The sequence below is a fragment of the Nyctereutes procyonoides genome, unplaced genomic scaffold (assembly GCF_905146905.1).
Source record: "Nyctereutes procyonoides isolate TBG_1078 unplaced genomic scaffold, NYPRO_anot_genome, whole genome shotgun sequence".
NCBI lineage: Eukaryota > Metazoa > Chordata > Mammalia > Carnivora > Canidae > Nyctereutes > Nyctereutes procyonoides.
Window position 1 is genome coordinate 63,950,272 of NW_026575043.1, and position 70,899 is coordinate 64,021,170.

At 43.1% G+C, this 70,899-nt stretch overlaps 3 protein-coding genes and 1 non-coding gene across 11 annotated transcripts in view; all 4 read left to right on the top strand.

Annotated features, from left to right (window-relative positions):
* Nucleotides 1-583: 583 nt before the first annotated feature.
* Nucleotides 584-716, top strand: LOC129508455 (small nucleolar RNA SNORA71). Its single transcript, XR_008664190.1, has one exon. It is a non-coding gene; the product is annotated as a small nucleolar RNA SNORA71 (small nucleolar RNA).
* Nucleotides 717-8,100: 7,384 nt separating this feature from the next.
* Nucleotides 8,101-25,517, top strand: ZNF26 (zinc finger protein 26). Of its 6 annotated transcripts, none has more exons than XM_055321933.1 (6): nt 8,147-8,295; nt 8,462-8,514; nt 15,409-15,450; nt 19,100-19,226; nt 19,703-19,798; nt 23,538-25,517. In XM_055321933.1, the coding sequence occupies exons 4-6, from the start codon at nt 19,127-19,129 to the stop codon at nt 24,887-24,889; spliced, it is 1,548 nt and encodes a 515-aa protein (XP_055177908.1). In that variant the 5' UTR covers nt 8,147-8,295; nt 8,462-8,514; nt 15,409-15,450; nt 19,100-19,126; the 3' UTR covers nt 24,890-25,517. The 6 variants fall into 6 exon arrangements, with proteins under 6 accessions (XP_055177906.1, XP_055177908.1, XP_055177905.1 ...); XM_055321932.1 differs by lacking the exon at nt 8,147-8,295 and adding an exon at nt 16,580-16,613; XM_055321931.1 differs by lacking the exons at nt 8,147-8,295; nt 15,409-15,450 and adding an exon at nt 8,101-8,137.
* A 14,514-nt stretch (nt 25,518-40,031) lies between these two features.
* ZNF84 (zinc finger protein 84) lies at nt 40,032-65,964 on the top strand. Of its 3 annotated transcripts, XM_055321911.1 has the most exons (7): nt 40,032-40,170; nt 41,940-42,013; nt 46,321-46,511; nt 47,758-47,960; nt 54,084-54,210; nt 54,821-54,916; nt 59,935-65,964. In XM_055321911.1, the coding sequence occupies exons 5-7, from the start codon at nt 54,177-54,179 to the stop codon at nt 61,914-61,916; spliced, it is 2,112 nt and encodes a 703-aa protein (XP_055177886.1). In that variant the 5' UTR covers nt 40,032-40,170; nt 41,940-42,013; nt 46,321-46,511; nt 47,758-47,960; nt 54,084-54,176; the 3' UTR covers nt 61,917-65,964. The 3 variants fall into 3 exon arrangements, with proteins under 3 accessions (XP_055177886.1, XP_055177884.1, XP_055177885.1); XM_055321909.1 differs by lacking the exon at nt 47,758-47,960; XM_055321910.1 differs by lacking the exons at nt 41,940-42,013; nt 47,758-47,960 and having other exon boundaries at nt 40,083-40,170.
* The window catches only part of ZNF140 (zinc finger protein 140), a 40,996-nt gene continuing 24,916 nt past the window's right edge, over nt 54,820-70,899 (top strand). The window contains exon 1 of the mRNA XM_055321942.1: nt 54,820-54,916. The gene's annotated coding sequence lies outside the window, so the exon portion shown is untranslated. The remainder of the gene's footprint in view (nt 54,917-70,899) is intronic.

Below are 70,899 nucleotides of genomic sequence, written 5' to 3' on the forward strand. Positions count from 1 at the left end.
TTTTAAGGTTTGATTTATTTATTCATGAGACACACACAGGCAGAGACACAGGCAGAGGGAGCAGCAGGCTCCATGCAGGGAGCCCGACGCGGGACTCGATCCCGGGTCTCCAGGATCAGGCCTGGGCAGAAGGCGGCGCTGAGCCACCCAGGCGCCCGATGAACCAGTTTTATGTTTTCTTTAAGATTTTATTTATTTGAGAGAGAGAGTGAAAGAGAGAGCGGAGGGATCCCTGGGTGGCGCAGCGGTTTGGAGCCTGCCTTTGGCCCAGGGCGCGATCCTGGAGACCCGGGATCGAATCCCACGTCGGGCTCCCGGTGCATGGAGCCTGCTTCTCCCTCTGCCTGTGTCTCTGCCTCTCTCTCTCTCTCTCTGTGACTATCATAAATAAAATAAAAATTAAAAAAAAAAAAAAAGAAAGAAAGAGAGTGCGGAGCGGAGGAGGGGTAGGGGCAGGGGGAGAAGCAAACACCCCACACCCCCAGCAGGGATCCCGGCACAGGGCTCCAATCCAGGACCCGGCATCATGACCTGAGGCCACTCAGGTGCCCCGATGAATCAGTTTTTAAAAATAAAATGTAGCACCTGCATTCGAAAGTGCTCACGGTCTGTCAGTGCCCTGGTCATTGATAGTGCAGGGAGAGGAGCTGCTGAAGGGCTTCCTCGTGTCTGGAGGGTCCACTCCCGTCTCTTCCAAATTCTGGGGCTTTCCCACGCTTCCTCTTCCTCACCGCCTTTCAGGTGCCTCCTGGCACCTGCTGTCTTGCATTCTCTCAGGTTCAGTTTGGTTTCCGTTTCTGTGAGGCTTTAAAGGGGGAGCATGAGCGTGGGTCCTCCCTCAGTGCATGTCTGAGTTAGTTGTGGTCTTCTGACACTGGCCTCTAATTTAAATAAATCAAATAAAATATAAAACCTTATTTGAAGTTTTTTTATCAAAAAATGGGGAGGAACCAGCATCCCTGGGGAAATCACTATAAAGAACTGGCCCATTGTAGACTTCCATTCAAGTAGGGTTTTTACTTACAGACTATATTTATCATATATGTCACCTCTATTTCCTATGTCTTAACTCCCCATGAATGCTGCTGTTATCAACACGTAACATTAAATCTTCGAGTTGCTGATCTTGGTCTCAAGTAAAAAGGCATCTTTGTTAGCTAACTGGAGAACTGCGCTAGCTGGAAGCCTCCCTGAAGATTCTTCAGAAATGTTCAGGGGCCCATAAATGCTGTCAAGCGGACAGCTTCTTCCCAAGACCAATGGAACACGGTCACCTCTGCAGCAGATGGTCAGGCTTCCTGTCTGTTTCATCCTCTCACCAGTAACAGTTTAGATTCCTCAGAGACACGAGTTATATTGTAAATACAGTACTCCATAGACTCTTTATCCTCGGTAGTGTTCTTTGCCACTCAATCTTCGGGACCAGTCCACACCTGGGAACAATTTGCTGATGATTTGACTAAAACTGACCATGAGGTTTGTAGTCACTTTCCACCTAATTTATGTTGCTACTAATTTCTTTTTATTTTAATTTTTTAAAATGTATTCATTCATGACAGACACAGAGAGAGAAAGAGGCAGAGACACAGGCAGAGGGAGAAGCAGGCCCCACGCAGGGAGCCCGACGTGGGACTCCATCCGAGGATCACACCCTGGGCTGCAGGCGGCGCTAAACCCCTGAGCCACCTGGGCTCCCCAATTGCTACTAATTTCTTGAGTTAAATTAGTTGATTTCCTAAGTGAGTTGGATCAGCTGCTAAGTATATTTTAAAAGACAAGCCTTTTTATTTTTTAAGTAAGCAATTTATAGTATTCAAGGTTTTATTAAAATTCAGGTTAGATTACATTTAGCATAGCAGTAGTTTCAGGTGTAGAATCTAGTGATTCATCACTTATATACAACATCCCGTGCTTCTCACAAGCACCCTGTTCATTTAAGTAGGCAATTCATTTACTACCCCAATATCAGGTTCTTCAGACTCTTCAGAATGGGGATAGGAACTTTCTCTTGAGTTATTCTGGGTAAAATTAGATCTTGGCTTACAACATTGCAATTGATGTGTAATAAAGTCTTAATGGTGTCTAAAGACTTTATTATGCTCATTAGGTTCATAGAGTCTTCAGTATGAATTCTCTGATGTTTAATATGGCTTGAGCAGTAAGTACACAACTTCCCACATTATGAATAGAGCTTTATATTTAAGATTTTATTTATTTATTTGAGAGAGTGACAGAGCAAGCACGAACAAGGTAGTGGGGGAATGGGCAGAGGGAGAGGGAGAAGCAGACTCCCCTCTGAGCAGGGAGCTAATGTGGGGCTTGATCCCAGGACCCTGGGATCATGACCTGAGCCGAAGGCAGATGCTCAACCACCTGAGCCACCCAGGCACCCCGAGCTTTATATTTAACATAAATATCCTGGTGTTCAATAAGAGGTGAGTGACAATTAAAGGCCTGTGTATATTCATTGTATTTAGAGAGATCTTCTATCTAATAAATTAGCTAATCTGATGTTCAGTTATGTCTATTCTGTATATGCAGGAATTATCTTCATAGAGTTTGATTCCAGCTTTAATTTTCTGAAATTGGGTTATAAATACCTAAAGTGTCTTTCAGATTTAAAATATTCATAAGATTTTTCTCAAGTAAGAATTCTCAGATATAGACTAAGGTTTGTGTATTGGCCAAAAGAAGGCATTTTTTTGCTTGGTGCTGAAAGTTTGTCTTCTGATTTTTCTTCTCCATATACAGCTTTTAGATTCCTAATTCTCTCTGAAACAGGAACACTTTAGCTCATGGCTTAAAAGTTGTTCCATTATTTTGTGTGGGGATGAGTGATCTTTATAAATATCCTACACTCAGTGTGAAACATGGAAGAACAAAAAACTACTTTGATTTACTACTACTTTGGAGGAAAGGAAATTCCTTTTTGTTTTAAAGAATTATCTATTTTTAGCGCAAGCGAGAGAAAGTGCACAGGGGGAAGGGGCAAATGGAGAGTGTGTCCCAAGCTGACTCTGCACTCAGCATGGAGCCCAGTGTGGGGCTGGACCCCACCATCCTGACCTCACGACCCTGAGACTACGACCTGAACTGAAACCAAGAGTTGGACGCTCAACTGACTGCATCACTCAAGCACTCCTGGAAGGAAGGGCATTTCTTTCTTTCTTTTTTTTTTTTTAAGATTTTATTTATTTATTCACGAGAGACACAGAGAGAGAGGCAGAGACACAGACAGAGGGAGAAGCAGGCTCCTCATAGGGAGCCTGACGTGGGACCCAATCCCTGGACTCAGGATCACACCCTGAGCAGAAGGCAGATGCTCAACCACTGGGCCACCCAGGCATCCCAGGAAGGGAATTTCTATGCTAAAAATAGGATCATTAAACTTTAAATGATGTCAGTGAGATGTGAATGGCACAGATAGCTCTCAATAATGAGTTTGCAGTCTAAAAATTGGATAGTGACCCTGAAAACTAAAAGATTTTTGTCTAGGAAAGTGAAAAAGGATATAAGGGAAGGGGGTAAATCAGTGATTTCCACGCTTTGGCAAGCAGCATATTTACCTAGCAAATTTATTAAAAATACAAATATCCAAGCCTCATCCTCTAGATAAGGAACACATGCCTTAACAACCTGGTTAAGTGATTTTGTTGAATCCTAAGCATTGAAAACTACTGGATAAGATAAAGGGGGAAAGTATAGGAAAACATTATGAAATTAAGGGATTGGAGAAGTTGGGGATCCCTGGGTGGCTTAGCAGTTTAGCACCTGCCTTTGGTCCAGGTTGTGATCCTGGGCCTGCCTTCGGTCCAGGGAATGATCCTGGAGTCCCAGGATCAAGTCCCACATCGGGCTCCCGGCATGGAGCCTGCTTCTCCTTCTGCCTGTGTCTCTGCCTCTCTTTCTCTGTGTCTCTCATGAATAAATTAATAAAATCTTTAAAAAATTCAAACCTACATGGTCTAAGTTGTGACTGTAAAAGAAAACTATAACACAGGCCTATTTACTAAATAGTTTATATGGAATTTCTTTTTAAAAAATATTTATTTATTTATTTATTCATTTATTTATTTATTCATAAGAGACACAGAGAGAGCAGGGAGGGGCAGAGACATAGGCAGAGGGAGAAGCAGGCCCTACACAGGGAGCTGGACGTCAGACTCGACCCTGGGTCTCCAGGATCATGCCCTGGGCTGAAGGCTGTGCTAAACCGCTGAGCCACCTGGGCTGCCCAGTTTATGTGGAATTTCAAGCTCAACTTTTCAAAATGAAATATAAAGACAAATTTTTCTAGCTAAAAAAAGATTTAGGTTACTATAACCCTATGCATGTGGTTGAACTCTGGGAATCATTTTTAGTATAAATACTACTTTTCACCACATTGCCTAAGTATATATAATTGACATGTAGTAAGTATAGGCAGTGATGCTATCCAGGGTGTGTCTGGAAAACAGTGGTTTTCCCTAGTTCTATTTAAAAACTGACTTTAGGGATCCCTGGGTGGCGCAGCGGTTTGGTGCCTGCCTTTGGCCCAGGGCGCGATCCTGGAGACCTGGGATCGAATCCCACTTTGGGCTCCTGGTGCGTGGAGCCTGCTTCTCCCTCTGCCTGTGTCTCTGCCTCTCTCTCTCTCTCTCTCTCTCTCTCTCTCTCTCTCTCTCCGTGTGACTATCATAAATAAGTAAAAATTTAAAAAAAATAAATAAATAAAAACTGACTTTATAATAACATGTTGATTTTTCTGGAAATCTTTAAACCTCTCAAGCAGTCTTATCTAGATGGTTTTACTGCCTTTGGTGTGTGGTAGAGGGGCCCTGGCACGCAGTCTCCCTCGGGACAGAGCCTCTCATTTTTCCACGTGCCAGGTGTGCTTCTAAGGGACCATAAATGAGTCCCTCCCACGAAATTGCCCTCAGCTGAAGGGAGCTGCCTCACCCAAAATTAGCCTCTTGGATTCAGCCCATACCCCAAAACTGGGCACTATAAGGGTACAAAGTCTCCACTTCTTTACCTCACTTTTGTTCATCTCTGAATGGCCAGTTTCAGAGATTTTGTGAGATGAGCTGAGGCCTGTGTTGTAAAAGCATCACTGCTCATTTTCTTCTGTCCAGTCCTGCTGCCCTCACTCCCTCCCAGTGGTAATTCCTGAGGGAAGTCCCTAATATCCCGCCTGCTTATAAAGTCTGTTTCCTGCAAAACTCAACCTACCGCATGTGTATACTTATGGTTCCAGCTAGGTTATAAATCTGTTATAAAAATAATGTCTCATCTTTGCTAAGTCCCTTAGTACTAAAGCCCTAGGCTTATATAGTTGATATCTTCAAGAACATAGAAATAGGGAGGAAGATCAGGGAAGCTAAGACAGGAAAGAAACTATTATGAAAAAGACCATTCCAAAAATGAAGAAAGAGTTTTTCTAGGCAAATTCCATATAAATTAATCAACCAATCCAATATGTAATGAGAGCCTACTGTTTCCAAATTTGGGAACAAAAATAGATATGAGCACTTTTAAGTAGAAAAAAAGGCAAATAGGAAAAAATGATATATGATGTAAAGGCTATAGGGATAATTTATATGGCTCAAATTACAAATCATACTCTGGAGGCTTTGAGACATGACCTGAGCACTGAAAATGTTACAATGCTTTCTCATGCTGTGACTTTCCTAATTAACAGGATTAATCCATTACTGGAGGAGTCAGTAATTCTAGAACTAGACCTGAGAAATTGTATTTTTGCCTTTTTTACATCCATTCCCTTTCTTTCAGTAATTTATCTCTATTTTTTAGGGGAACAACCCTTCTCTTGTGTTTAGTCCATGTAGTTTCAGTGAAGCTTAGAACAATGAACTATTGGTTTTATCCAAGCCTGGATAATTAGTCATTTTGACTCTGGTTCAGGGATGGGTATCTGACCTTATGAGAGTCAATCACTCCATATTTGCCAGAACTATTACAAAAGTATGTGTATTTCCCTCTGCTACTTCATGAGGAAAGCTTGACTGAAAATGAGGCTGACTGGGAAGAATAGAGAAAGGGAGACCATAGTCTATAGGTGATTGAAGTCCTGGATCCAGCCATTCTTGAAGCTTGACTTCTTCAGTTAGAAAAGGTAATACATTTCCTCTGTTAGTTTAAACGACTTTGAGCTATATTTCTGGCATCTGCAATCAAGAGTCTTAATACAAACTTAATGAATTATATATGGTATCTCCAGCATCAATTCCCATACCCATACTGGAAAAAGGCAATCACATGTATGTATTTATCAATTGTTGCAACTCTGCTTTCTTTAATGCATGCAGATCTCCCGAGACTGTCACAAATCTTCTGTGAACAGAATGTTGTCTTTTTTTTTTTTTTTGTAGTAAACTCTACACCCAGCTGGAACTCATGACCCCAACACAAAAAGTAGAATGCTCTACCAACTGAGCCTGCCAGGCACCCTTCAGAATGTTATCTTTGGGGATCCCTGGGTGGCGCAGCGGTTTGGCGCCTGCCTTTGGCCCAGGGCGCGATCCTGGAGACCCGGGATCGAGTCCCACGTCGGGCTCCCGGTGCATGGAGCCTGCTTCTCCCTCTGCCTATGTCTCTGCCCCCCTCTCTCTGTGACTATCATAAATAAATAAAAATTTAAAAAAAAAACCAGAATGTTATCTTTGTATTCAGTTCTAGCATATCTTACATACTGAAATGTCCTCACTGGTCTCCACTTGTCTGTATACTGTCATCTTACAGTATACAGGTGTCTATTTCTCTCATGGACTTTTCCAGAATGTCTTTCTATTCTTTTATACCCAGTTCCAACCCTAGATCCTAAAATAGTTTTTCCCTATTCCATAAAAATAGTTCTGCATCTTTTTAGGCCAGTAGAAGCTTTTCACCATAATTCATTCTATCATAATTGTGAATAAGGAGACTTAGATTAGCAGGAGACTAAAGTTCCTAATATGGAAAGGTCTGGGAAGACTGTAGCATTAGGGACAATGCATTTACATTTATTTAAATGACATAAGATGGCAATCTGGATTGCCTAAGAAAGGTCTTAAGAGGTAAGTTTGCTTCAGTCAGAGAAGTTGACAGAATATTTTTTGCAACTTGCCACAAATGTAATCTGCTTGGGAGTTTAATGAGACTATAACCAAGTGAGTAGGTCTAGATTCAGATAGGAAGGGGAGATTAAATTGGAGGTAAGTTGAATAAAGAAAACAGCTCAGGATTTGGATTTCCACCCATCTAGACTTGATAATGTTGCATTTTCATTCTAATTCGAAGTATGTTCTAATTTTCTTTGTGATTTTTTGAGCTAGGAGTTACTTGACTTAATCTGGGGATTCCCTACATTTTTCCTAGGTTTCCTAGGGTTCTCTTTTTTTTTTTTTTTTTAACTTAATTCCACTGTTGTCAGAAAACGTACTTTGTATGATTTCAACCCTTGTTAATCTATTGAGGCTTGTTTTGTGGTGTGACACTATAGGACCTATCCTGGAGAATGTGCCTTGTGCACGTAAAAATTACACATACTCAACAGTCTTTAGATGCGTTGTTTAATAAAAATCAAGCCAAGTAAATTTTAATCTCATTGACTTTATTAATCGATTAATGGATCAGGCAGCAACCGATCTAGCCGGAAGAGGGGAAGGGCTACAGAAAGGGAAGGGCTTTATTTTTTATTTTTTTTTAAATTTTTTTTTAATTTATTTATGATAGTCACAGAGAGAGAGAGAGAGAGAGAGGCAGAGACACAGGCAGAGGGAGAAGCAGGCTCCATGCACCGGGAGCCCGATGTGGGATTCGATCCCGGATCTCCAGGATCGTGCCCCGGGCCAAAGGCAGGCGCCAAACCGCTGCGCCACCCAGGGATCCCGGGAAGGGCTTTAAAAAGCATGACAAAGTAGTCATAAATAGGATAGGGCCGAGCGCCACAGGCCTACCTGGTCCCCTCGGCCCGCCCTGTCTGGGTCCCCAGAAGCTGGGCCCGTCTCTGCCCGTCGGCCTCCTGCCGGAAGCCCGGCCTGTAAGCAAGGATCCTCCGCAGACGCTTCTGGGAGGTGTAGTTTTCTCCGGTCGCCGTTGGGTCCGCGGACTCCGCCATGACGTACTTCCGCTGCGCCGCGCCCGCGGCTGTGGTCAGGTACGTTCCTCCGGGGCTGTTTCCGTCTCGGGTTTGGGGACTGGAGCCGGCCCGCGGATTCCTGAGCTTCTGTGGCTCCGGGTCCCAGGCGGCACAGAGTCAGCCCCCTCCCGGCGCGTCCCGTTCCGAACAGGAGCTTGGCCGGCTGAGCCCCCACGGTAGGTCTGGGGCGTGGTCGCAGCCAGCCGGGACTCGAGGTCACCGGACAGCCTCGTCGCCGCGCCCGCTGTGGCGTGCTGCGGGCTGGGCGGTGCGGGAGGTCCCTGCCGGGTGGGCGCGGCTGGGCGGCGGGGAGCCCTCACAGCTCGGTTCTCTGCCCCGCAGCCTGCTCGGAACAGCGCGGGATGGCTGGCCGGTTCCGGAAGGCTTCGTGTTGGGTAAGTAGGGACCTCCTCGTCTTTAGAAGCTGCCCGGGCACCGAGGGCGCTTTCGTCCAGGGCCCGCACTGTCGCGTTCCCGCCGCCTTCCTCCCCGGCCTCTCATCTCCGTGTTTCTGGCACTTTGTCCCGGGTCCCCTCCCTCCGAGTTCGGATCCGTTGCCCGTCGCGGCCCCCGACCTCTGAGGGTCGTGAGGGTCCTTGTCATGGAAGCCGGAAGGAGCCATGTCTGAGCCGGGGCGTGGAGGCCCCGGACCGTGCTGCTGGCGGGGGACCCTGCGGGGAGCGCTGAACTTCCCGCTTCCTGCACAGCGGGCGTTGCGGCCCCCGGCTCCCCGCTGGGAGAACCTGGCCGCCGAGGTGTGGAGTCTGTCTGCGCCGCCCAGTCTGCAGCTCCAGGGGGAACCCTCTTCTGGAAATACACAGATGTTAGCGGAAGCTCGGGGTGCGATGGATCCTCCGGTGTGTGGCGAAGACAGGGCAGGTCGGGTGCAAGACAGGTGCGTGGAGAATGACTCTTCCCGCGCAAATGTGGGAAGAGAGATCTTCGGAAGAGCCGTGACAGGAAATACCTCAGAAGAGTGTTTCTCTGGGACTTCGGTGTTCATGAGTCTTAAGGAATTTCTTGGTACCGGACAGTGGGTTGGAATCGTCACTTCTTCTTCTTCTTTTTTATTTTATTTTATTTTATTTACGATAGTCATAGAGAGAGAGAGAGAGAGAGAGGCAGAGACACAGGCAGAGGGAGAAGCAGGCTCCACGCACCGGGAGCCCGACGTGGGATTCGATCCCGGGTCTCCAGGATCGCGCCCTGGGCCAAAGGCAGGCGCCAAACCGCTGCGCCACCCGGGGATCCCGGAATCGTCACTTCTTGAGGGTGGTTGGCGCGCTGCTAACTGGGTTGCATGAGGTGTTGGACAGTGGGATGTGCAGTGACTAGTGACAGCAGAGACCCCTTCTAGGTGGTATGACACTTCAGGTGTTACAGGAAGATGATGGGTGCCAGGAAGAAGGCCATTCACTGAGTGGCGTGAGTGATACAATTGACCGTAAAATTAAGGATCTGTTTATTATTTTGTCTTTTTAAGTAATCTCTGTGCCCAACGTGGGACTTAAACTTACAACCCCGGGATCAAGAGTGGCAAGCTTTACTGACTGCCCCACCTGGCACCCCAGGATGTTTTCACTCTTTAACAAATAACTGTATGGAAAATGCAGTGAGACAAAACATTGTATTTACAGTAGCAATAAAGAAAAATAAGCAAACAGAATCACATGAAGAATAAGTAAGGGAGATCAAATGAAGGATTGAAAGGATTACCCCATTGAGTGGGTAATAATAGGCACCACTCTTGGCTAGGCACTTTGTGTGTACGGAGTTGTTAGGGTCTCAGGAGCCCAGGAGGCTGGTAGGTCCCCACCTTACAGGTGAGGAAACTGGGAAGCCTGTCCATGGCCCCACACTAGTAAAGGATCCAAGGAGACTGGGCTTGCAGAGCTAGGACTCAAGGCACTATCTTCAGACTTTGTGCCTTTTACATTTTAATGTGAACAGTTTCTCTTGTGCTTGAGTGCACATATTAATTTAACAGACAGTTACTGATGATTACACCAGGTAATTTCTAGGGCATGTAGGGATGAACAAGATTGACAGGATCCATGACCCTGTGCAGGGTCTGGGAGATGGTTAAACAGAATCACAAAAGATGTGAATGTTACGCAAGTGAAAGAGAGCAGCTAAACGGCTACTTTAGATTGGCACCCCTTTGCAAGGCAACATTTAAGTAGCATTTGATGGACAACTAGATGACCGTGGGATGGTGGGGGTAGCAGGGGAGGAAGCATTCCAGACGTTTATTTCTAGGGTTGCACTCCAAGCAAATTGGCAGCTGCCTCTGGTGGAAAGAAAGCCTGTGGGTGGAGTGGAAAGGGATGGCTGTCCAATTTTCGCAACACCATTTACTGAAGAGACTGTCCTTTTTCCAGTGGATAGTCTTTCCTGCTTTGTCAAATAGTAGTTGACCATAGAATTGAGGGGCCATTTCTGGGTTCTCTATTCTGTTCCATTGATCTATGGGTCTGTTTTTGTGCCAGTAACACACTGTCTTGATCATAGCTTTGTAGTACAACTTGAAATCCGGCATTGTGATGCCCCTAGCTCTGGTTTTCTTTTTCAATATTCCCCTGGCTATTTGGGGTCTTTTCTGATTCCACACAAATCTTAAGATTATTTGTTCCAACTCTCTGAAGATAGTCCATGGTAATTTTTTTTGAATTTTATTTATTTATTCATGATAGTCAGAGAGAGAAAGAGAGGCAGAGACACAGGCAGAGGGAGAAGCAGGCTCCATAGAGGGAGCCGGACGTGGGACTCGATCCCGGGTCTCCAGGATCGCACCCTGGGCCAAAGGCAGGCGCTAAACCGCTGCGCCACCCAGGGATCCCCATGGTAATTTTTTTTTTTTTTTTTTTTTTATAATAGTCACACAGAGAGAGAAAGAGAGAGGCAGAGACATAGGCAGAGGGAGAACCAGGCTCCATGCACCGTGAGCCCGACGTGGGATTCGATCCCGGGTCTCCAGGATCGCGCCCTGGGCCAAAGGCAGGCGCTAAACCGCTGCGCCACCCAGGGATCCCCCGGTAATTTATTTTTAAGTATTTATTCATGAGAGACATAGGCAGAGGGAGAAGCAGGCTCCACGCAGGGAGGTCTTTGTCTGGCTTTGGAATAAAGGTGATGATGGCCTTATAAAACGAGTTTGGAAGTATTCCGTCCCTTTCTATCCTTTGGAACAGCTTTAGTAGAATAATAGGTATTGTTTCTTTTTTGAATGTTTGATAGAATTCCCTGGGAAGTCATCTGGCCCTGGACTTTTGGGAGGTTTTTGACGCCTACTTCAATTTCTTCCCCAGTTATTGGCCTGTTCAGGTTTTCTATTTATTCCTGTTCCAGTTTTGGTAATTTGTGGTGTTCCAGAAATGCATCCATTTTCTTGATTGCCTAATTTATTGGCATATAACTGCTCATAAGTTTTTAAAGTATTTCCTTGGTATTGGTTTTGATCTCTCGTCTTTCATTCGTGATTTTATTAATTTGAGTCTTTTTTCTTTTTAATAAGGCTGGCTAATGGTTTATCTATCTTACTAATTCTTTCAGAGAACCAACTCCTGGTTTTGTTGATGTGTTCTGCAGTTCTTCTGGTCTCTGTTTCATTGGGTTCTGCTCGAATCTTTACTATCTCTCTTCTTCTGCTGGGTGTAGGTTTTATTTGCTGTTCTTTCTACAGTTCCTTTAGGTGTGAGGTTAGCTTGTGTATTTGAGTTTTTTCCAATTTTTTTGAGGGATGCTTGTGATGTATTTCCCTCTTAGGACTGCTTTTGCTGTATCCCAGAGATTTTGAACAGTTATAGCTACATTTTCATTAGTTTCCGTGAATCTTCTCTTTTAAAGATATTATTTATTTGTTCATGAGAGACACGGGGGGTGGGGGGGCAGAGACACGGGCAGAGGGAGAAGCAGGCTCCATGCAGGGAGCCTGAAGTGGGACTCTATCCCGGGACCCCAGATCACACCCTGGGCTGAAGGCAGGTGCTAAACCGCTAAGCCACCCAGGGATCCCCATCCATGAATCTTTTTAATTCTTCTCTAATTTCCTGGTTGACCCATTCATCTTTTAGTAGGATGCTCTTTGATCTCCATGTGTTTGAGTTTCTTTCAAATTTCTTCTTGTGACTATGTTCAAGTTTCAAAGCATTGTGGTCTGAAAATATGCAGGGGGCAATCCCAATCTTTTGGCATTGGTTGATACCTGATTTGTGACCCGGTATGTGGTCTATTTTGGAGAAAGTTCCATGTGCTCTGAAGAAAAATGTGTATTCAGTTGCATTCAGATGGGAAGTTCTGTATAGATCTGTGAAATCCATCTGGTCCAGTGTAACATTTAAGGGCCTTGTTTCTTTGGTGATGTTATGCTTAGAATATCTGTCATTTGCAGAAAGTGCCATGTTGAAGTCTCCTACTATTAGCATATTATGATCTAAGTATGTCTTTACTTTAGTTATTAATTGATATACTTGGCAGCTCCCACATTAGGGGCATAAATATTCATGAACGTTAGCTCTATCTCCTGGATCTGAATGCCTGTTTCTCTCCGCAAATTAGGGGAGTTCTCAGCTTTGATTTGTTTAAATATGCTGTATGGCCCTCTGGCCCTCTCTTGGAACCCCAGTTATACATAGATTCTTCCTTCTGAGTCTGTCATTTATTTCCCTTAACCTTTTCTCATGGTCTTTTAATTGTTTTTCTCTTTTTTCCTCATCTTCCTTCCTTGCCATCAACTTGTCTTCTATGTCGGTCACTCTTCCACCTCACTAATCCTCATTTTTAGGACATCAAGTTTGGATTGCATCTCATTTAATTGATTTTTAATTTTAGCCTGATTAGATCTAAATTCTGCAGTCATGAAGTCTTTTGAATCTTTTATGCTTTTTTCCAGAGCCACTAGTAGCTTTATAATTGTGCTTCTTTTTTTTTTTTTTTTTTTTAAGATTTTTATTTATTTATTCATAGAGACAGAGAGAGACAGGCAGAGACACCGGCAGAGGGAGAAGCGGGCTCCATGCAGGGAGCCCGATGTGGGACTTGATCCCAGGTCTCCAGGATCATGCCCTGGGCTGCAGGTGGCCCTAAACCACTGCACCACTGAGGCTGCCCTATAATTGTGCTTCTGAATTGGCTTTCTGACATCGCATTGTAATCCATATTCTTTAACTCTGTGGCAAAGATTACTGTTTCTGATTCTTTCTTTTGTCGTGAGTTCTTTCTAGTCATTTTCTTCGGTGTAGAGTGGCTGTATGAGCGGGCTGAGTCAAGAATATCAAGCAGAACCTAAGTAAATTTCACCCTAGATGATTCTGCTGAGGTCAGAGACCAGAAAATGAAAACAAAGATCAGAATGAAGTAAAAGAAAAGGACCACTAAAGTTAAAAACAAATTTTAAACCAAAGTTGTAAAAAATTAAAGGCTAAGGATCCCAAGGAAGCAGAAAAGAAAAGAGAAAAAAAAAGAAAAAAGAAAAAGAAGGAAAAAAAAGGTGGGGGGGGGGACTTGGAGATGGTGGTGGTGACAAAGTGGAGGGAGATTATAGTCTACCTGAGGGGGTCCTAGAGGGTGGTCCTCTTGGTTCTGAGTCTATTAAGTTCTGTACGTTAGAACATGCTCAGTCCCACATTTATATAAACCAGAATTACTTGTAGAGAGCCCCAACATTGACCACCAAATCATAAATGAGATAAAAGAGGGGGGCAGAATGGGAATGAAGAGAGAATATAGTCTCACAGAATGAACCAGCACGGTATACCACTTGGTTCTGGGTGCATGCTGGTCATGCTTTAGAAGGTATGAACTTCTGCCATTGGAGAACAAAATGAGGCAGAGAAACAGAAAACAGAAAGCAAAGCAAAAAAACATATCTTGTATATCTCCCAAATTTAATTGAGTATGTTGAAGGGAATCTAGAAGTGGAAAATATATCTAAGGCCTGTAATTGTAGAAATATGAAAGTCAAAAAGGAAGAAACTTAAGAATGAAGAAGTGGTAAAATATTGTAGTTAATGTTAGAAAAAAATATTGGAAAGTTTTAGTCTGATATAAAAATGAGTTTAAAAAAAACAAAAAAACAAAAAACAAAAAAACAAGGGCGGCCCAGGTGGCTCAGCAGTTTAGCACCGCCTTTGGCCCAGGCATGATCCTGGAGAGCCAGGATTGAGTCCCACGTTGGGCTCCCTGCATGGAGCCTGCTTCCCCCCCCCCTCCCTCATTAATAAATAAAATCTTTAAAAAACAAAAAACGATTTGTACTGGAAAGGGGGGATAAAAAGGGGGGAACTCTCTAGTTCTATATACTATAAATCCGTCTGTTTCCCCTGGAGCTTTCCAGCACTGCTTGGTGAAGAGCTTGCTCTTCCCCTCTCCTTCCACCTGGTCTTCTGAGGAGGGGTCTGCTGTGCTGATTCCCAGGTGTGTGTACCTGAGGGAGCTTCCCTGCTCCCTGCCAGTTGCAGGGCTCAGTGGGAGCTATTTACCCTGGGAGGCCTCCATTCCCTGGCGGCCCGCCCCTCCCAAGCACAAGGTGAAACTAGGAGGAACAACAACAGTGACCACCAGGTCTCCACCTCTGGAATCAGCTCCCCAATAGTAATGAATGCAGTCTTCTAGTCCGCAGTGGTCTGGATGCTCCTGGGGCAGGGCAGGGGCGCTGATCTGCACAGCTTGGGGGCGCCTGGGGGGGGAAGGAGAGTCCTCGCTGTCCTGTGCCCTCCCCGCCGCCACCTGTCCCGGGGGAAGTGTAGGATCGTGGGCTGTGTCCGCTTGGCACCCTGTGATCCGGGGCCCTGTGTTGCTGGAACCATGCACCCAGTGTCCGAGGCTTCTGAAAGCAGCAGGGTGTAGAAGTTTGGAATCACCCGCCTAACCGACTGGCTTCTCCCAGATGCCCTGCCAAGCATTGGTGGTTCAGTGGTAGAATTCTTGCATGCCACATGCCCTGCCAGATTTGCACTCGAGCCCTTTACTGAGATCGGTCCACAGTTTGTGTTGTGCTTTCCCCTGGGTGCACGTCCTGTATTAGTGACTCCGGGAAACTGGAGGCTTCACTGCCCCTCCCGCAATTCTGCCCGATTTCCCTGCTAAGCGCTTTTCTGTCCGGTAAAAATCTGGTGCAGATTTTTAAAGTTCCCGCTTCTCTGGGGCTGGGCTTTCCTGTCCCGGAGGCTTTCACCCAGCTCCTCGTGGCCACCACTTGGTTCTTTTTAATTTTTTTTCCACCTTCCTACCTTGCTAGAACCGAAAACCCTTCTCTGTAGTGTTCCAGCTGTTCTCTCTTTAAATCTCAGGTGGAATTCATAGCTGTCCAGGATGATTTGAAAGTTATGTAGGTAAGTTGGTGGGGCCAGGTGAGTTGAGGAACCTACTCTGCCATCTTGCCCCATCTCCCTTATTTATTTATTCATGAGAGACACAGAGAGACAGAGACAGACATAGAGGAGGCTCCCTACCGGGATGCAGAGCTTGATGCTCCATCCCAGGACCCCGGGATCATAACCTGAACTGAAGGCAGATGCTCAACCACTGAACCACCCAGGTGCCCCTCCCTTACATTTATTTTAAAATTCTCTGTGACATTACATATAGATCATCATTTCCTTTTGTAAGAGCTCCATCGAATTATGCTGCAGTGGGAATGGGCCATGTATTATTGAGCTCTTTCTCCACTGATGGGGATTTAAGTCTCCCCATGCCTAACAGCTGATAACACCTAGGGTTTTCTATTTGCTGCTCTCAGGCCTCTCAGCTTTGATCTGCTGAAATTTCATATTCTTTTGATACACAAATATATTTAATTTTTTTAAGTTACTGATTAAAATTACTTATGAATTTTATAGGTGATGGGGTGGAATTTTAGGTGTGCTTAATTCAACATTTGAAAAGTTTTGTTATGTGACTTGTATCATACTGTATGTAATTATATAGTTTGAACAACGTCTCTATAGGAAGAATGTACCATAATCTTCTTTAGCTATTCTCTTATTGGTGGAAATTCAGGTTGTTGAGCTAGTCACTTTTACAAATTTTGAAACAGTGAACAACTCTGCACGTCTATGGATATTCTTATCTTGTTGATTTTTGGTGATGTATTTAGTACTTTTTTACATTCTCTTAGAACAAGTTCAATCTTATAATTACCTTCCTGTCCTAATCTCTTTTCTTTTTCAGAGATAATCAATTTGGCATATGTTCTTCTAGATCTTTCTATGTACATTTGTCTACAGTCATTTATATCCTTAAAATGTTTGGTTTATTTGTCTGGGTAATCACATATATAGATTTCACACTATGTGACATTTCTGTTTTTCCCTTATGCCAAAAACATATTTGTAGTTGTATCTGTGGTAGTTTTATACATATATATCCATTTGTGGTTTTTTTGACTTTTTAAAAATTTAATTGAGTTCTAAATTACAATAAAATGCATCAATCTTAAGGAGACTATTTATATTCTTTTAGGTTCCTGGAACCAGTTCCAACGAGAGGGGTGGAGGTGCAGTTCCCCTACACACAACACAAAGGAGAGAATTAAGCTGAGCATTCACCTTAATTCTCCAAACTGGTAGTATACACTAAACTGTCCACCTAGAGATGGGGGACACTTTCCTGGAAACCAGCTGCACTTTGGTAGTCTGTCAAAGGGCTTTCTAGAAGTCGCCTGGTTAACATAACAAAAGATACCTTGCGGGGTCCCTGGGTGGCATAGCGGTTTAGTTCCTGCCTTTGGCCCAGGGCGTGATCCTGGAGACCCGGGATCGAATCCCACATCGGGCTCCCGGTGCATGGAGCCTGCTTCTCCCTCTGCCTGTGTCTCTGCCTCTCTCTCTCTCTCTCTCTCTGTGACTATCATAAATAAATAAAAATTAAAAAAAAAAAAAAAAGATACCTTGCTCACACTCATTAGAGGAAATTCCAGGGATTTTAGGAAGTCTGAGCCAGGAAACAAACCATGGATGAAGACCAAATACATATGAGAACTATGTTTTGGACATCTGAATGACTGAATATTCTTATAAGTCACAGAATTAGGTAATGCACTGAAGACAGATCAAAATCAAACTAAAGAATTCCGGAGCTCTAGAAGGTTCCATGTTCTCCCAATGGCCACTGTCATCCCCTCCCCCCTCCCCCCAGGGGTCACTGCTTTGTTTTATTGGTTTATTTCTGTTACATCTAACACCATAAATTTTGTTGTTTGTTTTTTTTTAAACTTAATATAATTGGAATTGTACAGTAAAGTGTCTGGCTTCTCTCAACATGGTTTGTCAGTGACCCCCAAGTTGTATGATAACAGTGTTGTATGACTGTTAGTTTATCTGCTGTATTCGTAGACATGGGCAGCAGCAACATTTGGGCTGTGTCCAGCGAATGGCTATTTGAATAACATTGTTATAAACATTTTTGTACACGTCTTTTGAGGGATACCAGTTCTCATTTCTTTTAGGCTTATCCCAGATTTCTCAGCCTCAACACTGTTGACATTTAGGGTAGAATTACTCTTCATTGTGAAGGACTGTCCCATGCAATATAGGATGTTGAGCAGCATCCAGATTTGGCCTTGGCCTCTCCCTGTGTAGCTACCAGCAGCACTAGCCCCATATGACAATCTCAGGTGTCTGTAGACAGTGCCAGACATCCCCTGGGGGTGCAGAATCTTGCTCATGGTTGACAGCCAGCTGGCATGTATGTAGGAGTGATAATGTTTGGTCATCGAGTGTATGTATATTTAAGTTTAGTATATACTACCGGTTTCGAGATTTGGCAAAACCACTTTATGTTCCCATGGCCAATATGTGAGTTCCACATGGTCTGCATCCAGGCCAACAGTTGTTTGTCACATTTGCTTTTTGGCATCTCCTCACTTGTTTTTTGTTTTGTTTTGTTTTTTAAGATTTTATTTATTTATTCATGAGAGACACAGAGAGAGAGAGAAAGAGAGAGAGAGGCAGAGACACAGACAGAGGGAAAAGCAGGCCCCATGCAGGGAGCCCGACGTGGGACTCAATCCCAGGTCTCCAGGATCACGCCCTGGGCTGAAGGCAGCGCTAAACCCCTGAACCACCCAGACTGCCCACATCTCCTCATTTGTAATGAAATCTCAAGTCCTTACCACCCCATGCCCACCCACAGTGGCTCTCCCATCATCTGCGGCTCTGCAGCACTAGCTCCAGGTTCAGAGTCTATGTTAAAGTGAACCCTGGCTGGCCTCAGTAATGGGCCCCTTAGTTTCTTGAAAGAAGACTAGGAATTTGCCTATTTTGGCTTTTTTTTTTTTTTTAATGGTGCCAGGCTCTCACTCCATTTGAGACTCAAGATGGGTTGAGCAGCTGCCAAGATGAAAGTTTACAGGGTCAGACCTTCCCATGTGTTTACAATTATTCTTTTCTTTTTTTTTTTTTTTTTTTTTTTTTTTTTACAATTATTCTTTTCATCTCTGGGCAAAATATATCCTGGATAATTTTTTTTTTTATGCAAGACTTACAACACCTGTTTCATCTTCATGTATAGATGCCTGTTTCCCTCTACAAGACTGGAAGCTTCTTGAGGGCAGAAGTTGGTTGTGTTCATCCTGAAGTTTTCAGGACCAAAACCAGTATCTGGCACATGGAAACACAAAAGTTTTTTGGTTTTGTTTTTTAAAGATTTTTTATTTATTCACTTGAGAGAGAGCACACAAGTGAGAGAATGAGCAGGGGGAGCGGCAGAGAGAACAGGAGAAGCAGACTCCCCACTGAGCAGGGAGCCCAACATGGGGTTTGATCCTAGGACCCTGGGATTATGACCTGAACTGAACCAGACGATTCACTGACTGAGCCACCCAGGCACCCCTGTTTTTGTTCTGTTTTATTCTGAAAGTCCGTGCTGACCTGGACACAGGAGGCAGTCCGAGGAACATTTCTCCTTTACCAGTTCCTGTACATCTGTTCCACGTCACCTAATGTAATAGCATCCGATTGAATGGGATGTATATTATTACAGGGATTATTGTCATTCAAGGATATATCTATGGAGTTCACCTGGGAAGAGTGGCAGTTGCTGGATTCTGCACAGAAGTACCTGTACAGGGATGTGATCCTGGAGAACTATAGCCACCTGGTGTCTCTGGGTAAGTGCTACTTCTCGTTGATCTCAGGTTGTGATTTATAAATCACCATCCCTTTTTCTTTTGTTTATCTACCATGAATTCTCTCTTTCTCTCTCTCTCTCTATATATATATATATATATTTAAGATTTTATTTATTTATTCATGAGAGACACAGAGAAAGAGACGCAGAGACACAGGCAGAGGGAAGAGCAGGCTCCATGAAGGGAGCCCAACGTGGGACTCGATCTCAGGTCTCCAGGGTCACACCCTGGACTGAAGGTGGCGCTAAACCACTGAGCCACCGATGCTGCGCCCTCCAAAGTTTTTAATGGTTATGGGCTTGAACCTTAGAGATCAAAGTTCATGGTCCCTATTTGGCCCTCATCCCCTAACTATAATCCTCCCCCAAGTGCAAGTGAGCAGTTAGGTTTTGTAGGTCTGGACCCCTTAGTCCCTAGCAGCGTGGCCCACATCCTTTGTGATTTTCCACTAACAGGGTATCATGGTACCAAACCTGATTTAATCTTCAAGTTGGAGCAAGGAGAAGAGCCGTGGATGATAAATGCCAAAGTTTCCCGCCAGAGCTATCCAGGTGGGTGAGCGGGAAGATGGGAGTGTGGGAATGAGCCAGGGCTGGCCATGGGGCAGTGGTGTGTGAAAACTCTACACTGGAGCCCTTGAACTATTGGGCGACTCGGGAGGAACTTATAAGCTAGCTCCTTGGGGAAGGACCATCTCTCTGCCCATGTTTGGGCTTTCTTCTCATGGGTCTCAGGGACTCTGCTTAGATGCTGGTTTCGGGGTTATTTTCCCTCCTTCCTGTGGTCATGGACCACCTCAGCCGTTCCATCCTCCAGAGAGATCTTCTCTCCTATCCCTTTGCGTGACTCACGCCTTCTACTTCCCATATGTGGACTTTCTCTCTTGCTTTCCACCGATAATCCCTCAGTCAGTCCTTTGCTCAACATCACTTTTAGAGATTACATTGCTTTCTTTTCTCTCCTTTTGAAATTAGCTTTTACTTTCTTGGGCACTTTCCTTAAATGGAATCTGAAACCAGCCCAGTCTCACCTGTGTCATGAAGTGATTTTTATCACCTTATATTTCCTGGCTCCTCTTTCCTTTGGAGTCATCCAGAGGGGTCTATTTCCCAAATCTACCTGTTTTCTCACCAGTACTGTAACAGCTGAAAGGCTTTTCCACTTGGGAGATTTCAGCTTTTTTTCTCCCATGTTGTAACATCCCATGGGTATCCTCATCCTCTTTTCTTCTGCACTCCTGTCCCTCAGGTTAAATGCATGTAAAAGATCCCCAGGCTTCCTCAGTAGCAGAAATGCAAAGGAAGTGTTCGTCTCTGGCTTCCTCACTTTCCTTATTATTGCTGTTGCACTTGTAGTACCATATCCTGGGCTCCCAGGCTCACCTCCGTTGCTAATCTTAGTGCTGCTTCTGTTTTGGCCAGTATTTTATCCTTTGGCAGTGTCTTCATAGCTCCTGTCCCCTCAGTTCCCAGACTAGATCAGTGTTCTTTCAGGCATGGGTAACTCAGATTCTTAGCCATAATTGAGAACTCTACAGTCTTCTCCTTAGCTATTCCTGCTGGATTTGCTTTTATATGCGTCCTGTCACTTTCCAGAGGGGTGGATGAAGGTAGCAGTCATCAGTTATACACTGTCCTCTTTGAGAAAAAAAAAATCAAAGACTTCTTGCCCTAGCACTGGCACACTTTTCCTTCTCATTCCAGTCTTTTCTCTTTGTCCTACATGGCCACAGATGGCTTGAGGAGAATGGCCCCTGTTAGTTGGTGCAGATTTGGGCATATTTGGGGCTAAAGAAACATAGGCTGTTATCAGATCAGGCTTAAGTTCCCTTCAAAACTCAACAAGAAAACAAAAACAAAACAAAACAAACAAACAAAAAAAAACAAGCAGGACACGTGGGTGGCTCAGTTCAGCATCTGCCTTTGGCTCAGGTGCTCTTTCACTATCTTGGTCTCTGCCTCTATCTCTCTTTCAAATATATATATATATATATATATATATATATATATATATGTAAAATTTGCAAACAAACAAAAGACATCTAACAAGCTTCCAGTAAGTCTTCTTTTTTTCTAATTCTTTTAAGCCAATACCAACAACCAACAGTTGTCTGGACATGTCTTCAAGCCTGAGAAGTCCTTTTCTAGCCACTGGTCTTGGTATTCCCACCCCTTTCCTGGAGTTTAGTGGCCCCCGCTTTGAGGCACAAACCATAAGGTGAATTGTTCCTACATAAGTGGTTAGAAAGGGTTTATGAGGAGGATCCTGAGGAAGAGGAGAGCTCCTGGCAGCCCCCCAGGACAGCTGTGGTGACATGCCAGGGCTGTGCCCCTGATGAGTGCTCCTTTCCTGCTGCCCTGTGGGTATCACACTCAACATCATGGTCCTGTTGAGCCTTGTTGTCCAGTCTCAGTGTCATCTGCTCACCTTCCTCGGAAAGTCTCATCCTTCATAGAATTTAAGACTCTTTACGTGTTGTTGACGCCAGCTTTTTCCTAAGCACTAAACTTTAGTCTGTCTGCCTCTCCATTTTTCTCCTCTCCATTTGGATTTTTAGCTGAGATCTCAAGTGTAATCAGATCCAAAACAAAGTCCTTCATTTTTCTTCCAAACATTCTCTTACTCAGAGAGCAGCACCCCTGTTTCACAAGCCTAAAATCTAGAGTTCTTAAAGCATCCCCATCTCTCGCTTTCTTCATCCAGTCCTTTGGTAGATTTTCTTGGTTCTTTTCAGATATACTCTGATGTCTTCCTGCACTACTACAAGGGCTTTCTCATTTGTCTTTTAGCCCTTTTCTTATTCATTTCTTACAAAACAGCCAAACATCTTTTAAAAGCACAACACAAATCAAGATGTCCTCTAATTGAAACCCCTTGGTTAAGATGAGAACTTTTTGCTGCCTATTTGGTTCCTGCCTCACTCTGTTCACTCAGTGAGTTTTAGCGTTAGCCTTTTTTCAAAATATTTCTTTTTTTCTTTCTTTCTTTTTTATTTTGTAGGCTCCACACCCAATGTGGGGCTCTTGATCCTGAGATCAAGAGTCACAGGCTCCACCGATTGAGCCTACCAGACTTCTTATTTCTTTTTTTAAAAGTGTTTGTTTGGGGATCCCTGGGTGGCTCAGCGGTTTAGTGCCTGCCTTTGGCCCAGGGCCGGATCCTGGAGTCCCGGGATCGAGTCCCACGTCGGGCTCCGGGCATGGAGCCTGCCTCTCCCTCCTCCTGTGTCTCTGCCTCTCTCTCTCTCTCTCTCTCTATGTCTATCATAAATAAATAAAATCTTTAAAAAAAAATAAAAGTGTTTGTTTGTTTGTTTATTTGAGAGAGAGAGAGAAAGAGATAGCGACAGAGCTAGCAAGAGGGAGCACAAGGGGGGAGGAGAGAAGTAGGCTCCCCACGGAGCAGTTGGGGCTTGATCCCAGGACACCATGATCATAACCTAAGCTGATGGCAGATACCCAACTGACTGAGCCACCTAGGCACCCCTCATGTTTTCTATTACTTAACTGTGGCAAGCAGGTGTTCCCTTCTCAAGAACTTTGTATGTGTTTTTCCATCTGTTTGGAATGTCTTGCCCTTAATTTTCCTATGGCTAACACAGTCTTACTTTCAATGTCTCATTGTACCTATCTGAATGTTATACTCTGGTTATTCTGTATACTCAAAATTCATTTTTTTGAGTAAACACCTATAATAATAACATTCAGATATAAGATAAATGGCTTTGGCTCCTAATTGCAGGCTAAGATTTTTGAGCCTCTTGTTTTGTTTTGTTTTGTTTTGTTTTGTTTTTCTTTCTTTCTTTCTTTCATTTATTTTTTTTTTGATAGAGAGCAGGAGCACAGCATAGGAGAGTGGCAATGGGGCAGGGTGGGGGAGGGGCAAAGGGAGAGAGAGAATCTCAAACAGGCTCCCCACTGACCACAAGCCATCAGACACAGGGCTCGATGTTACAACCCTGAGATCATGACCTGAGCTGAAACCAAGAGTTAGTCACTCAACCGACTGAGCCACCCAGGTACCTCTAAGCCTCTCTTTTAAAAACCATTTTTGATCACTGCTATTTGCGACCCATTTCCATAATGGGATTTGGTTTGACTCAGTTCCTTGTGCTCCAAAGCTCAGATATATGGCACATGTAGGCCTGGCCAGTATTTCTTTTGAGCCAGTGTCTGAGGCCTGTTATCAAGAAAAAAGACTCATTACATGGCAGTCCTATAGCTCTCTTAATCCCATATCAGCTACATTGATGATTAAAAATACATATACATGTATATTTATTTTTCCTAGAAGGTTGGAAAGAGTGGTACCAGAAAAGTCAAGATGAGTTTGAAAATGTCGAGAGAAATTATGCTTGTGGCGCGTTTGGAAAACGTCATCTGAGCAGAATCCATGTTTCTTCAAGACAAAGAATCCATAAGTACAACACACATGGAAAAAGTCTGACACAAAACTCAGGTTCAGCCAAAAGCTGTCTGAGAAAAAATCCTGATAAATTCCATGGATATGAAGAATCCTATTTTCTTAAGCATCAAAGAGCTCACAGTATAGAAAAGAACTGTGTGTGTAATGAATGTGGAAAAGCTTTTCGTTGTAAATCACAGCTGATCGTCCATCTCAGAATTCACACGGGAGAGAGACCTTACGAATGCACCAAGTGTGAAAGGGCGTTTAGTGCCAAGTCAAACCTTAACGCTCATCAGAGAGTCCACACAGGAGAAAAGCCCTACTCCTGTAGTGACTGTGGGAAGGTATTCTCCTTCAGGTCACAGCTCATCGTCCATCAGGAAATTCACACAGGAGGGAAACCTTATGGCTGCAGTGAATGTGGGAAAGCCTACAGCTGGAAGTCACAGCTTATCTTACACCAGAGAAGCCACACAGGAGTGAAACCTTATGAATGTGGTGAGTGTGGGAAAGCCTTTAGTTTGAAGTCACCATTTGTTGTACACCAGAGGACTCACACAGGAGTGAAGCCTCATAAATGCAGTGAATGTGGGAAAGCTTTTAGGAGTAAGTCATACCTCCTGGTTCACATCAGAATGCACACAGGGGAGAAACCCTATCAGTGCAGCGATTGTGGGAAAGCCTTCAACATGAAGACACAACTTGTTGTTCACCAGGGAATCCACACGGGAAATAATCCTTATCAGTGCAGTGAATGTGGGAAAGCCTTTGGTAGGAAGGAACAACTTACCGCACATCTGAGAGCACATGCAGGTGAGAAGCCCTATGGGTGCACTGAGTGTGGGAAGGCTTTCAGCAGCAAATCATACCTTGTGATACACAGGAGAACACACACAGGAGAAAGACCCTATGAATGTAGTTTCTGTGAGAGAGCCTTTTGTGGGAAATCCCAGCTCATCATACACCAGAGAACGCACTCAACAGAGAAGCCATATGAATGCAGCGAATGTGAGAAAGCCTATCCCAGGAAGGCGTCACTTCAGATACACCAGAAAACTCACTCAGGAGAGAAACCTTTTAAGTGTGGTGAATGTGGAAAGGCCTTCACTCAGAAGTCGTCCCTCAGTGAGCATCAGAGAGTTCACACTGGAGAAAAACCATGGAAATGCTCTGAATGTGGGAAATCTTTCTGTTGGAATTCAGGGCTTCGTATACATCGAAAAACTCACAAGTGAAACATTAGAAGGAAGTAGATGTTAAGAACTTTCTCACCGACATGGATCCTCAGGAGACTTTAGGTGATGTTATAGATGGGATGCACAAGCAGGAAGTCCTAAAAACAGAGTTAGAGACCGTCCTATATGGAATGAAGGGGCAAAAGCTTTCAGAAATAAGTCCTATGAGTCTCTGTGGACGAGACCTGAGGGAATGAGGAGCAGTAACTATGAAATGAGGTAGCATCATTATAAAGGTAAAATCTGGAGAATTCATATCTAAAACTTTCCAAATTTAATAAATCAGGAAAGCATTTTCCCATATGAAATGTGTTATGTGTGGAGAGTCACATTCCAGATTTGAAGCTATGTTTTAGAGTGAAGAAAACCTCAACTTTAAATGGTAGATTTTTTTCATGATGGAGTATAAAGTTGTGTTTTATTTTAAAATGTAAATAAAGCAGCAGTCAGGAAAACAGCAAGAAACATATTCTCAAGGTTAGGGGATATTTAGTGTGACTTTCCTGAGTAACAATAGCATTTTTAAAAATTTCAGTATTTTATTTTTTAATGTAACTTGTTACACATATATTTGGTAGTTTGTGGAATAACATCTCCTAATATTCTCCATATTAAATGATAAATATCAGTTTTGTCTCATTATTTCTTAGCAACCAAAGTAATGTGGCTTTTAATAACGGGAAAGATACTATTCCCAAAATGAGTTTACTTACTCAGCAGTCTATGTAGTGGGTTTGGCATTTATCAGAGGGCTGCTGTGTGAGAGAAATCAAAATGAAGGTGGATTATATTTTAGCAGTTCAGAGTCTGTTCTTCACTGATGAGTAAGAGCACTCTGGTTTTCTCTGGAGGAGCACCTCTCTGATATGTGCATCTCTGGATTGATGTCTTTCAGGGCACCTGTTCTACCAGCCACAGGTGAGCATTATGCCCACTTCCGGGTCATGGTAGCCTCTTTCCTGGATTCTGAGTCTTTGGGTATAGTATGAACCAGAGGTATCTGTGGCACTCACTCACTCTTGCCCAGAATTAAGGACCATCAGTTCGCTCCTGCTGTACTGGTTTCCCAGAATAACTGGGTGCCATCCCTCTTTGAACCTGGTTTTCTGCCCTGTGTCCTTCTTCCTCTCCAATAAAAATGGGTTTTTTGGTTTCTTTTTTTTCCTGCTAAAGTTTAGGAGAGTGAATTTCTATCTCCTATTACTGAAGGGTCTTTAACTGATAAATTGCTGCTGGGGAGTAATAGATAAGTAACAAAAGAGGCTTTGCTTTATTCCCGAGGCAAGAAGAAAATCAGATTCTTGTCACATTCCAACATGGAAACTTCAGCCCATAGTATGAAGTAGCATTATTGCTTGTGTATACCAAGAACCTTGTGACCCCTGATGATAAGACTCTGGGAACACCAAAGGCTACTGCCATGGAAGGGTTTTTAATTTATGAGTAAATCTGACACAGGAGATGGGATGGCTACTTCTGTTCGCTCTTAAACACAACAGTGACAGATGTGAGGCTCTGAAATCTCATCCCAAGGAAAAGCATTAACTGTGACATTGCTAAATTCACCATCTACTTCACATGCTCGCTAATCCCTTATATGAACATCTGTTGATCTAGAAAAAGTAGTTTGTTGACAGTTCATGTGGGGAGATCTGACAGAAGTCCGAACTCAGCCGGGCAGACACCTGAGAAACTGTGCTGGATGCTCTTCACTCAGAAGCACATAGCTTAGGGGATCCCTGGGTGGCTCAGCGGTTTAGCACCTGCCTTTGGCCCAGGGCGATCCTGGAGTCCCAGGATTGAGTCCCGCATCAGGCTCCCTGCATGGAGCCTGCTTCTCCCTCTTCCTGTGTCTCTGCCTCTCTCCTCTCTCTCTCTCTCTCTCTCTCTCTCTCTCTCTCTCTCTCTCCCCTCTCTCTCTCTATCATGAATAAATAAATAAAATCTTAAAAAACACACACACACACACGTAGCTTAGATGTTGCCAGCTCTCAGGTCAAATACAACTTATTTGTATGGACAGAAGCCAAGAAGTCTTTATGTTTTTAAATGGTTGCAAAAAGATCAAAACTACTTCACCAATTGAGAATATTATTTGAGGGCAGCCCAGGTGGCTCAGCGGTTTAGTGCCACCTTCAGCCCAGGGCCTGATGATCCTGGAAACCTGGGGTCCAGTCCCACGTCGAGCTCCCTTCATGGCTCCTGCTTCTCCCTCTGCCTCTCTTCCTCTGCCTGTCTCTCTCTCTCTCTCTCTCTCTCTCTGTCTCTCATGAATTTAAAAAAATAAAAAATAAAAATCTTTTAAAAAATCCAAAGGTTTTTAAAATATATATATTATTTGAACTTCAAATTTTAGCATCCGCCAATCAAGTTTTATTGGAACATAAGGAGACATTGTGTATTGTCTAGTGGTTTTTTTTTTTAATCTTTTTTTAAATTATTTATTTATGATAGTCATACAGAGAGAGAGAGAGAGGCAGAGACATAGGCAGAGGGAGAAGCAGGCTCCATGCACCGGGAGCCTGACGTGGGATTCGATCCCAGGTCTCCAGGATCGCGCCCTGGGCCAAAGGCAGGCGCCAAACCGCTGCGCCACCCAGGGATCCCTGTCTAGTGGCTTTTGCACTAACTACAATGGCAGAGTTGTCGCTGTTGCCCAGAAATGTGCCATACCCTAATGTGGAGCCCCTTACCCTCTCTGAAAAAGTGGACCATGCCTTTCAGGAGGCAGCTTATTCTGCCAACACCTCAGGACTCATTACTACCAACTCTGTGCCCAAATTTCTTAAAAGGATCCCATTTATTGGGTGAGGTCTCACCCTAATTATCTCATTTTCACTTGATTATCTCTGTAAAGATCCTATTGCTAACTAACTTCACAGCCTGAGGTGCTGGGGGCTAAGAATCCAATACATCCTTTTTGAACAGATGTAATTAAACATCTAAGTTTGCCCCCTTGCACCCCCATCCATGTCCTTTCACATGCAAAATACATTCACCCCAGCCCAACAAGCCCAGAAGGCTTCATTCTTCCAAGCATCAATTCCAAAATCCCAAAATATCATCTAAATCATAGGTGTATGAGATGGGTATGCTTCATCCTGGGGCAATATTCCTCTCCATTTGGGAATGTGTGAAACCAGACAGGTTACCTGCTTCCAAAATACAATGATCAGACAGGCATAAAGTAGACTCTCCCGTCCCAAAAGGGAGAAATCAGGACAAAGGGTTGTGAGTCTCAAGCAAGTCAAAACCTAAGGGCAAATTCCATTAGAGTTTAATAAGGCCTTGGCCAAATGCTCTGACTATGAGCCCACTGGGGGGTGGCCCTGCCTCTCATCCTGGATGGTGGACAAATCTCTGAAATTGAAAGGTGGCTTCACCCTCTGAGACCAAGGAGGTGGCTCTACCCTCGGGGTCATTCTTCCTTTCTCTTTAGGGTTGGCCTGTATGCACATCTGAGTTCTGCTGGCCTATTTCCTGCCTGTAGAATCCTGGACATCCAAAGACTTGTCTGTCCTCTCCAGTCCAAGTTGGTAGCATTTCTGCCGAGATGGTTGACACCTAATCTCTTTTTCTGTCCAGAGCATGCTTTTTCACTTTTTGTAATATGGATAATCTGAGAGTCTTCCAAATTTTCAAAATCTAGTTCCTTTACACTTAACAATTCATTTTTCAGTTATCTCTCTGCCCTCTCATATTGTACTGTTAGCAGCAAGAAGTCAGGCCATGCCTTCAGCACTGCTTGAAATCTGTTCAGCTGAACATTCCAGTTCATTATAAGTTCTTTTTACAATAAAACACAGTTTAGCCAAGTTTTCTGTCACTTTATTACAAAAATCATGTTTTCCTCCAGTTTTCAATAACCTGTTGTTCACTTCTCTCTGACACCTCATCAGAAGTACCTCTGAAGCATTTCTACCAACAGTATCTTCAGGGCAAGCCAGGCTTTCGTATCAGGTGCCTCAAAACTCCCATCCTCTACCACATCCAAACCCTCTTCCACACTTTTAGGTATTTGCTACAGCAGCACCCTATTTTCCAGTACAGAAATCCTTATTCGTTTGCTAGGCTGCCATTACAAAGTACTCCAAAATTAGTGTTTTAAACAACAGCTGCTTACTGTATTACAGTTGCAGAGGCCAGAAGTCTGACATCACGGCACCAGCAGACTTGGTTCTCTCTCAGGTCGCTCTCTTTGGCTTGTAGATGTTCATCCCTTTGTCTCCACATTTTCTCCCACTGTGTGTCTATATTTGTGTCCAATTTCCCCTGCCCTTTCATTAAAGATTTTATTTATTTGAGGGAGTGGGCATATACAAGTTGTTAGGGGCCAAGTGAGAAGGAGAAGCAGAGTCCCCAATGAGCAGGGAGCTCAACATGAGGCTTGATCCCAGGACCCCGAGATGACCCAAGCTGAAGGCAGATGCTTCACTGACTGAGCCACTCAGGTGCCGTGAAATTTTTGTAAGGATACCAGTCATACAGGCTTAGGGCCCATCCCAATAACCTCACTTAAACATGATTATCTCCATAGACTCTATCTCTGAATAAGGTCCCATCCTGGGGTGTGTGGGTTGGGATCCCAACATCTCTCATGCAAGGATACAATCAGCCCATAACAACAAGGAAATAGCTTGAACACTATAAACCTTGACCTAACACACCTCTATGGAGCACTCCACCCAACTATGGCAGAATGTACATGTTTTCAAGTGTGCAGGGAATATACAGTGTAGACCAAGGGACAGGTCACAGAACAGACATCAAAAATTTAATGATGGGGTCTTGTCAAAAGGATACTGCAGCCAGCTTAACACTGGCCAAATCTGGAATAGAGCATCCAAATAAATAATGGTAGTAGGTTATTACCAAAAGAATAAAATAAGTCCATGGATCCATATTGATATAAATATGTAAATATATAAACAAAGAGAAGGGAAAATTCTTCTTCAAAGTAAAATATCACTTAATACATAAGAAAAGTCACCACTTGGTAGCCAGCACAGTAATACTTGTGTTAGGCAAGAATCATCCATGAATGCTAAAATTAGGTGGGTGAAAGGGTTATAAAGGAATATTCAATTAATCTTAAAACATCTTCCCATGAGATACTTATTAATTACAATTGGGAAAATAATAACTTTACAAAAGAGAAATATGGCATTTACCACCTTAATTAAGCAATCAAAATTATTGCTATTATAGGTACAAATAAATATGGAATTCTCAATAGGATCTCTGAGAAAGACACATCACTTCTTTAGCATTCCTGCCAAAAATGCATAACCTGAATCTAAATCAGGACACATGAATCTAGAAAACCCAGGTTGAGAACCATTCAGCATGAAAACGGCACTTTTGGGATCCCTGGGTGGCGTAGAGGTTTGGCGCCTGCCTTTGGCCCAGGGCGCGATCCTGGAGACCCGGGATCGAATCCCACGTCGGGCTCCCGGTGCATGGAGCCTGCTTCTCCCTCTGCCTGTGTCTCTGCCTCTCTCTCTCTCTCTCTCTCTCTCTCTCTCTGACTATCATAAAAAAAAAAAAAGAAAACGGCACTTTTAAAAAATGTTGAGGTCATGAGAGACCAAAAGACTGGTCCAGTTTAAAGGTAACTAAACAGGGGTGCCTGGTTGCTCAGAGCCCCATGTGTGGATTAGAGTTTACCTAAGATAATTAATTAATTAATTAATCTTTAATTTAGAGGTAACAAAAGATACATGAAATTGGATGCTGAATCCAAGCTTTGCTTCTTGGACTTTATTAGGACTACTGATGGAACTTGAATAAGTTCTGTGTATTTGATAAAAGTATTGCATGTAGGTTCACTTCCTCAATTTGATAACTTACTATGGTTAGATAATAGCATGAGCTTCTTGGAGATATTCTCTGCAGTGTCCAGGAGCATAGAGAAGTTATGTCTGCAACTCATGCTTCTACCTTTCAAGAGAAGTATGTTCTTTTATAGAGAAAGCAGACATGGTAAAATGTCAACATCTGGGGAATATAGGTAAAGTGTATTTAGGAATCTTACTATTCTGTAAATTCTGTAATTCTGTGATTTTTTTCGACTTTTCACTAGTTTCAAATCATTTCTAAATAGTTAAATGAAAAATTATTTTAGCAAGGTCATCAGATATCAGGTCAATATATTCAAATTAATTCTATTTCTACATACCAGAAAAACTTTGTGAAATGAGATTTAACAAAATGAATCCATTTTCAAAAGAATGAAAATACAAAAAAAATTGTGGTATGGGAACTGTTCAGTATCATGATATGGGTTGTTGATACATGAACCTACACATATGACAAAAGAATAAAATGTTTAATACATGAACAGTGTAAATGAAACAAATCTTAAGGATTGTGGACTGTGCTGCGATGTACTGTAGTTTTGCAAAACGTTAACATTGGGGTAAACTGGGCAAAGTATAAGGATCTCTATTATTTTTTACACTACAGCTGAAATTTACAATTCTCTCAATAGAAGTTTCAATTAAAACAAGAAATCTAACAAAGATGTAAAAGGGGAATGAATAAACTATTATAATAGTAAATGGGATATTATGTATTATGACATAAACTACAACTGAATAAACCATATGTTCAAGCCCTAGATATATAATACTGTTGAAGGTAAAAATAAAGTGGAATTACATATTATTTAGGCAGGCATGTATCTGTGATAAAATGATGAAACAGAAAAAGCAAGAGAACAATAACCAGAATATTCAGGATGGCATCTGCGTCTGAGGAGCAGCAGTAAATAAAGTCTGCAAATTACTTGTAATTTCCTGTTTAATTTCCTATTTCTCAGACTGGGTGACAGATTTTCGAACATTCATGAGAAAGTACTTGTAACTAATGTGAGATGAAAAGAGGACATAAATACAATTTAGAAGGGGATCCCTGGGTGGCTCAGTGGTTTGGCGCCTGCCTTTGGCCCAAGGCGCGATCCTGGAGTCCCGGGATCGAGTCCTGTGTCAGGCTCCTGGCATGGAGCCTGTGTCTCTGCCTCTCTCTCTCTATGTCTATCATAAATAATAAATAAATATATATTAAAAATATAATTTAGAATTTTAAAAATTATAGGAGAATAAGGATAACCATGTACCACTAAATATGAAAGATTAGATAAAATTTCTCAATTTTCTTGCAAGTTATACATGATCAAAATAGACCAAGGAGAAAAAGCAAGACTGAATAAATCAGTAACAAATATGGAAATTGAATTGAATTGAATTGAATTTCCCTTGATGGAATTGTAGCAAGCTTGGATTATTGAACAGTAAAACTTTACCAAACATTAAAGAACTTGCTCATCATTATGTTATACAAGCAGTGTTATGAAATTTTAAAAGGATAGATTACTCCCAAATTCATTTTATAATCCTAGTAAAAACTTCATACCAAACCTGGCTAGAGACTATAGAAAAACAATAATTATAGGCTAATCTAATAGATGAAAATTTTCTTGGTAAAATGGAATCCAGGTTTCTTTCCCCACATATTTGTGTGTGTCTGTCTAGGTTGAACTATATGAAATTGATGTAGGAACAAGTTAGGGGTAGATGGGGCTAGGCAGGGAAAGATAAAGGAAAGGGCCAAAGTCAGGTGCCTAGCTCCCATAAACCCCAAGGACACGGAAAGGCCCAGAGTCAGGATTCTACCCATCCCAAGAAAACAGAGATATGGCAGCAGAAACAGAAAAACAAAACAAAACCCTGGCTTCCTAGCTCCTAGCTCCAAAATGTTAGAGAGTATCTCCCTTTGATGGTTACTAAGAAACTCACCAGACCACAGACATAAGTGTTATCAATAGTTCTGGCTCAAGCCAAGACTGCACAAGAATCTCAAGGCCACAAGCTTCCCAGTCAGTTCTCAATAAAAGACTACCAGTAAAAGCCCTCAGTGTCGACCCTGTCAGGACCCCTCTCACTTCTGAGAGCTTTCTCTCTATCTTTGCTTGATAAACTTCTCTTTACTCACTCTATTGTTAAATTTTTTTTATTTTTATTTATTTATGATAGTCACACACACACACACACAGAGAGAGAGAGAGAGAGAGAGAGAGAGGCAGAGACACAGGCAGAGGGAGAAGCAGGCTCCATGCACCGGGAGCCCGACGTGGGATTCGATCCCGGGTCTCCAGGATCGCGCCCTGGGCCAAAGGCAGGCGCTAAACCACTGAGCCACCTGGGGATCCCTACTCACTCTATTGTTTGTGAGATTCATTCTTTAACTTTGTGAGACAAGAATCTAGCTCTCCCGTATCAAAATTACTCATAATGGGCCATTTTTGAGGTATGTGGTGGGTTTTGCTTTCCAAAGATGGCTGTAGCCAAGAGCCAGCCCCTCCTCACCTCCTCTTCCACATTGTGGATGTACACTCCTCCCACTGAAGGTCCTGTTTGCTAGTGGTCGCTGGAAGCAGCAGAATGTGGTGAAGGGCTGGTGCATGCTCTCCTCTACACGTGCGCACACACACACAGACACACAGGCACACACAGATGCACACACAGAGACACACATGCACAAACACACACAGAGAGATGCACACACAGACACACAGGCACAAATACCCACACACAGGCACAAACACCACAAAAGGCCATGCAGCTTCTGCTGCCCTAGCTGGAACACTTGCTGCCATGTGGCCAGTCTCTCAGGCTGTGGTGCTGGGGAGGCGCCTACATAGGTTCTGAGGCTACAGGAAGAGAAAGAGATGCCCGTCCAGCCCCCATATGCTCCAGTGCCATCTTCCCAGCTGCACCCACCAGCCAAACAACATTACATGAGACACCCTGAACCAGAACTGCCCAGCCAAACCTGAAATCCTGACCCAAGAGAACCATGAGAGAGACTCATTTTTGTTGTTATGTATGCTCAGGTTTTTGGGGTGACGTTTTAGGAAGCAGTTGTGATCAGAATAGAAATTTGGCCTGGGAGTGGGGTCCTATTAGCTTTGGCACTGGGCAGTGTGCTGAATCTGGAAGATTCCGTTTTTTGTTTTTTAAGATTTTATTTATTTATTCATGATAGTCACACAGAGAGAGACAGAGAGGCAGAGACACAGGCAGAGGGAGAAGCAGGCTCCACGCAGGGAGCCCGAGGTGGGACTCGATCCCAGGTCTCCAGGACCGCGCCCCGGGCCAAAGGCAGGCGCCAAACCGCTGGGCCACCCAGGGATCCCATGAATCTGGAAGATTCCTGAGGAAACTATTGGTGAAAACCTGAAGGGCTCTTGGAAAGGGTATTAGAAGAACCTAGAGGTCATCAAAGAGATTGTTGGGGAGGGCTGGACAGAACACGAGAAAAGAAAAGTGTTACATGGGGAAAGGAGGCAAAGGCAGACAAGTTATCAATGTTGCCATCTAATGTAAATGAAAGATAAAAAACCTACCTAATGCCCTCAAAGGAAATAACCCAGTTTTCCAGGCACAGTGCTTGGGTTCAACCTGGTTTTTTCTCACTACTTTTAATAAAATTTGAGAGCAGAGAGAGGAACTAAAAACAGAACAATTCCTCAGAAGAGCAGTTAAGTGGCCCAGTCTTTCTGCTAGTAAAGTGTCTCCAAACTAAGAAATGCCCTCACGGACTATAAAACCCTTAGGTAAGATTTCAGAGAGATTTAAGGGGTACCTCATGAACCCCTCCAGACAAAAAAAATGCTTTCTGAGGACTTCAGGGGCTGCCTCTGTGGACCCTCAAACAACAGATCTTCTAAGTCAGGCTGTGGCCTCACAGCAGGCTCCCTGCCCACAGCAGAGGCAGTCTTATCTCTAAGAGACTTGGGGGGATGTGGCTTTTGTCTAATTGTTACATAAAAAGCCCACAAAGTTTTCCCCTGCAACAACACTTATATAATTACCAAACTCCTCCTCCACCCAGGCGCCCCTGGGGGAGAATCATTTTGAAGAAAATTTCATACAACTTCAATTCCCAAGAATATTTTCCATCACTTGAAGCTGGAGACATGCTAATTACAGAGTTAACATGAGTGTTGGGAGTGCTTAATAAAAAAAGAAAAAGGTGAAATTGCAAAGTGTGTAGAAAGAAAAACCCAGGGATCCCTGGGTGGCGCAGCGGTTTAGCGCCTGCCTTTGGCCCAGGGCCGATCCTGGAAACCCGGGATCGAATCCCACGTCGGGCTCCCGGTGCATGGAGCCTGCTTCTCCCTCTGCCTGTGTCTCTGCCTCTCTCTCTCTCTCTCTCTCTCTCTATCATAAATAAATAAAAAATTAAAAAAAAAAGAAAGAAAAACCCAGAACAAAAAATTATGATGTCTCAGTTTACAGTAAAAAAAGAAAAAAAAAGCTAAGTGTAAACTGAAAAATAGTATAAACACACACACACTACAAGGTTTTGAACAGTGATATAACTTGGATTGAAAAGGACCAAACTACAAACTAAAAAGAGATCTTTGGACTCAACTTTTTGGAGGAGGGAGCCTGAGGTCACTTGCAAACAGGATCACTTCCTATGAATAAGGAAAGATGATGACTCAGATGGCAGAACCAAGATCCAAAAGGTGCCGCCAAGAGCTAGGAAGAACCCCAAGAGAACAGGACCGGTTGGTACCTGGTAACATGTATGCAGTGGGATTTAGGAATTTCTATGGACCAGTGACTGCTGTGTGGGGATCCTCTTGTCCCCAGCACTGAACAGGAGTATCTGTAGCAGTTTTCCTGTGTGTGGCCCACGGTTGTATTTTGGGTGAAAAGATGGAAATACTCTCATTTAACCTTAATTTCCTTAGGTGTGCATCTCCAGATACAGCCACACTGGAGTTAGGATTTCAACAAAGGAATTTTGGAAGCACACAAATATTCAGTCCATAGCACATTTATTAGCCAGTAAGAAAATACACCAGGGAAAAAAAAAACTCATGTTCATATTATCAATAGGAATGATAAGCCTTTTAGGAAAACCTCTGATACGAGGTTGGAAACTATCTAGGAATAGGTCTCTTAACTTACATAAATGGGGCAACTGGGTGGCTCTGTTGGTTAAGCACTGGACTCTTGATTTCAGCTCAGGTCATGATCTCAGGGTCCTGGGATGGAGTCCCGCATTGGGCTCCATGCTCAACAGGGAGTCTGCTTCTCCTTCTCCCTACACTCTCTTTCTCTCTCTCAAATAAATAAAATCTTTTTTAAAAATTAAAAAACCATAAAATCTTAATTTTTTAAAAATTGAAAAATTCAAAGATATACTACATTGATGGAGTAAATGTAATAAAATACTAATATTTACAAAATATACATTTAATATAATTCCAGTCAAAACAATAAAAGCATTTTCTTTCTTGAAACGAGACAGATCTTTTTTTTCTTTTTTTTTTTTTTGAAACGAGACAGATCTTAACATGAAAAAGAAAGTTTGGGATCCCTGGGTGGCGCAGCGGTTTGGCGCCTGCCTTTGGCCCAGGGCGCGATCCTGGAGACCCGGGATCGAATCCCACGTCGGGCTCCCGGTGCATGGAGCCTGCTTCTCCCTCTGCCTGTGTCTCTGCCTCTCTCTCTCTCTCTCTCTCTGTGTGACTATCATAAATAAATAAAAATTTTTTTAAAAAAGAAAGTTTACAGGTCTTAAACTGTCCAAGACAATCATGAACAAGCACAGTTAGAAGACCTTTCCCTTCTACAAGAGGTTTCCATTTCAGCTGGAATAACAAAACAATGATATTCATACAGGGATAGACTAATAGGTGATGGAACAGAAAGTATCCCAGAAAGAATACCTTGGACACATGGAAATTTGGGATATAAAAGAAATAAATTCATACATATTGAAGAAAGAATGGGAGATTTGATACTTGGCAGTATGGGCTGGGTTGTGTCCCCACCTCCAAACTCCTTTAGTCCTAACCCCAGTGCCTTAGGAAGTGGCTGTATTTGGAAACAGTGGCTTTAAAGAGAAAATGAAGGTAAAATAGAGTTATAGAGATGACCTCAATCTGAAACGACTGGTGTCCTTAGAAGGAGATTAGGACACAGACGCACACAGAGGAATGACGATGTGAGGAAATAGCCACCTACAAGCCAAGGAGAGAGTCCCTGGAAGAAACCACATCTGCCAACATCTTGATCTCACACTTGTCATGTTCAAAATGTTGACAAAACAAATTTGTTTACCCCACCCAGTCTGTGGTACTTTGTTATGGGAGTCCTAATGTTCCCAGTGCAGGGCATTGTGTGAATGGAGGTCTGGTTCCTGGATTCCCCATGGAAGATTTACATGAGGATCTTCTCACAGATAAAGACAGCCCAATGGCGGGAAGTACCAGGCCCCACGCAGCGTAGACAGTACTGTCCCCAGAAGGGAGAGCAGGCAGGTCCAGAGGGCGGCTGAACCGGGGTCAGGACTGTCTTTTCATGTTTTGTGTAGGACATGAAGATTTTGGTTTTACAGGGTTCTAGGCCATCCTCCCCCGCAGGGGAGGTAAGGTGGAGGAGCTGAAGCCACCTTGCATAGGAATTATAATAACCGTAGCGGTCATCCTGGGGGCAGAAGTAGAAGAGGAGAGCACAAGTTTGTAACTGTGGCTCTCTGTCTGCCAGCCCCAGGGCATTAGAAGGCACAAGGCCAAGATGTTGAAAACCACAAGATCAGGAGGCTGTGCCCTCAGCCTTCTACCATGTGACCTGTTTATCTACCCCCCCCCCCCCCGCCGTCTCCCTCCTGTCTGCCTACTCTATCCTAGCAAACCAGTATACTTGGGATTAGGAAATTAGCTTCCCATTTGGAAACAAAATGAAATTAGATCAATACTTCACACTATATGCATACACACAACTCCAGAAAGATTAAAACTTAAATGTCAAAGCAGAATGCTAATGTATTATTAGACAATAAGACAAGGAAATATTTTATGATATCAAGATGGAGAAAGATGTCTTTTTTTTTCTCTCTCAAGAGAAAGATTTCTTAACAAAACACATAAGAAAACCATAAACGAAAATCTAGATATATTTTATAATGCCAAAACTAAAACCTGGTGCGCCTAGTGGCTCAGACAGTGAAGCATCGGCCTCTGGCTCAGGTCATGATCCCAGAGTCCTGAGATCCAGCCCCTTGTCAGGTTCCCTGATCAGTGGGGGCTCTGCTTCTCCCTCTGCTGCTCCCCCTACTGTTCCCTCCGCTCATTCTCGCTCTCTCTCTCTCTCTCCCTCAAATGAATAAATAAAATCTTTAAAGAAAAAAACTAAACTAAAATCTAAGGGACCAACATTTTTAGTTTTATTTATTTCAAAAGACATTTAAAAATTTTATTTGAGAGAGAGAGAGAGAGCATGAATGGGAGGGGGGGTAGAGGGAGAAGCAGGCTCCCCGCTGAGCAGGGAGCTCTCAATTGGGCTGGATCCCAGAACCCTGAGATCATGACCTGAGCCGAGCGCAAACACTCAACCAAGTAAGCCACCCAGGACCAATATTTTTATAAACAAAGTTCATAGACAAGGAATAAACAAAAAAATTAAAACATGTTGTGTATTGTGGATTAGTAAATAATATACATTCAATTCCATGAATTTAGTAGAAAAAGTTAACCTGACAGAAAAATAAGCAAAGGATAATTGACAATCTATGAAATAAAACCCCAGTCATGGGAAATATATATACTTCAGCAGTAATCACCAAAATACATTACCAATATGTTCTGCATTTCAAATACTACTCCAATTTTTAAAATCCGTCTCAGCTATCCATATCCTGCCATGAAGTCCTCCTGATGTTCCAATATTAAGCAGCACACCAGCTTTATAATTAATGTCTATATTTTATTTTATTTTTTTTAATTTTTATTTATTTATGATAGTCACATAGAATGAGAGAGAGAGAGGCAGAGACACAGGCAGAGGGAGAAGCAGGCTCCACGCACCGGGAGCCCGACGTGGGATTCGATCCCGGGTCTCCAGGATCGCGCCCTGGGCCAAAGGCAGGCGCCAAAACGCTGCGCCACCCAGGGATCCCTAATGTCTATATTTTAAATGTTAAATCAGCAAATGATTTTTTCCCCTAATTTGTTATTTTTAAAAGCTCTAGAATGCATTTCTAGGTCTAAAATATTTCATTCCGGATGCCTGGGTGGTTCAGTGGTTGAGCATCTGCCTTCCCTTCAGGTCATGATCCCGGGGTCATGGGATCGAGTCCTTTATCAGGCTCCTCACAGGGAACGTGCTTCTCCCTCTGCTTGTGTCTCTCATGAATAAATAAGCAAAATCTTAAAAAGAAGGAATAAAATGTTTGTTTCATCTTATTGAGGTGATTATATTTTCCCTTTGACTTACTGATGGGGAATATTAACCAATATCCCGAGGTATCACCAGCTCCTCTGTTGATAATTTCTTAGGATTTCAGGGCTGGTCGTCCTGATCAGGTTTTGTCTGAGTCAAACCATGTCGATTTGGGTCTTTATGGTATCTAACATTCCTCCTTCCATTTCCTCTGGAAGTTTTATATGTAAGAATTTTCCAATCACTCGATGTTCGGAAGAATTCCCTGGAAACCCAGTGATTGCTGGTTTTTGCAGAGTCTTCTCTGGAATCGTCTTCTTTTGTATCCATGAGGTGGTTTTCTGCTCACTTGAGTCAAATCTGACACTTGCACTCCGGGGAATTCCGCCCTTCTCACGTTTTCCTGCTAACTCCGATCGACTTAGCGTAAATGGACCAATGTTGTTTGTATTTCCTCAACTGAATCCACAAACCTGTTGTCTTTCCTTTATTTCTTCCTTTTTTTCACGTACTGGTGGATTCGGAGTCCCGGTCCGAGGCAACCGTAGCACCCCGCCCCTCCCCACCCCGCGTCTCCCGCAGGCGCGCGTCCCCGCCCCTCGCTCCCGCGCGGGCGAGGTCCCAGAGACCCCCCGCTCCTCGGACGCCGGGGCGCCTGCGTGCCGCGACGCCTTCTGGGAAATGTAGTTCGAAGGCGGCTTCCTGGTGTGAAACTGAGCCCCCGAAAAAAGAAAAGAGAAAACAGCAACGACGAAGGCGTCTTTCTCCCGCGCACGCGTACTCGCGGTGGCGCAGCCCCTGACGCCTTCGGGTTGCGCCCTTCTCTTTGTCCTTCGCCTCCAAGCGAGAGGCGAGCGTGGGCGTTCCGCGCGCGTGCCCGCGTGCCCGTGCGCGCCCCCCGGCTCCGCCGCAGTCGGATCAGGACTCCGCGGACCCCCGGCAGCGCACGGAGGCTGGTGGACCTGGAGGCCGCGAGGGCGGGGGCCGCAGGGCCGGGTCACGTGTCTTCTGGGCCTGCGCGTCCGACGGCGGAGGCCTGGGGTGGGTGCCGGCGTTGCTGCGAGTTCGGGGTCGGGTTTCCCCCGGGCAGGCGGGTGGGGGGCGTGCGGGGGTCCCGGGGGGGCGGGGTGTCGGCGCGGGTCCGGGAGGCCCTCCCCCCCCCCCCCCGTCCCGAGGCCTCTGGGCCCCGCTCCGGGCGGGCTGTGGCGGTCGTGGGGGGGTGCGTAGGGGGCCGCGGTTCGGCCTTGGGGCCCCTTCCCTGCGGCCCCCTCCGGCCCCCTCCGGCCCGGCCGCCCGGTCGCCGCCGTGGGTGTCAACGGTGTGTGCGGCCACGGCGGCTCTGGGCTGAGGGCCTGCTCGGGTTTGGGCCGTCTACTCCCCACCCCGCGTGGACGCCCCACGCAACGATTTCGGGGTCTCAGGTTCATCGCCTGGAAATGAGGGCGTGAAGAGAAAGGATTCCCCCCCCCCCCCCGGTTCTGATGTTTCTTGTCATTAAAACATTTATTTTAATTGCTGCTTACTTTGGTTCAGCTAGGTGTGGTGGACTGAAATCCGCTTGCCTGCTGTGTTCTCGGGTTAAGGACTTGAACATTAAAAAAAAAATATATATATATGTATGTATGTATATATATATATTTTAAAAGATTTATTTGAGGGAGAGAGCATAAGCAGGAGGAGGGAAGAGAAGGGAAGGCAGAGGGAAAAGCAGGGAGCCGAGGCGGGGCTGGATCCCAGGATCTCAAGATCATGACCTGAGCCACCCAGGTGTCTCCTCTTTTTTTTTTTTTTTTTTTTTTTTTTGTCTCCTGTTTTTTATAAAGTTAAAACCTGTTCACTGCAGTCAGTTTAGAGCAACTTGGTAAATAGACTCCAATGAAAATCTTTCATGGTCCGTCACCAGGAGCTAGTTACTGTTAACATTGGTCCATTCTTTGCAGTCGCTTTATAGTTTTAGTACACCTTATATTCCCTTAAAAAAAGCGAAATTGGGAGTATGCTGCTTAAAGCCATTATGATCTATCATATATATCTTTCCTTACAGTGGACTGTATTTTGTTCTTGCAGGGAGTTTTTTCAGCTGGCTACTAAGAACATATTTTTCTTTTGTTTGTCTTTTTTGTTTGTTTTTAATTTTTATTTATTTATGATAGTCACATAGAATGAGAGAGAGAGAGAGGCAGAGACACAGGCGGAGGGAGAAGCAGGCTCCATGCACCGGGAGCCCAACGTGGGATTCGATCCCGGGTCTCCAGGATCGCGCCCTGGGCCAAAGGCAGGCGCCAAACCGCTGCGCCACCCAGGGATCCCTTTTTTGTTTGTTTTTAAGTAGGCTCCACACCCAGTGTGTAGACGTCGGTGGGGCTTGAACTCACCCCCCTGAGATTGAGACCTGAGCAAAGATCAGGAGTCCGGCACTTATCCAACTGAGCCACCCAGGCACCTTCTTCCTTTGTCTTTATTCCTAGTCTGCTATGGTGCTGATATTTGTGGACAGGGGATTGGATGGCACCACTCACTACTGAAACTTAAACAGAGGCTCTGGAGGCCTTTGCCCACTCCTGTGGAGGGGCTGTGACTGCAGATCTCCAGGGACACTAAGTGAGACCCGTGGCCCAGAAGTGCCACTTCATAGGGGTGTCCTCGATGTTGGGCAAGTTGCTGAACCTCTGTGCCTTATCACTTCATCGTGGGTGCCCGATGCATTAAGACAGTATGATGATGAATATGTCATAGTAAGGAAGTAAATGTTATTTTTTGTTATCCTCTACCTTTCCCCTGAAATTCCTTTGGAACTTGATGCTGCGTAGAACTACGGGAGGATGATGAAGGTTGCCCCTTTGTGCTGAAGACAAATGGGAGAGCGGTCACAGAAGTTGCCAAGGTAGGCAGAGCAGTCGGGTTAGATTGGGCTCGTCCTACTTTGAGGAGCTTAGGCTTCATTTGCTGAGCAGACACATGGAAGATAACCTCAAAACTTTTAACTTTAAAAGCCAACCTTCAAAAACACATTTCTTTAAATTAGAATAAGATTGAGTCAGCATTTTTCTGAGTAACAAATATTCGAAATCCTACCACACTGATGGTTTGTCATACCTTGTTCACCTGAAATTCTCAATTCTATGTAATTTCTGTAGTAAGTCTACATCTTTTTTTTTTTTTTTTTTTTTTTTTTTTTTAGCTCCTTGAGAGGGAATCAGGGAGGGACAAAGGTAGGGGGGAGAAAGTCTCAGGCAGACTAGACTCCTTGCTGAGGACAGAGCCCAACTCGGGCTCGATTCTGATTCCAGGGGATCCTGAGATCACAAACTGAGCCTAGACTCAGAGTCAGATGCTCAACTGACAGAGCCCCCAGGTGCCCTATGAGTACACATCATTTTAAGATGACAGGAATTTTCTACTCTTGGTAAGTTCTCATTGAAACCCAAGTAAACTTCACTGAATAGTCTGACAACAATTCCACAGGAAATACTAAAGTCACTTTGTGAATTTGGCTGTCTGCCTAAGGAAATGGCTTGAATGATAAGCATCATTTTATTTGTCACAGTGCCAGAATTTTTATTATGTGAAATGAAGTGAAAGCAGATATAATGCAAAGCAAATGACATTTGTTGTAGGTATAATTTACTGGTTTGTGGTGTGTGTGTGTTTGGGGGTGAGGGGATAAATCTTAAAAAAAGAAATACAAAAAAAAAAAAGAAATACAAAATAATGAACTACTTTTGTGTAATGTGTGAGATACAAAACTAGCTTTATTTTCCTTTAGGTATTAATCATTTCTGTTCATTAAACAATCCAGTTTTACTTGTGACTTTGAAATGCCATATTTATTGCATACTAAATTTTACTTATTTTATGGAGACGGTGTCAAAAGTGTTTTTAATTATTTGATTTTATAATACATGTTACTGTTACATGAACGTGTACACCTTGATTATTTTATATTTCTTTTAAAGATTTATTTATTTGGGAGTGCCGTGCGAGTTGGGGGGAGGGGAAGAGGGAGAGAATCTTTAAGTTGACTCCCCACCGCGCTGAGATCATGACCTGAGCCAAAATAGAGTCCGTTTAACCAACTGAGTCACCCAGGCACCTCAGTTATTTTGTATTTCTTTTTTTTTTAATTTTTTAAATTTATTTATGATAGTCACACACTTTTTTTTTCCAAATGAATCTTAGAATTGCTTATTAAAGAAAACCTTTTTCAGATATGATTGCAGTAGACTTAAAGATATAAATCATTTGGGGCTAACTTACTTCCACTGTGAAGTCTTCATATCCCTGAGCAAGACCAGATTATAAATTTATGAAGCCTATTTTTGTAGTCCCTGTTGGTGGTTTTAGTTTGTTTCATATGGGTCTTAACATGCCTCTTGTCCACTTATATTCCTGCGTAATTTCTATGTTTTTTTCTTTTAGAGTAGATTTTATTTTCTACCTTTTAATTGTTTTATATGAAGATGCTGTGGATATCAGAGAAGTATATTTATTGACTTGGAAAGATGCTCTTTGCACATTAGGGGGAAAAAAGAAACCAAGTGGTTTTAAAAATACTTATATTTTTGTTAAAATTATCCAAATGGGGGACACCTGGGTGGCTCAGTGGTTGAGCCTCTGCCTTCAGCTCAGGGCATGATCCCAGAGTCCTGGGATCGAGTGCCCACATCAGGGTCTTCGCAGGAAGCCTGCTTCTCCCTCTACCTATGTCTCTGCCTGTGTATGTGTCTCTAATGGATAATAAAGTCTTTAAAAAAAAGTATATCTAAATGGTTTTCCCATCTCCTAAGAATGATTGTGGTGTGGTGATAGAGGTAATAGTTGTTCCTTATTTATTTATTTATTTTTAAAGATGTTATTTATTTATTCATGAGAGACACACAGAGAGAGGCAGAGACACAGTCAGAGGGAGAATCAGGCTCCCTGTGGGTAACCTAATGCAGGACTTGGTTCCAGGACCGTAGGATCATGACCTGAGCCAAAAGTGGACCCTCAGCCACTGAGCCACCCAGGCACCCCTTATTTCTTATGTAGCTTGAATACATTTCTGAATTTGGCCATCATTTTTCACTGTTGCAATAATGATTATAGCTAAAACTTGTGTAGTGTTCATGTATGTCAGCTCCTGTATTAAGATGCATGTATTTTCACTATTAAAGATGTAAAGACATTGTCATTTCTTGTTCTGAGCTGGTGCTGAAGTTTGAATCATGACATGAAAGGGAAGAGTTTTCTTTTTAACTACTGTCCTTTGGTATGATTTGGGGGACAGCAGGCCATTCATCATTTGTGTTTCTGTGGAAATACAGTGACTGAATGTGTGCACGGATATAAGAGCTAATTCGAGGATGTATGGTGTGTGTCTGCGTAAGTACACACACCACATGATTTTAGTAGTAAGTGCCTCGAATGTAGCAAGAAAGAAAAACAGTATTCCCGTTCTGCTCCCAAACACCGATGTAGTCAGGGGCACACTGAGTCACTCTAAAGACTTCTGCTTGCTTTGAGTAAAGTGGGGATTATGTTAAATGCCCCCTGGGTTCTCTTTGAGGGTCAAATTATAAAGTGCTTAGTATTTTCCCTTAATTAGAGAAAGCATTCATATCTTAGCTGTTATTACAAGGAATAATCTTTTCCTTTTATTATTTCATATATTCCTCAAAATCTCACTGATAAATGGACCCAAAGGTCCACTTTATCCTCACAATTTTAGCAAGTGAAAAAAGGAGGCTTAAAAGCCAAGAAAGGAGCATGAGTATGGAGTGCCATTACAGTGATTAAAGCATAATTTTCCTAAAATCCACAACCGTTGTGTGTCCAACAATATATCTTTAAACACATAATCCAAATATCAACAGGATTAACAAGGTAACATTTACCAATTTATAATCTTATTGGGAGATTTTAACATATTTCCATCAGAAATTGAGCTGGCAGACATAAATTGAGAGGTTTATAGAAGACTTTTGTAGGGAGCTGTGGCTCATAAAGATGAAGTTAGTCTGTTTTTGCCCAAAGCCGTGTAGCCTGTGAAGGGGAAAGCTGATTGCAAATTCCAGGGATCCCTGGGTGGCTCAGCGGTTTAGCGCCTGCCTTTGGCCCAGGGCGCGATCCTGGAGACCCGGGATCGAATCCCACGTCGGGCTCCCGGTGCATGGAGCCTGCTTCTCCCTCCGCCTGTGTCTCTGCCTCTCTCTCTGTCTCTCTCTGTGACTATCATAAATAAATTAATTAATTAAAAAATATATATATAAAAAAAACTCAATTCTGTTTTTTTTTTTTTTTAAGATTTTATTCATGAGAGAGAGAGAGAGAGAGAGAGGGGCGGAGACATAGGCAGAGGGAGAAGCAGGCTCTTCATAGGGAGCCTGATGCGGGACTTAATCCTGGGACCTGGGATCACGGTTTGAGCCAAAGGTAGCCGTTCAACTGCTGAGCCACCCAGGTATCCCTCAGATCTGTTCTATTACAAACCATTTAAGCTCTCCAAAATTCCATCTGCCGAAAATAGACTTGTACTTCATTGCGCCTGTTAAAGTAATTTATCCTGCAGTGTCCAGAGTGAGCGGTGAATGGATATCAGAATTACTTTATTTCTGATACTTCTTTATCTGTCTGCCAGATCATAGACTTCTGTTCTCTTTTTGCACTATATCCTGTTCCTATCCCTGGATAGCCCTAGTTCAGTTATACAGATACACAGATGAGGGATGCCTGGGTGGCTCAGTGGCTGAGTGCCTATCTTTGGCTCAGGGTGTGATCCCGGAGTCCTGGGATTGAGTCCCACATCAGGCTCCCTGTGGGGAGTCTGCTTCTCCCTCTGCTTATGTCTCTGCCTCTCTGTGTGTCTCTCTCATGAATGAATAAATAAAACCTTTAAAAAAAAAAAAAAAAGAAAAGAAACACAGATGATTGTGAATTCCTCGTTCCTAGCAAGAGTTCCCAGGTCTTAGGTGTGGTGTGAATATCCAATTAAAGTACCTTTGGGGCAGCCCCAGTGGCGCAGCGGTTTAGCGCCGCCTGCAGCCCAGGGCGTGATCCTGGAGACCCTGGATCGAGTCCCACGTCAGGCTCTCTGTATGATGCCTACTTCTTACTCTGCCTGTGTCTCTGCCCGCCCCCCCCTCTCTGTCTCTATGAATAAATAAATAAAATCTTTAAAAAATAAATAAATAAAGTACCTTTGTTCCTAAGTCCACAGATCCTGGATACTCAAGCGAGCCTGCTCATGTGACACAGTAAAGGCACTCTTGGAGCCAGGAACCTGTTCATGGTGTGAAAGACCTGGCCACGGCCTCATAGTGGCCTCATAGAGGCTCAGGGTGGGGCAGATCTCAGATGTGCTACTCATCTTGCACAGGCAACAGAAAACGACCATGTTACAGGTGAGGTGATTGTTTCTTCTCCATTATTTTCCAGGGGATTAGAAGAGGTATATATATATCTTCTAATGAAAAAGAAAAGTATAACTTAAGAAATCAGGGGAAAAAAGCCTCAGAATAGAAGATCCAGATTGTTACCCAAACTGGAGCAGTTAGAATGATGGTGTGCCAACTCGCTGCACAGTGGAAAATCCATCCCCCAAAACTGAACTACTGACAGCTTAGTGTTGACTGGAAGCCTTACCAGTCACAGGTGATTAGTGCATATTGTGTATGTATATTATATGCTGTGTTTAAGATAAAGCTAGAGAAAAGAAAATGTTACTAAAATAAGGAAAATACATTTTAGTACTATACTGTATTTATTGAAAAAATCCACATGTAATGGCCTTGCACAGTTCATAACTGTGACGTTCAGAGGCCAACTTTATTAACTATAGGGTCTTGAGAAGATCTTAGGATTTGAATTTTTGTTGTTGTTGTTGTTAGAGAGTGTGAGCAGGGGTGAGCTAGGGTAGGAGAGAGGCGCAGAGGCAGAGGGAATCTTAGACTCCATACCTGGCATGGAGCCCCACGTAGGGCTCAATGTCACAACTCTGAGATTGTGAGCTGAGCTGAAATCAAGAGCCACATGCTTCACCAACTGAGCCATCCACGTGCTCCCTGAATTTTTATAAGCTACAGTGTCTACATAATTAATTTGAGCTACAATCCTGGTTTTCAGATTTTTAGCAGTTGTAATAAGTAATGTTTCTTTGACTTGCGTTTTCCAAAGGAAAAAGTAAATTAGTTCATAGAAAGTACACATTTCTTGGTCATTCTTTGATGAAGTCTTTGAATAAATAATAGAATGTGGATAATGCCCTCAGAGAAATGTAGTAAATCCGTGGGTCTTATGGTCATTTTGCAGTTTTCCAGAGAGTGACCCAAGGTGAAAATGCCAAAGCACAGCTTAGTAATCACAATTTATGTATTCACCTCTTTAATCGTGCAGCAGAATTCACATATGGAAAAGTACATAAAATGTAAAAGTGCAGCTTAATGAATCCTTACCGACTGCATACCCATGAAGCCACCATTTGGGTCAAGGAGAACATTCTGAGCCCAGATGAGGCTGGTCCCACGTGTGCCCCTGCCAATCACAGCATCTCCTACTGACCAGGGAGTTGGACCATGACTGTTGTGACTATTTCTGTGCTAGTTTCTAGTTTTACTGCTAAGTGTTCCTTTTTTTTTTTTTTTTTTTAAGATTTTATTTATTTATTCATGACCGAGAGAGGCAGAGACACAGGTAGAGGGAGAAGCAGGTTCCATGCAGGGAACCCGACATGGGACTCGATCCTGGGTCTTCAGGATCACCCCCCGGGCCAAAGACGGCACTAAACTGCTGGGCCACCGGGGCTGCCCTAAGTGTTCCTTCTTAACTATGGCGGTTCGGTGTCATTGGCTGTGGTATGTACTAATGTGTTTTGTTTCTTTCATGTCACTTTTTGTTTGAGATTCCTTCAGTTGCAGCCTTCTCTCCAGTGAAGGCAGCTTCTTAGTTAGTATCCCCAAATTCAGTCTATGTTCAGATTTCCAGCTGTCTCATAAAATCTGCAGATTGTTTGACCTTCCTTTGCCTCAGAATCTGGTGAAGTTCATACAGTGTAATTAGTTGATCTGGCCCTCTCATGCCCCTCCTTGCCTGTTGGCTCTTTGTTCTAGTCCCATTTAATTGAAGAGGCCAGGTGATTTATCTTGTCATCTCGTATTTTTGGGGTTTTGCTGGTGTGTTCTCTGTCTCCTGTCACATGTAGATTTAGAGCTGTGCTGTACAGTGCAGAAGGCACTGGCCACATCAACTGTTTAAATTGATTCAATCCAGCCCTAGTTATGCTATCCATGTTTCAAGTGGTCAGGAGCCACGGGTTAGCACAGATAAAGAATATCTGATCCGATTCAAGTGTGACCTTTTTGGCAAGAGTATTTCAGAGGTTTTGGTTTGTAGTCTTTCAGGCAGTGACTCTGGTCTGCTTGCCTCTCCTTGTTATGCCAAGAACCTTCTATGGTTGTTGCTTTGATGGATGAGGCATTTCAGTAGGGGCCACTGAATGATGCCCTGCTTCTCTCTCTTTTAAATGAAGTATTGGGCAGCCTCAGTGATCCAGCAGTTTAGCGCCACCTTCAGCCCAGGGCATGATCCTGGAGACCCAGGATCAGGCTCCCTGCATGGAGCCTGTTTCTCCCTCTGCCTTTGTCTCTGCCTCTCTCTCTCTCTTTCTGTCTCTCATGAATAAATAAAATCTTTAAAAATAAAATAAATGTTGCTTTGTCACATGGTAACTTATGTCAGGGCTTAGCTTGTAAATTTTCTGTCCCAGATCTGCAATTAGTCATTTCTATAGTAAATGATATTTTAAATTTTATGTATAAATTTTTAAAATTTTGTTGCCAAAACATGGAAGTGTACTAGGTTTTTACCCATGGACTTTGTATCAAGGAACTTAAGTCTGCTTATCAATTCTAATAATTTTCTTAGATTTGATCTGATTTTCTATGTTCATAAAAATACCAGCAGTACTTTTTTTCTTAGTAAAAAGAAATTCTGCTAAATTCCTGGTTTGCCAATATTTTTTTTTTTTTTTAAAGTAAAGCTCTAGGGACGCCTGCTTGGGTGGCTCAGCAGTTGAGCACCTTTGGCTCAGGCTGGGATCCTGGGATCCTGGGATTGAGTCCCACATTGGACTCCCTACAGGGAGCCTGCTTCTCCCTTTGCCTGTGTATCTGCCTCTCTCTCTCTTTCTGTCACTCATGAATAAATAAAATCTATAAAAAAATAAGTAAAGTAAAGCTTTAACCCAATGTGGGGCTTGAACTCACGATCCCAAGATCAAGAGTTGCGTACTCTGCCAAATGAGCCGGTCCGGTGCCCCTGCCAAGACTTTTTATAACAACTTGATACTTTTCAGTTTTTTTTTTCTTTTTTCTTCTGCTTGTTCTTTTTCATACTTTTATCTTCCTTCCTTGTAAAATCTAGGGCTTCTTTTTGGTAACTTAAACAAGCTTTTTAACACCTTAGTTCAGTTTTTTAATGTTGTAGTTCTCATGTATGTTCTTTTAATTTGCAAATGTGCTTTATCTGTATCTTTTGAGGTGATTATGTGTCTCACTCTGTTAGGATAGCAAATATCTTTTTTTTTTTTTTTTAATGTTAAACCAACTGAATTTCTGGGATCAACCAACTCAGTCTTGATATATTTTCTCTTGTATTGTTCAGTGTAGTGTGGTAACATGTTGTTTAGAAGTTTCACATCAGTGTTCATGTGTAAGTTGGCCTTTGCTTTTCCTTTCTTGGAGTATCTTTACTGAGTTTTGTTATCAAGGTTATGCTTATATCAAAAAGTTTAGGGTTGTGTTCTTTCTTCCATATTCCATAATTGTTTAGTAAAACAGGAATTATTTTTGCATTCAGTGTCTACAGAATTAACTAATAAAGCTGTATTTTTATGAGAAGATTTTAAGTTGGAAATTCTGTACTGTGGCTTGACTGATCTTTAAGAGACGACTAGTTGGTTAGTTTTGGTATCAAAGAAGAATAGGCACAGTTAATTATCATTGTAGGATTTTAAATTTTTCATATGCAGTTGTACCATCTTTTTACATCTTCCTTTCAGTATTTGTACTGTACATCTTTTACATGTTCCTTTCAGTATTTGTACTTTTTCCTTGCATTTGGTTGTACTGGCCAGGACCTCCAGACATGAGGGTTAAAGTGGCATTGACTTCCTGCTCTCAGCCTGCCTTGTTCTCTGTCTGGTGCATTCCAGCACTCATGTGTGACGCCAGCTGGAGTTAACACAGCCTCTACAGATTAAGAACACAGTCCCCCAGCAAGACTGCCTTCACTTCAGTTGCCAGCTATAAGTTTTGGGGTCCCCAGGTCACCTGCTTTTCTGACCAACTGGGTACAAATTTGGAGGGCTCCCATGACCCCTTCTAGTTTGCTGGAACAGCTCTCAGAACTTATGGAAGTGGTATACTTAAAATAACAGTTTTACTAGAAACGACACATATTGGAACCGGCCAAATGCACAGGTACGTAGGATGAGGTCTGGGGGGTGCTGCAGAGATGGAATCAAAATACATTACCCTTTTTCACCTATCTTTCTGTTCTCCAACCTAACAGCTAACTTAGACTCCAGTGTCCGCGGTATTTTTTTTTTCTTTTTTAGATTTTATTTATTAGAGTAAGCAGGAATGGGTTGAGGAAGGGTCAGAGGGAGAAGCAGACTCCCCACTGAGCAAGGAGCCTGATGCAAGGCTTGATCCTGGGACCCCAAGATCGTGAGCCGAAGACACATGCTCAACTGACTGAGACACCCAGGTGCCCCCTGCAGTTTTTCCTGGGGATTCATTATGTAGGCGTGATTGATTGACTCATTGGCCATGTAAGTGAACTAAATCTCTAGCCCTCCTCATCCTTCTTGAGGTTGGGCTTACACCATTTGAAAGCCCCAACCCTCAAATTGAATGGTTGAGGGCAGCCCAGGTGGCATGATCCTGGAGACCCAGGATCGAGTCCCACATCAGGCTCCCTACATGGTGCTTGCTTCTCCCTCTGCCTCTGTCTGTGCCTCTCTCTCTCTCTCTCTCTCTCTGTCTCTCATGAATAAATAAGTAAAAATCTTTAAAGAAAAAATAAAATGGTTGATATTTCTGACCGGTGCCCCTCTGGAAGATCAGGAGCCCAATATGAGTTACCTTTTTTTGTGAGAAACATAACTCAAGAGGAGCCCATCATGAATTATAAAAACCCTTTTGTCACTGGGGAAATAGCAAGGCTTTAACATTTTTTTTTTTTTAAAGAATGAGAGTGTGTGTACATGAGTGTGCGTGGTAGGGGAAGGGGCAGAGGGTGAGGGGGAGAGAGAATCGTAAGCCGGCTCCACACTCAGGAAGGAGCCTGAAGTGCGGCTTGACCTCACAGCCCTCAGAACAAGACCTGAGCCAAAATCAAGAGTCAGAGTCTTAACTGAGCACGTCCAGGTGCCCTAATATGGCTTTAAAAGCTCTGTCCCAGGAACCTGGGACAAAGACAAGACAAATTTTTATACCTTGGGTTGCCGTTAGCTACCTGTACTGTTTAATTACTTAAACATAAGTAAAATTAAAAGGGGAACCCTTTTACTCTGCTGGTGGGAATGTAAGCTGGTGCAGCCACCCTGGAAAACAGTGTGGAGGTTCCTCAGTTAAAAATAGAGCTACCCTATGACTCAGCAATTGCACTACTTGGTATTTACCCCAAAGATACAAACATAGTGATTCGAAGGGGCACCTGCACCCCAGTGTTCATAGCAGCAATGTCCACAATCACCAAACTGTGGAAAGAGCCCAGATGTCCTTCAATAAATAAATGGATAAAGAAGATGTGGTGTGGTGTGGTGTGTGTGTGTGTGTGTGTGTGTGTGTGTGTGTGTGTGTATAAAATGGAATTTTACTCACCCATCAGAAAGGATGAAATCTTGCCATTTGCAGTGACATGTATGGAGCTAGAATGTATTATGCTGAGCTAAAGTCAATCAGAGAAAGACAAATACCATATGATTTCACTCGTGTGGAATTGAGCACAGGGAAAGGGAAGGAAAAATAAGATGAAAACGAGCATCTTGATGTCTCAGTTAATTGTCTGCCTTTGGCTTAGGTCATAATCTCAGGGTCCTGGGATTGAGCCCCACATCAGGGAGTCTGCTTCTCTGCTTCTTCCTTTCCCTCTGCCTCTCCCTCATGCTGTATCTCAAATAAATAAATAAAATCTTAAAAAAAAATAAGATGAAAACGGAGAGGGAGGCAAATCACGAGAGACTCTTAACTCTATGAACCAAACTGAGGGGTAGCAACAAGAAAGTGACTAGATCAGGGGAACCTGTGGGGGGTCAGGGCTCAGTCATTTGGGCATCTGACTCTTGATTTTGGTTCAGGTCGTGATCCCAGAGTTGTGAGACCAAGCCCTGCGTCAGGCTTTGTGCTCAGTGTGGAGTCTGCTTGATTCTCTCCCTCTGCCCCTCTCCCCTCAGCAGGTGCTTGCATGCGTGCACTCTCTCTCTCTCTCTCTCTCTCTCTCTCTCTCTCTTTTTTAATTTATTTATTTATTTGTGACAAACACACAGAGAAAGAGAGAGGCAGAGACATGGGCAGAGGGAGAAGCAGGCTCCATGCAGGGAGCCCAACGTGGGACTCAATCCTGGGTCTCCAGGATCATACCCAGGGCTGAAGGCGGCGCCAAACCGCTGGGCCATCGGGGCTGCCCTCTCTCTCTCTTTCAAATCTTTTTTAAAAAAAGAAAAAGAGACGCCTGGGTGGCTCAGGGGTTGAGCATCTGCCTTCAGCTCAGGGTGTGATCCTGGGGTCCTGGGATTGAGTCCTGCATTGGGCTCCTTGCGGGGAGTCTGGTTATCCCTCTGCCTATGTCTCTGCCTCTCTCTCTGTGTTTCTTCTAAATAAATAAATAAAATATTTTTTTAAAAAAGACAATAAGTGTCTAGGGCAGTTAGCTATGCCTCCCCTGTGGCCTTTAATCTAATCACCACCTTGCACCCTTTGATCTTATCTAACTGAACTGTTAGCACCTCCTGAACACTAGCAGTTTTGAGGTCTCATCAGAGTTGTTGGCTACCAGAATCCCTTTGCACCCCCATTTTTGTGGAAAGCATTGCTATTTTCCTTTTAAAACTCATCACAGTGATACCTGGGTGGCTCAGTGGTTGAGTGTCTGCCTTCGGCTCAGGGCGTGATCCTGGAGTTCCAGGATCGAGTCCCACATCTGGCTCCCTGCATGGAGCCTGCTTGTGTCTCTGCCTCTCTCTCTGTCTCTCATGAATAAATAAGTAAAATCTTAAAAAAAAAAATAAAGAAAAACAAAAACAAAACAACAAAAAAAAACTCACCACAATGTTTACCTCTTGCAAATAGCGCAAGTTGACATTCCCTGATGCTCTCCTCATTTTGACCCACCTTACACCTTCCCTTCATTTTTGTCTCAACTGTTAAAATACCTTGTTTTAGGGGATCCCTGAGTGGCTCAGTGGTTAAGCGCCTGCCTTCAGCCCAGGGCGTGATTCTGGAGTCCTAGGATCAAGTCCCACGTAAGGCTCCCTGCATGGAGCCTGCTTCTCCTTCTGCCTGTGTCTCTGCCTCTCTCTATCTGTCTCTCATGAATAAATGAATAAAATCTTAAAAAAAAATACCTTGTTTTATGAATAGATGTATATGTGTGCAGCCCTCCACAAGGCTACATAGCTCATTAGGGTATTGTTTTATTATATTTCTGTCGGACCACTTTCTGGTGCTAAAGTTGAGGTTCAGTAAGTATTTTGTTGGTGGTTCAGAAGGTTTAAAATTATGAATTTCAGTTGCCATGTATTATATGGATGGAAGAGTGCAACATGGCATTTTATCCCAGAGATGTTTGGCAAAGGAGAGACAGTAGTTATTCTCCATAACTTGTTTGGTGAGAGTAACGTGCTCAAGCTCCAGTCCTTTTGCACCTTGTGTAGTATTAATTGCTTCAGATTCACCAGGATTGTATTCTTACAGGAAGCATTGTCATTTGAAGATTTATTTGTGGACTTCACGCAGAAGGAATGGCAGCTCCTGGATGGCAGACAGAAGGACTTGTACAAGGATGTAATGTTGGAGAACTATAGCAGCCTCGTTTCACTGGGTAAGAGAGCTCCCAGAGGACCTCATATGGTGCCCAGTACCTTACTGTTTCAGTTTCTGAGAGCCATGCTGCTTCTGAAATTTCCAATGGTGTTGGGCCTAAATTTAGGAGATTAAAAATTCCTTGACCATGATGCCAGGGAGAGCGTCTGCACCATGCCTTCCAGTAATGGAGACTTATTTACATTGTGCAGCCTCTGAAACTTATCAGAATGGTGGTGGTGGTACCATTAGTGCTCAGCATCTAGTGCTAGGAACTTACTGTATTTCACATACTGTTCATCTGTGGACTTATTTACACAGCAGTTTTGTGGGGCAGGTATGATTATTCTCCCTTTAAGTAACTTTCCCAAGGATTGATAGCAAATACCTGAAAGAGCCAGGCAGACTGGCTCCAGTGCCTCTGAGGTGTATAAAGGTTTAGTATTTGGATTATAGAAGTCAAAGTTTCTTAGCCACCAGGGAGACCATTGCCTTTGAGAATTATTTACTCTGTTGATACACAAATGGGTAGATTCACTGTGTCACCTGATGCTAGAACTTGTTTGTTCTTTAGAGGCCCTAAAGCACAAGCAGTTGGAGCCATTTCTTTTGTGATTTCCCCTGAACAGGGTATGAAGTTGTGAAACCTGATGTCATCTTCAGGTTGGAGCAAGGAGAAGAGCCGTGGATAGGAGCTGGAGAACTCTCAAGTTTAGACTGTCCAGGTGGGTGTGCGAACCAGTCAGATGCAGGAGAGCAGAAATTCAGTCTCAGCTGATCAGGGCAGCTGGTCAGGGCTTGACTTCTGTGAGAGCTCTCTTCCAAATCTCTAAACCTTTAGTGGTGATTTGGAACCACTGACAGGAGTTACTCCAATTATGCTTAGATGTGGCTTCTTTGCTTGTAGCTCAAAACAAAATATTTCCAGCGTGGCCAGGCCATGAATTGTTTTGACTGTCAAGTGTGGGACTTTGACTTCTTGTCAAGGATTCTGAAAGTTTGATCTTTGTCCTCTGTTCACCTAGGGCAAACACACCCTGCTTGTATATTCAGGAGCTTTACTTTTCCCTCATTTGGGTGTCTGATGCCCAGAGAAGTACCCTGTGGAGCCCACTCTGTTCAGTCTCCTTGTGGCAGGAAAGGAAGTCCTCCCCAATTCCTCCTACACACTTGGTCCTTTTCTTCCCATTGTAAGATTGGGTTCTGCGGTGCTCTTCCTGTAGATTAGACCCCACGTAGTACATTGAATGTTCTTTCTTTGTATTCTTATTATTTAAGTCTTTTGCCTTTTGGAAACTATCTTTTTACTTAACTCTTCAAGTCACACCTAAAACTAGACCCACAATGTCTCATTCCTGAATTTCCCAAATTGCTCGATAGGTCTAGAGTCTAATGTTTTCTAAGTTTTCTTAAATGATACCATGTCTTTCAGTTCCTAAAACAACCAGCACTCTTCTGATCCATTGTACAGCCCTCCTTATCTGCTATATGATAGGAACTTTGGGTTCCCACGAGAGCAGACTCTGAGATATTTCCTGGGGATGTGGTCCCCACCTGGTAGTGGGAGAACGCAGTGAGAGGACACTAGTTACTAGTAGTGGTGTGATGGAAGGGTGCTGACCTGTGGTGGTTGCAGGGAGAGGGGCCAGGAAGCTTCTCAATCTCTGACTCCCATTTCTCATGGCCTGAGCCTTGCCCTGGGGGGTGTGTTAGTTCTCCAGAATATCTAGAATCCCTGCATATAGACCAGGCGTGCACTTGTGGCTTAAGGATTGTTTGGGGCAGAGACGTGGGTGCCCAGGGTAGACTTGGGGTGGGCCCACAGTCCACCCAAGATGCCGGTCCCTCTGAATGTAGCCTGGGCAGCCTCCTCCTACAGAATCTTCAAGGTCTGAGTCTGTGTGGCTGTCAGCTCTTTACTCTTTTTTCCCCAACTCATGGTCAGTTCCATCTAAAGATTCCTCAGTGTTTTCAGATGTAATATTTATTCTTCTCTGGATCTGAACATTTGATCGTGCTATGCTTTAACTTATTCCTGACTGTATAAGCTCTGTTTTCACTGCATTCATATTCATGGAATGTTTTTGACTGCTCCAGCTGAGTTTTTATCACTATTTTTCTGAAGTCCCATCCCAGACCTGATCACAGTGTATGTAATATTCTTTAGGTGGTTGGTCCCTGAGCTGTGTGCATGCATAAACACAAGGCTTATAGTTTTATTTCCGTTTATGTGTTAGACAATATTCATTCAACAAATATCTCTTCATAAGCCCATTGTTTTAATTTAGGTGTTTTTAGCCAGGTTTGCATTAGATTACCTGGGTATTGTTTTTCCAATGACAATCATTATGGATCAATTACCAGTAAAATTGATGCAGTAGAGTCGTGAACATGTAGTTTTAAAATTGAGTATTCTAGGACTGGAGTTTGTAGTTTGAGAAACCTCTTGTGATTTTTATGTGCCCCTCATTTATTTGTTGATAGCATCCACAATTTAAAAAAAAAAACCTCAAATATACCTTACAGAAGTGTAGAACTTAGTGAAGACATTTGCGTCCAGTTTTGGTGTGGTGTTTTTTTTTTTTTTCTTTTTCTGGTAATTCAACATCTAAATGTTGAACGTTTATGTTTCATTACAATGCAGTGTAGTTAATTGTCAGAGTTAACTAAATAAGCCCTGTGTGTCAGGGTCCTCAAGACCACCACCATGTTCAGAGAGTCACGAGGAGGACTCAAGGTATCATTGTCCATATTGCTGAGATTTATTACAGGGATGTAATGAGAGCTTCATCATCATGGGAAGGGTAGGAGCATAGTCTGGAGGACTCCGAGTATTGGTTTCCTGCACTGCTCCCTGCAACAAAAAGAAAATACAGTAATATCTCTAGTGTTTCTGCCCAAGGAAGCTCAAAGACCCAGCATCTAGGGTTTTATTGGAGGCTGCTTGTGGACATCTTAATGCCTGACACACCACCAGCATTGCAGACTCCCAGGAGAGCAGGTTCTCAGCAAAGAACAATTGTTTGCACACAGTCCAGGCACAGGGAGCCCCTTTTATAAGCTGGGGAGAAGCGGGAACACTCCCCAAAATGGCAGCCAAGGACTACCTTGCAAGTAATCATGTGTTTGCATAGTGGTGCCATGCCTGCTAGAGCAGTTCATAGAAGGTTGAATAGATGGTGATATGTATATTTTCAGGTATCATGCTCAGTGGCATGGGTTCAATAGTGAACATTAGAGATCTGTTACCTGCCTACACTGTACTTAATTTCTCATGGGAGGATCAAAGTAATCAAGTTGGCAAATAACCAGGGTAAAACCCAGATCCTTAAATTTCCATTATAGAAATAAGTTAGGGGGATCCCTGGGTGGCGCAGCGGTTTGGCGCCTGCCTTTGGCCCAGGGCGTGATCCTGGAGACCCAGGATCGAATCCCACGTCAGGCTCCCGGTGCATGGAGCCTGCTCCTCCCTCTGCCTATGTCTCTGCCTCTATGTCTCTGCCTCTCTCTCTCTCTGTGACTATCATAAATAAATTTAAAAAAAAAAAATTAAAAAAAAAAAAAAAGAAATAAGTTAGGTAGATGAAAATGTAGTGGAGAGTTTGTGGCACTGTGTAGGCTGCCATAACAAAATATCATAGATGGGTAAACAACAGAAAGCTTTAAAAATAAAAAAACAACCAAAAAAAAAAAACCCAAAAAAAACAACAGAAAGCTTTGCCATACTTCTGGAGCCTGGAGGGTCCAAGGGCAAGGAGCTTGTGTGATTAGGTCCTGGTGAACATAGTCTTGCTGGTGTGTAGATAGCCTTGTAGCCACGCAGTTTTGCCCTCATGTGGCCTTTCTTCATTTGTGCGTGGAGTTGGGGGGTGAGGCCTGCTCACCCTGTTTCTGATAGGGATGCTAATTCTTTTGGATCAGGGCCCCACCCATAAGATCTCATTTAACCTTAATTCCTTTGTGATCCCATTTCCAAATATATCCACATAGAAAGGTAGGGAGGGCTTCAACATACAGGTTTGGGGAAGTGGGGTGCACAAGTTCTCAGTCCACAGCAGGGTTCTAGACATGAAGACCAAACTGAGTGAGCTATGTGAACTGGGGGAAAGTGTACCCTAAAGGACTGACAAATATGAATGTATTAGGTCAGGAAGAAGTTTAGGGACTACAGGAAAGCAGAAAGTAAGCCTTTGTGTTTGGGTGTCTGTGTGCTGGGCAGTGTGGGATCTAGGTCATACATTGACTTATAAGCAGCAGGAAGGCAGTTAGATTGACTCCGGTAATTTTAAATAAAGTTCACTGCTTAAAAAAAAAATTTTTTTTTTTAAGATTTATTTATTTGAGAGAGAGTTGGGGGAAAGGCCGAGGGAAACAGGGAGAGAAGCACACTCCCTCTGAGTCAGAGCCCCACATGGGACTCAAACCCATGACCCTGAGATCATGCCCTGAGCCAAAACCAAGAGTCTGATGTTCAAAACTGACTGCACCACCCAGGTGCCCCCTGATTTACATTTATAAAAGTTTAACCTATCCACAGAATGGAAAATGTTACGGGAAACAGGGAAATCAGTTGGAAAGATATTTCACTGAGATAATAAGATAGATTAATGTACAGCAGGGAAGAGTGGTGGGGAGAGTTGAGGTATCTGGGATATCCCATAAATAACCAAAACTAAAGCAGTCCCATTTTCCTAGTGGGAAAAAAGTAAAAATTTCCAAACGTGTCCTTAGTCTAACAATATCACATTTAAAGTAATGTAAAGTTGTAAGTTTATAAATACTACATTTTCTGCTCTCACATCTGTTTATGTAACACTTTATTCAGACTCCTAACCTATATCTCAAAGTTAATATTTCTATAGTAGACCCTGACTTTAACCTGCAGACCTCTTTTTCCCTCATACTCTGAGGGTATTTTCCATGATAGGTTTCCATCCTGAAAGATGATGTGCTCCATGACGTGCCTTTCTTGGTTATGATGTTGAAAATGCAGTGGGAGTTTCAAACTTCCAGAAAACTTAAAAATGGGGAAAAGTTCACAAATGATTTTTCATTCTTCAAGCTTGTAATGGCTTTAGTAGTTCTTCTGTCAAACCTGTTGATTTTCTATGTCTTCTTCTCCATTAGAATGTAAGCTTCATTGGGGTTTCCTGGCTCCTGTCCCCATGGTCACCCAGAGCACAGTATATCCTTATTAGGCATGAATGAAATCGGCTCCTCAGAATATCGGATCAGTACTTCTTCCACCTTCCTTTCTTTGTTCCTCCTTGCTCTTGATGTATTTTTTACATTTTCATTTTATTAACTTTTATTTGACAAGAACCAGAGGTGACTTAATATACTACTGCCTGTATCTTATTCCTATTCATAGCATTTTCTTTTTTTTCCTCCCCATACCTAGAGGATAGATCTCATACTTGGGACTGAGATACAGGCTTCCAAAGCATTCATCCCCTCAAACAGCATTGCTCATTTTTTATTCAGTAAACATAACCATAGAAGGGGCGTCTGGGTGGCTCAGTCAGTTGAGCATCCACCTCTTGGTTTTGGCTCAGGTTGTGATCTCAGTGTCATGGGACTGAGCCCTGTGTTGGGTTCCACAATCTTTGGGGAGTCTGCTCAAGATTCTCTTTTATCCTTCTCCCCCTTCTCTCATCGTGCATGCTCTTGCACACTCTCGAAAATAAATAAATCTTTAAAAACACAACTATAGAAGCATTCACAGGGTTTTCTTTCTTTATAGAACAAGTCTTGCAAGTAAATGGTCACATGACATGGCACCAAGATAACCAGGAGAAGCTTAGAAATATGAAACAAGATGATGAATGTGATGCATTTGGAAAAAAATTCAATCTGAGCATGAACTTGATTCCTTTAAGGAAATCAAACAGTGAAGATGATGTAGATGGATTACTTTTAAAACGTCACTTAGATTTACTTATTCCAAAAGCAGATTATGGAAAAACAGAACCAGATGGCTTAAGTGTATTTGATAAATTGTTTCTGCATACCAAGCCTGAGGAAACTGATACTTGGTTAAAATATTATGAATATGATAAATATAAAATTAGCTCTAAGAAGTCACAGATTATCATATATCACAGAACTCGTTTAGGGGAGAAACTCTACGAATGCAGTGAATGTAGGAAACGCTTCACTAAGAAATCCAGTCTCATTAAACATCAGAGCAGACATATAAGAGAGATTGCCTATGGCTGTGGGAAGTGTGGCAAAACCTTTCCCCAGAAGTCACAGTTTATTACACATCACAGAACTCATACAGGAGAGAAACCTTATGATTGTGGCCAGTGTGGGAAAGCCTTCTCCCAGAAGTCACAGCTCACATCACATCAGAGAACACACACAGGAGAGAAACCATATGAATGTGGTGAATGTGGGAAAGCCTTCTCCCGGAAGTCACATCTTATATCACATTGGAGGACACACACAGGTGAAAAACCCTATGGGTGCAGTGAATGTGGAAGGGCCTTTAGTGAGAAGTCAAATCTTATTAATCATCAGAGAATTCATACAGGAGAGAAACCTTTTGAATGTAGAGAGTGTGGGAAAGCCTTCAGCAGGAAGTCGCAACTTGTTACTCACCATAGGACTCATACAGGGACAAAACCCTATGGATGTAGTGATTGTAGAAAAGCCTTCTTTGAGAAATCCGAGCTCATTAGACATCAGACCATTCATACTGGAGAGAAGCCTTATGAATGCAGTGAATGTGGCAAAGCCTTCAGAGAGCGGTCGAGTCTCATCAACCACCAGAGAACTCACACGGGAGAGAAGCCTCATGTGTGCATTCAGTGTGGGAAAGCCTTCTCCCAGAAGTCACATCTCATATCCCATCAGATGACTCACACAGGAGAGAAACCCTTTGTATGCAGTAAATGTGGGAAAGCCTTTAGCAGGAAATCTCAGCTTGTTAGACATCAGAGGACTCACACAGGAGAAAAACCCTATGAATGCAGTGAGTGTGGGAAAGCTTTCAGTGAAAAATTAAGCCTTACTAATCATCAGAGAATTCATACAGGAGAAAAGCCCTATGTCTGCAGTGAATGTGGGAAGGCGTTTTGTCAGAAGTCACATCTCATATCACACCAGAGGACTCACACAGGAGAGAAACCCTATGAATGCACGGAGTGTGGGAAAGCCTTTGGTGAGAAGTCAAGTCTTGCAACTCACCAGAGAACTCATACGGGAGAAAAACCATACGGGTGCAGGGATTGTGAAAAAGCCTTCTCCCAGAAGTCACAACTGAATACTCACCAGAGAATCCACACAGGAGAGAAACCCTATGAATGCAGTCTTTGTAGGAAAGCTTTCTTTGAGAAATCAGAATTAATTAGACATCAAAGAACTCACACAGGAGAAAAACCGTATGAATGCAGCGAGTGTGGGAAAGCTTTCAGGGAGAAGTCAAGCCTCATCAATCATCAGAGAACACACACAGGAGAGAAACCCTTTGAATGCAGCGCATGTGGCAAAACCTTTTCTCGGAAATCACACCTAATACCACATCAGAGGACACACACTGGAGAGAAGCCCTACGGCTGCAGCGAATGTAGGAAAGCCTTCTCTCAGAAGTCACAGCTTGTTAATCACCAGAGAATTCACACAGGAGAGAAGCCTTACCAGTGCCATGAATGTGGGAAAGCCTTCTCCCAAAAGTCACAGCTCATTAATCACCAGAGAACTCATACAGTGAAGAATTCCTAGGAGTGGAGTTCATACCAAGTCTTTGACAGAGATCTCACCTCTTCGTACTTCAGAAAACGCAGTTATGGTAAATCTTTCAAATAAATAATTGCATCACATTATGTGTCTGTCTGGTAATCATTAGGATAGGAACTCTGAGGTTATGTAGGGAAAGCCTTCAGCAGATTAACTTATTCGTATAAGAACCCTGAGAGTAGAATGAGCCTGTGAGATGCAGTGGATTTCAGAAAACTGTCAGACATACAGCAGGAAATTAATAGCAATGAGGAATACTGTGAATGTCAGAAAGCTTTTCAAAGGTCACATCTCCTTAGCAGTTGGAAATATCCCCACTGGGGTAAACACTAGTCCAGTAAGTGCAGAAAAACCCCATGAATGCAGCAAGTGATGTAATATTTTTATCAAGAAATCACAGCTGTTGTGCATTCAGAACATACTCTCAGAAATGAAGCTCAGTTAAAATACTAAATATGGGACAATCTTCAGCAGGTAATCCAACCACATTGTATTTTGGGGAAATTCATGTTGTGGGCAAAACTACTAATTTAAAGACCTTGGAAATATGCCCCTAGAAGTAAAGCTATCAAGGGAACCTGTACTTTTTTATTAATAGACATGGTTATCAAAAATTCCCAATTCTGGGGCAGCCTGGGTGTCTCAGCAATTTAGCACCGCCTTCGTCCCAGGGCCTGATTCTGGGGACCCGGTATTGAGTCCTACATCGGGCTTCCAGCATGGTGTCTGCTTCTCCCTCTGTGTCTCTGCCTCTCTCTGTGTTTCTCTCATGAATAAATAAATAAAATCTTTAAAAAAAATCCCAATTCTGATGGTTGATATGCTCACTCTGAAGAATGAAGCTTTTAAAATATGTGAATAGGGATACCTGGGTGGCTCAGTGGTTGAGCGACTGTCTTCGGCTCAAGGCATGATCCCAGAGACCCAGGATTGGGTCCCACATCAGGCTCCCCTCAAGGAGCCTGGTTCTCCCTCTGCCTATGTCTCTGCCTCTCTCTGTGTCTCATGAATAAATAAATAAAATCTTTAGTAAGAATATGTGAATAAATTGACTCTTTGAAACATCTAAATAAGACATTTCTCAGTGGTATTAATGACTTATTTTCCTGTGTCTCACAGGGTGTCTCATATTTTGGAGTCATATGCTAATGTGATTGTGAGCATGAAATGCACATTCCTGGTAGTGCCTCTGATGTCAGGACACATACGTGCTGCTGGTTTTTCTGTTTCAATGATACAGTGAAAATGGTAGCTGATAATAATACATCTTACTGCTAAATATCCAGCTTAAGTGATAGCACATCTTTTTTCCTTATGGCCTATTGGCATATAAAAGGGATCTGTTGTTGCTGCCCTTTCTCTTCAGTTACAAAAGCCAACATTATATGAAGTGTGCAGTCTGAGAGTCTGAAACAATTATATAAAATCTTTTTAATAAGTATTAAAAGGTAGGAGCCACAGCCTAGCTATAGTGACTCATGAGTGATCAAAAGAAAGCAGGTGTATGAACTATCACTCAACATTTAGGCTAGATGGCAGTAGTGCTGTGTAGTCTTACTCCCACTCAGCTTGGCACCTTCGTGCGTCAAGTAGACATACTTCAAGTGCTGTGTCCCCAAGTATAGCTTGTATGTTACTTCCCTCTGATGTATCACAATGCTGTGTGCCTATATGTTTTTTGTGTTTCTTAAAATCTCTTGTAAAAAAGCTAGATGGAAAAACCAATTTAGGAGTTAGCATTCAGATAATGTAAAATACAGATTTTTGTGGTGGAAAATATATTTTTGGTGTGTTCAAAGAAGCCTGTCTTGCCTTCCTGCGACTTGCTGTAATTACTGGATAGGTATTAGGAAATAGGATTTTCATTGTTGCATCATTTGAAATATCTGTGTTCCACCTTGTGTCATTAGTTGCATCCTCTACATGGAGACTCCCACTGTGAACCTTTCATGATAAGTAGGGTTCGCTTTGGCAGTGCATGAACCACCCCTTAGGTAGAACTTTGCAGTGATCTCTACAATGTTGCCTGATAAAGTCAACAGTGTTCTTTGTATGATGGTGAAATTCAGAAAAGTCCAATCCTGATCTTGTTACCAGACTTGGAAAAAATCAAAGACTTCTCTCTTGCTTTATCAGTATGGCGTATTGCGCTTTTGATTCTAGCAGTGTCTTTTTCCTTTAGTTACCAATTTTAGCATCATTATTGAATATTTGGGACGTAGTAGTTTTCTAAACCACTGCACTGGATTAAAAGTATCTAGGTCCCCAAATTTGTATTCATACTCAAATGTAAGGACTTCCTACTTTTCTCCCTAAACCTAAAGTATTTTTAGCAAATTCTTTTGTAATAGAATAGTTACAGGGTGATGTCTTAACTTTGTAGATTTTCCCATTTTTAAATTTTCATTTATCATGATTCTCTTTCCCCTTCCCAGAGTTTGATTCATTAGTTTTTGGATTGAGCTTTGAGTCTATTGTCTAAACATGATCTAATTTTGCTCACCTCAATTCTAGGTTATTTCATTTACTGTTAAGCAGTTAAACCCAGTATTTGTCTCACTAAAGATTAGAATTTCAGCACTACCCCACTGGTTGAATACCCAAGAGCAGGGTTTTTCCCCCCGCCAAAGAGCCAGTTATCAGACGGGGAGGGCTGATGTTGACAGTAGCCTTATGCGGAGGCTCAGGCATGTTGTGTAGAACTCGCACGAGAGGGCTTTGATTCTGAAATTCGGTATTTTTAGTGTCTTTTAAATTATCTCGGTAAATCACAAAAACCTGTGTCTCCTCATTTTCCCTCATTGGTTCCCACCACAAATCCCACACCAAGAAGAAAACTGGTTTTAAGTTGAAGGATATATGTGCAGCCTCCTGGAGCACTGGAGGTTGTGTTGATTGGATGTATAAGTAGACCAGGTGGAAGGCATGTCCCCTCTCTCCTCTCCACCTGGTTCCCCCACTGGCCTGGAAACAATGCTGTAGAGGACACTTCCTATTGTATTCCTTTTACTAAGTAAAGTCTGAATTTTGGGACCTGTCCCAGGAGTGCCTTCTGTTCAGTGTTTCTTTGTGGGATTTGGTAATCAGATACAGTTACCTCTATGGATCCATATGTCCCGGATATTCTGATTTCAAGATCATGTCCTGTAGAGCCTGAGGTGAAATAACGCAAAGAGTATCCAGTTTATCCAGCAACACCCGTACCCAACAGCAGAATACAGATCAGCGGGCATTTGGAATTTGCACCTGAGGCGTCTCTCATTTGGTCACTTACCCCAGCAGTATATGATCAGGTTGTCAATTTTGCTCAGCTCCTTAGTCTACAAATACTGAACCAACAAGCTGCTGGATGTTCAGCACCTAGTCTGGCCGAAGTGCTGATGAGCTCACCCCACTGTGACTGTCTTCAGATTCCATGCTTAGGAGTTGCTTTGAGATGCAATTCTGACTTCGCACTCCTCTGCTGAAATTCCATGGGGCTAATTGCGGACTTGAAGTGTACCGCCCACATGGTCAATGTGGACCTTTGTACCAACCCAGCCTGTCCATCGCTTCTGAATAGCATTCTTCTGGCACATGGCTTTTTTGGCCTTGAACTATCTGCAGTTCCTTGAGGTTTCCACAGTCCTGCACTTTTTGCATCTTCTGTCACTGAAGTGTCTGTGTTCCTTGTTAATGCCTGTCCACACTTTATGAACCTGCACACGTGTCTGTCACTGTGATAATATAACCGTCACTTTCTTTTCCATTAGAAAGCTTCTGGAAAGCTGGGACTGCCCTTCATTGTATAGTTTGAGAGACTGAAGCTGTAACATATACGCATAGTAACTCTCCGTGTTTCCCCAACCGTGTGGGGGCGCAGTTAGAGGTCAGAACAAAGCCATGGAAGCTCGTGCTCCAGGATCTGGTTCTTCTGGTCCTGATGTCCGGGGTCACCTCTGCCCTCTACCCTTTTCATGCCTTGATTGTTGCATTCTTGTGTGAGCTATCCCGAACATCCTTGTAATAAATTCTCATGTTTGCTTCGGCTGGTTCACATTGTGTTTTTTTACTTACAACCCAGATATTCCAACATAGGAGGTCAGACTGTGTCCTGATTTGGATTCTCTGGAAGTGGATCCTGAGATGAAGTTTGGAATGCAAGATGTTTATTGAGGATCAACAGCTGTGATGTGATGGCAGGATAAATAGCAAAGGGCAGATCAGAGGAAGAAGTCAGGCTGCACAGAGACTGTTGAGACCCTGGCCACACCAGTAGGGAGCTCTGGAGCATGTGCTGCTCAGGAGTATCTCGTATTGGGCCAATATGATCAGATCTCCACAGCTCTGAGGTGCTCTGTCACCAGAGACCTGCTGCCCTATGAAGAGGATCATCCCAGGTCAAGCAGTTCTTTTTAGTGAGGCCAACTTCACAGAAACCAGCAGCTGGAGGCAGTCTGCTGGCCACTCTCCCTGCCAGCAAGCCCTTCCTTGGAGGGTGTTGGATTGCCCATCTGTCACTACAGTCCATCCCTTTCACTGCTGAGCCCCATTTCCCCAGCATTAGGTCTATCTGAGGAGAGACTGAGGAAACAGGTTGCTCAGACCAGCTGGTCCCTTATTCTGTGGCCTTTGCTGGCATTGGTGGCTCCTCCCTCCTCAGGGGTCTGAGCCATGGTTACCAGGCCCTCCTCAGACCTGAGCAGATGGTAAATGCAAGAAACATAGGTGGATCATCTGAATCTACTAATTCCTCCTCACACTGTTGTGTAAGTAGCCCTACATCCTCATCCTTGTGATACATCAAGAACCCCTGGGAAAAGAGTGACCCCACTTCTGGGACCTGCTGGCTCCTGGACACGAAGAGCATGATGCCCACATTGGAGTGGTAGCTTGCAATTAAGCAGAAAATTTGCTCTATCTCTGGGTGAAAAGTGTGTTCCCTTTGGGAATTGGAGTCCAGCGTTGTGGTTATGGGAAGCATGAAGTGCCCTGGAGGTAATCATTGGTAATGGTGGTGGCAAGCGAGGCCATCCCTTCTTCCAAACAGTGGTATGCAGACCCATGTCGTCCGCTTTGGGGACACACAAAAGGTCTTATCTAGCTTATAAGCTGCTTTTGGAAGGATGGCACCCTGTCCCTGAAGAATATTGCTTCTGAGCTGGGCTTTAGCTCTGCCTTCATGAGGCCTTTCTAGTGCTTGGCAGCACCAGCAGCTGCTCCAAGGTAAGTTCTGTAATATATCCAGTGTACCCTATTGTTCTGGGCATATTCTTGCACTCCTTTTGCTGCAAAGTGGTTGCTTCTGGTCTGATACAGTGAATAAGGAATCCCATACTGTTCAATTATTCTGCAATTGCCTTTGGATAGTGGTGCTGGCTGAGGCCCTGTGAGCAGGAAAGAAAACCCCTACCTGGAACATGTTTTTAATTGTGAGAATGGTGATCTTTTCGGGGGCAAAATTGTCAACTTGACACCAAGTGCCAGTTACTCTCATCAGGGAATGGTGCTGTGCTGGGGGCTCAGCCCTGGTCTCTTATTCTGGACCTTCACTAATGGCAGTAGCCAAATCAACCCTGGTGAGAGAGGCTCTGTGCTGTTGGACAGGTTGGCATTCTTGGCAGCTGGAGTAAACCCTGCCCTGGATCCCTGGTCTTTGGCTAAGGCTCACCATAGTGGGGAAGGCCAAATGGAGGTCCCTAAGACTTTCTCCTTGGCTAGGATAGTAGATAAAACACAGTAATGCACTGCGGGGGGGGGGTGGGGAGGAAAATGAGAGGGGGTGGCAGAAATGAAGAAATGAGTGCTATTCTAAAAGACCTAAAGGATACACTGGTAGAGTTGATATCACACTGCTATCTACTTCAGTACTTCAGGCTTTTTAGAAGCCTGGCAAGCCCTACAGACTACAATGCCTATGAACTAGACACACATTCAACCAAGTAATAGTCCTCCTAGCAGATGTGATACTATTCCTAAAGCAGATTTATATGCTCTCAGGTACCTAGGATATAGACTTTGATTTGACAGATACATTCTTTTTATCCTATGCAGGAAAAAGGATTGGATGAGGTTTGCATTAACATGGAGCAGACATTACACATTCAGGTTTACCCCAGGGCTGCCTAATAGTCTGAAGAGGTCCAGACTATCTGGACATAGTCTGGTAACAATGAAATTGCAACAACCAGTGGGATGAGGAAGAGCTGGCTAGCATTTTGGAGATCCTGATGCCCCATGTGCATTCTAGAGACAGGTGACAAATCCTGAGGAGACTAGGAACTTACTGCAGGAGATTGCATGCAACTCCCATTGCTTTATATATTATTCAGGAAGTTTGAGTAGGTTGTTTCTCTAGCAATTTATGTTTACTGGTATCAAATTATAGATATTTGGATCTCTTCTGTATCTGTGTTATGCTGATTTTTTCATTTATGTTTATTTGTGATTCTCTTTTATTCTCATTTCATCTTGGCAAAAGTCTGCCTGTTAGTTTTTACAATGAACAAGATTTTGATTTTGTTAATCTATCAGTATCTTTCTTTCTGTTCAGTTTATTATCTGAAATCTTGGACTTGACAGAGGCCAATACAAAGATGGGCTGTCAAAAACTCCTTGGCATAATATATGAATTTAAGGAAATGTGATGATATAGGTTTGTTATGAGTAATCCATTTACTAATTCTCCCAACCTTGACCTCCAAGAGGCACATCGAGAAATTAATGTGGGTAAGAGGAGCACCAGGGTCTTATAAATATGTGCTCATTGCTGTGCTAAGCATCAAGGGTGCCCCAAAGTGAGGTCCTTGGTATCAAAGGAGACTCCTGGGTTCTGTGATGGAACAGGTCTAGTAGCAGAATTTAATTTGAGAGACAAAATGGCAGGGTTACTGTGATAGCCTCAAGATCTGGATGGTAATCAGAATTGCTGTTGCTGCAGGCAACTGTGGAAGTGGCTAATTGATCCTGGGGTCTAAAGAGCCAAAACAGTTGGGCAGCTTATGAAAGTCTTATTTCTATAATAAAAAATGTAGAAGCTGGATAACCTTGAGGACCTGATAATTGGGTCACAAGTATATACTATAAAACCAAGGAATCATCAATAGGCCATTTTACCATCTGTTGGGCTGACTGCTTCTGGGTAGGCAAATATCATTAACGCTTGTGGTCTTAACCATGATCACAATCCCATTATTATACTTATTTTGCCTTAAAATGCTCACTGGACCTGAAGGCAGCTCATACACACAGGATGAGTCACACTGCCCCTGTTTGCTTTCTCTGCCTCTTTTAAGTATTGTGAGACATAAGAACCAACCTGCTTTATGTCCACTACCAAAGTGCAGAGTTCATGTTGCCTTTTCCTCAGACTTCCTTGTCCCTGATGTTTGCTTTATTCCTGTCTGGATCCTAACAGCCAGCCAACTGGGTTACCTCTGCCAAGGTATCCTTGCATATCCATGTTTCTAGCCATCCTCCATCTGTGTTAAGTAAACTCCCCAGTGCACTGCTCATGGCTTTGACCCCGGGAAGGTTTCCGCTGGACCTGTCCCTCAGGGTCTTCACAAAATGAGGGAATCACATGTATCACTGGTCCTTTCAAGATAATACTGATGCATCTGAGAATTATTTTCTCTTTTGCTGGGCTTTATGTACTTTCCAGGGCCTGACGTTTATAATATAGATGAAAAACGTTCTTTTTTAAAAAGATTTTATTTATTCATGAGGGACACAGAGAAAGGTAGAGACATAGGTAGAAGGAAAAGCAGGCTCCCCATGGGGAGCTCAATGTGGGACTTGATTCCAGGACCCCAGGATCACGACCTGAGCCAAAGCAGACAACCACTGAGACACCTAGACATCCCCCACTGTATAGAATTTAATGTTAATGGATAAAAAATTATATCCTGTTGTCTAGTTTAAACATTAGAGTCTTTGACTCTATTTGACTAACTTATGATAAATCAGTACAATGAAACATGCACATTACAAAATGCTACTACTTGGATCTATTCATTCACTTATTCAAAAATACTTTATAAGCCTCTATACACCATGTACTACTTCTCCCGTACTGCTCTTCTAGGCGATGGGGTCAAGGTCTGAACAGGACAGAAAAGCCTTCTGCTCTCATGAGTTTATATTCCTTCTAGTGAGGGGAGAGGGGAAATGAGGAGAAGGAGTCTGGGAAGAATAAATACTATGACAAAAACAATGCAGGGCAATATGACCAAGATTAATGTGGATGTGAAAGAAGCTACAATTGGATGGAGTCGTTTTAAAAGGACCTTTTGAGAAGATACATTTGATTAGAGACACTACAGGAAGTGCTATGGAAAAAGGAGAGTCATTGGTGACAGTTATTTTATACAGTAGAGTCACAGTTAAGTGTGTGTGTGTGTGTGTGTGTATACTATTTATACACCTAATATTAGATGGGGCTTTTCTTGTTCCTTCTGTTTCTCATCTTTTTATGTTTTCTTGCTTTTATGTGGGTTACTTGAACATTTTTTTAGAATTATTTTTCCTTATTGAAAATATTTTGAGGTATCTTTATTTGTGGTTTCACTTAGTATTACAATATAAATACCTAATTTAACACAGCATGCTCATATTGACATTTTACCACTTTGACTGAAGTGCAGAAACCTTACTTCCATCTATGTTCATTTAACCCTTCCTATCAACATCACTGTTGATACTCCAAACACCACATCAGATGGTGCTATACTTTTTTTAAAAAAAATATTTTATTTATTTGAGAGAGAGCAAGCAAGGGAGAACGAGCACAAGAGCGGGGGGAGGGGCAGAGGGAGAAGCAGATCCCCCCAGTTGAGCAGGGAGTCCGATGTGGGGCTGAATCCCAGGATCATGACCTGAGAGGAAGGCAGATGCTTCACTGACAGAGCCACCCACGTGCTCCTAGTTAGTCTTCAAGATAAGGCCTGCTGGTGCCAAATTCTTAGTTTTCCTTCATCTTCATCATCTG

Coding starts and splice junctions, on each gene's coding strand:
- ZNF26 (XM_055321931.1), top strand. CDS start 8,482: ATGGCTGGCCGGTTCCGGAAGGCTTCGTGTTGG. Junction 8,515..19,099: donor TCCGGAAGGCTTCGTGTTGG/GTAAGTAGGGAC, acceptor ATATTATTACAG/GGATTATTGTCATTCAAGGA. Junction 19,227..19,702: donor TAGCCACCTGGTGTCTCTGG/GTAAGTGCTACT, acceptor TTCCACTAACAG/GGTATCATGGTACCAAACCT.
- ZNF84 (XM_055321909.1), top strand. Junction 54,211..54,820: donor TAGCAGCCTCGTTTCACTGG/GTAAGAGAGCTC, acceptor TCCCCTGAACAG/GGTATGAAGTTGTGAAACCT. Junction 54,917..59,934: donor CTCAAGTTTAGACTGTCCAG/GTGGGTGTGCGA, acceptor CTTTCTTTATAG/AACAAGTCTTGCAAGTAAAT.